A 72,089-nucleotide genomic window follows, 5' to 3' on the forward strand; every position below is an offset into this window, starting at 1 on the left:
ACCAACTTTTAACATCTGTTCCGAAATTCCCAACAATTTTGACATTTGTTCTGAAATACCGAAAAATTTGACATTTGTTCCCAATAATAATAATTTTGAGTGTTTTTTAGACTACAAAATTAACCCATTTCGTTGAAAGTTACCTCTCATTATGACTCCAAACGCTTAGAGCTGCTCTAATTTGAGAGGAGCGCACCCATCACCGGGAACACGACAGTTATGCACTGCATTTATCGCGCCATGTGTGTAAAGAAATGTATCACAAATAACATTTTAATTCTTTATTGAAATAAATTCTACTAACAGCCATATGCCGGTACAGATACAATAATCAAAGCTATTTTCAACCGTGACTTTACTTACCTTCACAATTTTTCATAGTAGTTGGGTAAAGTCTGTATGTAGGCGTACAAGCGGTCTCCTGGACAGGCGGTGCGCCTGAAGTCCCGATGACCTTTCAAGAGGTAATTTTCTTGTATATAATTCTGCAAAACAAACAAAGAAATTAAAAAAACCGACTGACGAAAATCGTACCAGCATATACTGACGCTTTGAACTCCGTAGCGGAGAAGTTCGTTCAGGGCGTTTTTCTGAGAGTATGTGGGTTCGGTGTACATGTAGTTCCCGATGAAGGAGATGCCAATTCCGTTGGGATTTTGACTTTGAATGTGAATGTCCTCGGTCGTCCATCCTCTACCCTCGTACACAATCCCGTTGCACTCTAGTCCTCAGCTGTGCGAGGGTGGGTCTCGGGCAGCCCATGGTGTCGCCTTTTGTTGGGCCATGATGAGGGCGTTTTTTTGCTATATGTGAGGCAGTCAAGATGGCTGTCTCACTGGCCGAACGTTGTTTCGCAAAGCGCACTTTTGTCCCGGCCTGTTTAATCTCGTGGGCCGCTGTAGTGCTTAAGGCGGAGCAGCGGGGTACAAATACATATACTTATACCCCACTGTCGCTATCTAGTGGTGTGATGGGGTCACTGGAGCCTGTGGGGAGCTCCATACCCGGCTCTCAAGGTTATGTGATCGGGGCGCTGGGTCACTGGAACCTCATGGGTGTTCCATACTCGTCATTCTGTAACCTACTAAGGAGGGTAGTTTGCAGTGCAAGAAGAAGTCACTCTAATCCTCAGTTGTGCGAGGGTGGGTTTCGGGCAGCCCATGGTGTCACCTTTTGTTGGACCATGGTGAGGGCGTTTGTTTGCTATATGTGGGGCAGTCATGATGGCTGTCTCACTGGCCGAACGTTGTTTCGCAAAGCGCACTTTTGTCCCGGCCTGTTTAATCTCGTGGGCCGCTGTAGTGCTTAAGGCGGAGCAGCGGGGTACAAATACATAGACTTATATACCTCTACACTGTGTGCACGTTTTAGCTCAGTCCGGTAAACAGGGGGCACAACTAGAGGTCGGCGTTTGGATAACAATTAACCGTTTGTTTGGATAATATCCATTAACAAAAATTATCCAACAAAAAATAAGTTATTTTTGGCTTTTTCCCATATTAAATCGTTTTTGTCCATGGATAATATCCATGGATAAACGGTTAACCGCAATTTTTATGATTAATTGAAATTTTGCCAGTTAATTTATCTGTTCCGCCGATCTCTAGGCACAACAGCAACCCATTTAAAAACATTTACGCAGTGTTATAGTTTTGGGTCCGATTGACTTTTAAATTCCGTTTAATTTTTAATCTATATTACTGCTATACCTCTGCACTGTGTGCACGTTTCAGCTCTGTTAGGGGGCGCAACAGCCACCCTTTTCCGATTTTGAGCGTTGATTTATGCAGAGTACGAAAGTTCCCAAAAATCTCCCGGAGAAAGCGTTATTAATAGATTAGTTTCTATTGGATTTGAGATACTGAACCCAAACTTAGAATACAGATAAAAAGCTGAAGTCTAACGCTATGCTTAACCCTTTTAACACGCACCGAGACTTATTGAGCGTACGCCGAGGGACAGGTCACTTCCATTTTGGGTGCGTCTTAATCATAGTAAAATGATTAAATCAGGGTAATCGACATTAAATCATGGTAATCAAGATTAGAAAATCAAATCACGATTTAAACGAGATTTAATCATTCTAATCATGATCTAATCTTTTTAATCAGGATTTAATAATTCTAATCATGATCTAATCTTTTTAATCAGGATTTAATCATTCTAATCATGATCTAATCTTTTTAATCAGGATTTAATAATTCTAATCATGATCTAATCTTTTTAATCAGGATTTAATTATTTAAACGAGATTTAATCATTCTAATCATGATCTAATCTTTTTAATCAGGATTTAATCATTCTAATCATGATCTAATCTTTTTAATCAGGATTTAATCATTCTAATCATGATCTAATCTTTTTAATCAGGATTTAATCATTTAATCAGGATTTAATCATTCTAATCATGATCTAATCTTTTTAATCAGGATTTAATCATTTAAACGAGATTTAATCATTCTAATCATGATCTAATCTTTTTAATCAGGATTTAATCATTTAATCAGGATTTAATCATTCTAATCATGATCTAATCTTTTTAATCAGGATTTAATCATTCTAATCATGATCTAATCTTTTAAATCAGGATTTAATCATTTAAACGATATTTAATCATTCTAATCATGATCTAATCTTTTTAATTAGATTTAATCATTCTAATAAGATTTCATTATTTTAATCACGATTTAATCATTCTAATCAGATTTCATTATTTTAATCACGATTTAATCATTCTAATCAGATTTCATTATTTTAATCACGATTTAATCAATATAATCGGTCGAATAGAAAATTTTTCATTAAAATCAAAACTAAAGTACGATTTAATCATACTAATCACGATGTATTTTTTTAAATCAGGATTTAATCATTTTAAACAGATTTAATCATTTTAATCAGATTTAATCATTTTAATCAGATTTAATCATTTAATCATGATTAAATCAGATTTAAACATTCTAATCATGATTAAACGTAATTTTATCAACTTAATCGTGATTAAATTGAATTTAATCAAAATAATCGCGATTAAGTCGGATTTAATCTTTTGAGGGGGCGTCGTTAATCAAGGAAGTGACCTGCCCCTCTTCATAGTTCCTATTGGATTTGAGATACGGGTCTTAAACTTTGAATATAGGCAAAGGTGGTTACGTTTGGCACTATGCTGAACCATATTAACACGCGCCAAGGCTTATAGATCCTACACGAATTTTCTTCGTAGTTTGGACTGGATTTGAGATACGAGGTTCAAACTTTTAATACAGTTAAAGAGGCTTACGTCTGACCTTGGTCTGAAGCTTTGCTTAGCCCTTTTGACACGCGCCAAGGCTTAGAGAAAAAATAATTTAACCTCATCAATGTGGAACTAATATTACGGCCTTGTTTAACTCTTCGACCGTGTTCAACTAAAACTATAATAAAATGATTCACAAATTGTTTACAGGGAATCTAACATTAAAGGTTCACATAGTCATTTAAAAATTTCAGGGTGAATTTGAATAGGTGATCAATTTCCATCACCGTGACTCCGGAATATCTTCACGATTTCGAAAGCACGTGATTCAATAGAGTAATGGCCCTGTGACGTTCTAGTACGTCACCCATGCTCCACAAAATCTCAAAGGATGCTATGGCCGTTTAAGAGAGATGCTCTTATAGGTTGGATTTTAATAATTTTATTTATTCTACTTATTAGAAAAACCACTTAACAGAAAAGTTACTAACCTATGAACTGCAATGCAAAGAATGGCATAATGAAAAGGGGATCTCAAAAGTTAAACCCTAAACAAAATAAACTAAAAAGCTTAGGAGTTACTCCGACTAATAGACCTTCGAAAATAAATAAAAGATGCGAAACGCGGACCAAACTGATCATCGAGTCAAAAATTCAATAAATAAGCAGAATTTCCAACGGTAGACCGATTTCGCCCTAATTGGAGCTCATCAATATTTTGCGGGAAATCATGCTCGCGACTAACCATGGAGAAAGAAGGGAAGGAGGTGTTTTGAAAAGGGAAACTCTCCCAGGCTCGTGATGTGAGCCTCCCACAAACGGGAGAATGGGGAGGGTTGAAAACGTGGGGAGCGCATCCTGGTAAAATCTCAACAGGCGGCCGATTTCGTCAGCTCGCGCCATCTAGTGCATCTAGCTGGAATTGTAAAACAAAAAATCGAGTGTAAACAAACATGGAGGATCGCGTAGTAGGATTTTATTAGGTATAATTTAATTAAAATATCTTTATAATGGGAAAATATTGTGTGTATAGAAGATGTAGGAATTACAAAACCGCTCATCAATCTCAAAGTCAGGAAATAAAATATTATCCTGTACCTAAACCAAAGAAAAACTTTGAAAAATGTATGTTATGGGTTAAAGCGATTAACAGAGTGGATATAAACACTCATTACGATGTTCTATCTTTCGTTGCATTGCTTTAGTATTTTTCTTACGAATACCAATTTTGAAATAATTTTGATCATTTGGCTCCATCGTTGTTATTATTTTAAAACGCGCTTTGTTTAGAAACCGAGGAGTCCGAGGACCGCGTGGAAAAAGCGTTAACACGAAATTCAAAAAAAAATTCGTTAAATAATTCTTCGGTAGGTGAAGAGAGGGCGCGAACAAATGTTTTCAATATGCTCACGTGATTTATTTTTACCAGGCTTCCCTCTTTTTTTTATCCCCCTGCTCTCCCGCCTGTGGGAGTTATTTATTACGGGTAGGGAGCTAAAAGGACCGTACAAAACACCTCCTTCCCTTCTTTCTCCATGGACTAACACACCGAAAAGAGAAGGCGAGAAGCTAAGCCTATTCATTACAAATTTCAAATCGCGTTGCTTAGCAACGGAAAGCCGAATAGGGGGATAGCATATGTAAAAAAAAATTCGTTCTACCACTGCACTGGTGTAATCCGTCGTAACCTGCTCTTTCGCTCCCCCAAAACTATCCAGACTCTCTATAACTCCCTGGTACTTCCCCACTTGGATTTCTGCTCCCCAGTCTGGAAACCCCACCTTCATTCAGACATACTTGCCCTCCAGAAAGCTCAAAATTCTTTTACTAAACTCTCCCACAAAATTTCTCGTCTCCCTGTCACCACTCGCCTGCGTTTGCTTCGTATCGACCCTGTTCACCTGCGTCATCGTATTAACAATTTCTGCTTGCTCCACGACTTTTTCTACAACTTATTGCTAAACTTTTCTGATTTCTTTTCCGTTAACCTCACTCGTACCCGCGGTCACACCCTAAAGCTAGCCAAGCCTAGAGTCTCTTCCTCTCAACGACAAAATCATTTTTCTTGTGGGGTCATTAATGATTGGAACTCTTTACCCAATGACATCGTATCAATACCTAATAGACACACATTTCGCCGCCAAGTCTCTGACCATTTACGTAAAAAATTCACCCCCTAAATTTGTTATATGAATTTTAATTTAGTCTATACAATTTGCTCCTATAGTCTCTAATATTAAATGTGTTTTCCTATGTTTTTCATTACATTTTGTCCTTAGTCATTGCTTCTTAATTGAATTGTTTATAACTTTTTTTTTAACTATTTCCATAAATGTTCTCCCCCTAAATTTGTTATATGGTTTTAATTTAGTCTATTTGCTCATTATACTAGCTTATTCTTAATCGCACAATTTACCATTACTATTTAATTGTTATATTCATTGCTTCTCATTTGAAATAATGATAACTTTTTTTTCGTTATTGTTTTTTTTTTCTGTTCCACCTTGACTCTGTAATCTGTTTTTGATGCTCAAAAAGAAGCCTACTGGTGGCTTATTGAGCAGATTTAAAAAATAAATAACATAATTACTCATAAGTGTGCCAGAAAGAACGTTTTCACGATGAGACCTTATTACAAGGATATGACGGTTTTATCGCCATCAAAACTAGTTCTGGGAAGGAAGTTAAAACCAGTTTTAGTCTGTATTTTCTTTGGTGGCTGTGAAACAAGGTTTAATTTAAATTTTTTATACAGAGATGTTAAACAGAGGCACACTTATGAGTAATTATTAGCGTTTTCCATTTCATTGCTCAAGATTTGCTCTGAATCTGTCTCTGACGTCATAGATCTCGCCCCAATCGACGAGAGTAAAAAAGCAAATGGAACATCCCATGAACATATTCCCGCGCTTTGTTGTTTTTCGTCTGCTTGTCATTTGAATTTTCGCGTCTTGGTCTGCCATTTTGCCAAAAAATCAAAAAGGGACACGCGAAAATTTGCTCCGATCTCGATCTCGATCCGTTGATCAGTCGAAATCGGCAGATCGTTTTTGGGCGATCTCGGAGCAGATCCGAGCACGCTAATGGAACATAAAATGTTGATCAGAGCGATCTAGAGTGCTCGTGAGCAGTCAAATGGAAAACGCTATTAGTTACATATGCTCATAAGTATGCCACTAGCTCTATTTCTTCACTAACGGTTAGTTTCACAGATATTGCGTCATCCGTACCCTACGTAATATTTGATATCATTGAATCTCAAATGCCGATAATGCCATCGCGCAATTCTCTACGTCTGATAAACTGACGGCCATTATTCTAGTAAACAAACCTGTTTGAACAACAAAGGCTTAGGAGCTAAAATGAACTACAATATACTGTCAAGTGCTGTTAATACAATTAATTTGCAAGTTAATGAAGTTTTCGGATACTCAGGATCTAAAATAAATTTGAATTGTCAAATAAAAGACGCAGGTTTATTCGAAAAATAGTTGAAATTCAAATTGAGCTTTTCTGGGGCATCTACAGATTCAGGGGTGGGCAAACATTGTGAGCGTTTATTTTTGAAAATCCTCTCGAAACGAGTGAGCCCTTCAAATACGAAGGTCGGTTGGTCTTGTTAAGCGAGAAAGTGAAATTGAGCCAGCTCAGGGTGATCGCCGATTAGTTCGTTCAGTCAGTGATTTTTCACGGCGCGGTGAGCGAGATCGGCTTTTGAGAACTGCGCTTTTGGGAAACCGCGCTATTGGGAACTGCGCTTTTGGGAACCGTGCTTTTGAGAAACCACGCAAATGGGAACTGCGCTAACGGGAACTGCGCCTAATAGGCATATACCGGTACTACAACCTCTATAGTATTTTATCGCAACCTAACGGTTCCTATGTAATATTAAATCTACTATTTTGGTCGCAACCAAACTGCTCTGAGGGAATATAACTTCTAGTATTTGGGTCGCAACCAAAGGGTTCCGACGGAATATAACCTCTAGTATTTTGGTAACAACCCAACATTTCAAAATGCAATTTGCCTTTTTATTTTGAGCTGCAAAAAACATTTTACATGTTGTATTTTGCATTTTGAGATACGGAGAATGCATTTGGCATTTTACATTTAGCATTTTGAGTTTTTGCGAAAGTATTTTGCATTTTGAGTTATGGAGAAAGTATTTTGAATTTTACATTTTCAGTTATGGATAAAGTATTTTGCATTTTACAATTTACATTTGGATCTATGGAGAACGTATTTTGCATTTTACATTTTGCATTTTGATTTATAGAGAACGTTTTTTGAGTTATGGAGAAAGTATTTTGCATTTTACATTATTTATTTTGAGTTATGGAGCAAGTATTTTGCATTTTGAAAATTAAACATTTGGAACAACCCTGGAAATCGTGACAACAGAGGCTATAGCTGAAGCTCCATAATCTCTATGAAGCCGAATGCATTCTTGATTAAGTAAAATATCCTCCATTTGATTGGGCGATGCTCAGCGAACCACAAATGGAAAATTGGTTATCGGTCATCATCGCATTAAGCGCCAATAACAAGAATTAATTTATTTCCACTTCGGGAGAATGACCGTGTTGAGACGATTTTGAGCGTTGCTCCAAATCCCCCTCACGCTCTATCAGTAAACTCCTCCCCCCTAAACAAAATCCAATCAGTCCGGTCTCTCATTGGTTCCCTCCACCTGACGCCCTCCGACGGGGTTAAAGTGCACGCGGGTGACAGATTTCATTCCCCCCTTTTCGTGCCGGGGAAAATGCGACCACGATCGTCTCAACGAGTCAACATAATCATTATCTCTAAGACTTCTAAGTAGAAATATATACATTCTTGTTCATAATATTGATAATCATATGTAGGCTATTGCACAAAATTGCCACAGACCGTCCGTCTGATGGGGGGGGATGGGTGACTATATAAATAAGATGCGAAGCAACTGCCGAAACTAACTTTAGTTTGAGATCAAACTTTGAAGATTGTAGACGTGTATCTTCTGGTTGCTAAACGGAACATTTTGCTTCAAATAACATGGCGAGATTACTCTTCTTAGCTGCGATTTTCGTAATTTTTGGTAAGTTGGTTTTTTGTCTCGGTTTAAATGGAATATACCCTTTAGTATTTTGGTCGCCACCGAAGGGTTCCAAGGGAATATAACTTCTAGTATTTGGTTCGCCACCGAAGGGTTCCAAGGGAAATAACCTCTATTATTTTGGTCGCAACCGAAGGGTTATGGGAATATAGCCTCTCTATAGTGAAACTCGCCATGGAAACTGGTTTTAAGCGATAGTGCGAACTTAAGAGCGTTTTAATACGTTTAAAAAGAAGTGTTTAAAATACCTCCCGACAGAAGAATTCACCTCTCTTTACTCCTATTACTATTCGCTTGATTTTTCAAAACGAGTTTGGTACAAAAAAAATAGTGCGAGGCTAAATACTTATTGTGGTAAGTTACAGTCTAATTTTTACATTTAACATAGGTTAAATAATGCAAGCGATAAATTTTGGGTCGAGAAGTTGTGTATAATTCATGGACATTTGAATGTTTCATTTTAATTACGACCATAAGTATAACTTAATAAGAATGACAGAACCTATTGTGTTCACGCTCATTTTTTATCTTTATCGACAAGGACACTTTCACCAGCCTAAATTTGTAATCGCAACCGAACTGACTTGTGAGTTACCATGGCAATGAAAATTGGCCACACCTACGAGCACGCTACGAATAGTTTTTACATAAAAATGTCGCTTAAAATAGTGTTAGAAGTTGTTGTAAAAACTCATTAGTTAATTTTTTAAATTGGCGCCATCTAGTAATGAATAAAAGCTTTAATACCGTTATCTCTATAAGCTTCTTTCCAAATGTTTGTTTTCAAGGTGACTATTATTCTAATCCCTTGTAAATAACGGCCCTCAGGCCCAGGCCCCCAAATAACTTCCGTTAGTTACACCACTGATCCGCTGCTACGCTTGCACTGTTCTTTACAGGATATGGGACGTCATTGCTAATCGTTTCGAAGGAAGACTGGAATATCGTTGAACTCAACGGTCGGCCCTCATGGCTAGCAACGCCCGTTCCCAAAGTATTCATCCACCACACTGTCACTGCGCCTTGCAACACATTTAGCGCCTGCATTAGAAGTATACGGAGCATGCAGCACGATCACATGACTAATAGAAGTAAGAGACTGTGACGTAAAAGAAACCTAAAATAAGAAGATCAAGTTATAGAAAGCCCTATAAAAAGTACACAACTGAAAAACAAATAATTTCCTACGCCTACGCTACTTGCTAGAGATACGAATCGGTAATTTACCCTGGTAATTTACGTAGTAAATTACCCTGGTAACAGTAATTTACAATTTTCTCAGGTAAATGGTAAAATGGTAATTACCCTGGTGATTACCAGGGTAATTTACTGTGGTAAATTACCATGGTAATTTACCATCGTACTCGTGTTTCACTTTCTCAATTTTCTTTGATCTTTCGGGCTAAAATGTACCTAAAATACGTGGCACAAGATTACAAAACTCAAAACCTAACGTTATTCGCGTTTTAGTGTATTTTTCCATCGTTTAACAATGTAATTTAACTCCAGCAAACACTAGGTCATAGGCGTAACGCACTAACTCGAAGAGCTAGGCACCGCTGCGCCACCTAGATTCGTTTTGGTTGCGAATTTCCAAGGAGTCGAAGGCCATGTTAGAATAGTTTGATACGTTTAATAGGAAGAATACCTATGTCTAGCCCTGTTTAAGAAAAATCACATTCATGATTCATCTATCGTCTGCTAAAATGTTAGTTTTATTTTCACTTGGTTATTCCACGGCCAACTTTGATCACGCGCTGTTCGCGCTACTACGGCCAACACATTCGTCGAAATTCCGCGAGCAAGGATTTTCCCCCTATAAACTGTACTGTAATGTGTAGGAGGTCAGCGCCACGCTCGGTTGTTATATTGTCTTCAATGTAAAAATTATACTAAAAATAATAATCCGCTAGGGGCGCTGACGTCATACACATCTTTTGCTCATAGGTTAATACAGAAACGTCAACGAATGAGATGGCCGCTGTAGCGCGAGAGATGCGCGAGAAATCAAAGTTGGCCGTGGTTATTCCGAGCATCTGCGTTGGTTCAGCGTTACTTCGAAGTAGTCTAGCGAAAGAATATAGTATTCTTTCTATAATTTCATACCATTTAAATAAGTAAATAAAGTTTTATTGGGTAAAAATGGGTACAAAAAGAAAGTAGACCTAGTTATTCAGAAATATTTTGAGCAACAAACGGTTTCTTCTTTTTATTCCTGGTTTTAATTGTAAAAAAAAACCTTTTTTTTTAAAAGAAAATTACGGTAATTTACCACAACACGGTAAATTACGCGGTAAATTACCGCGTAATTTACTGATTTCCTAAGTTACCGTAATTTAAGAACTCTACTACTTGCACGCGGTCACTATGACGACGAGCCATTGGCATAGAAAACACATAAGAGCATGAATTTATTTATTTGCCCATGAATATGGATCAAAACGAGGTTGGTCTATAAAGAGAATGTTTGACCACCTGCACCACCCATTCGTCTTCAAAATGTGATATTCATCATCATTCAAATAATTTGAATGAACAAAATAATATTTGAAACTGAGTTCCTAGTTGGTAAGGATAGCAAAATTATACAAAATGTTGTATCTCTTGCTAATGATTTGAAAAAGCTGTGGAGGAAATAGAATCTGCTGAACAAAGGCTGTACAATCTTGATGGTTCGTTACAACTTGACAAAAACTTTATCAGAAAAATGGTTCATGCAACCACAGGGGCATTTTTTACATCCTACACGCAGCTAAAGCACAATTTTTAAACTTTTCTTTGCGAATTGGTCCCGATAGAGCAGGGAAAAATATTGTAGAATCTTCTCTCTTATTTCAAATGATTATAGGCCTAGGCCAGAATCGTTACTTAACCGAATTGGTTTTAGGTTGTTGTGACTATCACAAGCGGTGAAGGAATAACTTTCAAAAGATCCGCCTTTGAACACTCCATATTAGAAGATAAAACGTTAAAACTTACTATACCGCCCTGATTATAAAAAACCCGCCAAGAAAGGACGATGGTGAAAGCACTGAATTCCGAAAATAAAATCATAACCTCCGATCGGGTTTATTTAAAAAGTTGAGTGACGTAAATCGAAAGTTAGTCCAACCTCCTTGGACGATGAAGGTACCATAGCTATAGCCTACAGATCCATATTCATGGGTAAATGAATAAATTGAAGATAAGAGGAATAGCAACTGTAGCTTCCTAAGATTCTAAAGCTAGGGATTTGGCGAGGCACTTCCGCTTAATATACATTTCAAGAGACGGGGCTAAAATCATAAAATTTCCGGAAGTTAAAAGGTCTGAAAATCCTTTGTAGCGAAAGAGTGTGAGAAAATGGTACAAAATTGTGGCATAATTTACCAACAAAAATTAATAACTGTTCGACTTTGAGTTTATTCAATAGGAGTGTGATAGAATTTTGGACTGAATGATTAACTAACAAAATGTACTATATTTGCGTGTCCTTTAATTTAATTTATATTGTTAATTCATTGAAAATTAAGCAATGTGAGACCTTTTGTAAATCAGTGCATACACTGAAAAGGTTATCTCAATAAAAAGCTCTATTATTAAAGGGCTGCAAAACAAGCTAAAAAAACTGGGGAAATTGGCCGTACTACGCCCAAGGTACTAGCTACAGTGTCACAGTGTCCACTTTTGTTGCCCTTTAACATTCGATAGATTCTAAACATAATTATTAACTTATGGTTACGCGTTTTCAATCGAAAGGCTGGTCGGACATAGGATACAATTTCTTGATGGACAGCAAAGGGATTGTGTACGAGGGTAGAGGATGGACGACCGAGGGCATTCACACTCAAAGTCAAAATTCCAACGGAATTGGCATTTCCTTCATCGGAAACTACATGTACACCGAACCCACATACTCTCAGAAAAAGGCCCTTGGCGAACTTCTCAGTTACGGAGTTCAAAGCGTCAGTATATGCTGGTACGATTTTCGTCGGTTTTTTTTAATTTCTTTGTTTGTTTTGTAGAATTATATACAAGAAAATTACCTCTTGAAAGGTCATCGCGACTACTGGGCCACCGCCTGTCCAGGAGACCGCTTGTACGCCTACATACAAACTCTACCCAACTTTAATTAAAAATGGTGAAGGTAAATGAAGTCACGGTTGAAAATAGCTTTGATTATTGTATCTGTACCGGCATATGGCTGTTAGTTGAATTTATTTCAATAAAGAACTAAAATGTTATTTGTGATACATTTCCTTACACACATGGCGCGATAAATGCAGCGCGTAACTGTCGTGGTCCCGGTGATGGGCGTGCTTCTCTCATTTTAGAGCAGCTCTAATCGTTGGAGTTATAATGAGACGTAACTTTCAATAATTGCGCGAGTGATAAATAAGCTATAAGCCATGTTTTCGGGGCTATAAAATTTACGATTTATGATGATTTTTCAGACTTTTACATTATTTCGGTAGTTCTCGAATTTATTTGGTTAATTAAACAGGTAATATGATATAATTAGTTTACGATTTCAGACTCTAAGTTATCTGAGGTTTTTGATGAGATGACCGGTACAAAAGAAATAAGCGAGTTTGAATAATATCTGACACATGCGCAGTTGGATTAAAAAGAAGATGAGGATGGTATTTTGACGTCATACATCAGTTGGACCTCGGTGACCTATAAGTACCATCCATAGACATATATATTTATAGATCTATAACTATTAGGATGGTCTATGGTACCCTCCTAATAGTTATAGATCTTTTAAAGCTGATATATGGTGGGGTGGTTATTAAAACTCACTTTTTTGGAAATTGAGAGAAGAAAAGATATCTGACTGCCTAAAATAGTGGGCAGTTCTTACATTTTTGGGCAGTTCTAAAACTCGGATTTGCAGTTTCAAACGAGGGGTCGGACATTAGGAAAAATCCCGCACACTTCATGCAAAATTCAATACAAATCCAAAATCTTCTTGAAACATCCAAAGAAAGATTTTGGACTTTTCAAAAATCCCCAAATCCTCGAAAAATCCCCAAAATCCACAAGAAAAAAATTCCACAAATCCATGGAAAAATTCCACAGTATTAGTATTGTTTAAAACGGTTGAAAGCCATTCTTAAGTTCGTCACGCTCTCCTTTTATCCAATAATACAAGGTCTCCCAAAATATTGGGGAGTCGTAGACGAGTGTCTCAATCCCGATCCTGTACGCATCTCTGATTCGCTGTTTTTCTCGTCTGCTTTCGTGGCGTCGTCTGTTTAACGAATAATGAACAGAAAATAAAGTTGAATATGCATGAGAAAATTTCAATGGTGTTTAAGATATTAACACGTCAAGTTCTTATACATTCAAGATTAAAACGTGTTTTTAAAAAATCATTTATATAACCACAAAAAGCAAACGACGCCACGAAAGCAGACGAGAAAAACAGCGAATCAGAGATGCGTACAGGATCGGGATTGAGACACTCGTATACGACGCGACTAGAGGTTTGCAAATACCATTTTTTTGGCGATCGAATCAAATATCAAAATTTTATTTTCAAGGCACGTCAAATAAGCCAGATAACTGATCAAATACCAAATAATTTGACGTATTTGGTTTTGAAATAACCAAATAGTTTGCATATTTGCAAAAAAAAAAAAAAGTAATTGAAATCACTGTTCATTTTACTTGCAATAGTAAAATACTAAACCAAATGTATAATTTATATTTTTTATTTAATAAATTTAAACTATAATACTAAACTTTTTCAAAGAAAACTTTAACAAACAAAATTTAAAATAAATATTTTTAAAGTTTAACTACCCCAGGTCCAACTTGCGGAGGTGGGCAAAAATTGTGAGCAGCTGTCCAACATGAACGCTCATAATTTTTTACCTTGATTTTTCAAGTGAGTGAGTGTTCACGACAGGCGATCTTATTTTATCTATCTTCAACTGAGCAAGCTCAGGGCGAGCTCAGAATAGTTTTTTTCACTGGCTGATAAATCACGGCGCGGTGACCTCGTTTCGGTTTGTCTCTCCGTCAGAAAATCGAGAGCTCCTGCTGCTCCTCTAGTCGCAGTCGCATGTGACGTAGTTGGATTCCGGCTTCGAAGCGCCTACGATCTAGACACAATAATGAGGCGTCTTACAATCTCAAAACCATGTATCAACTATGTCTGTCATTTTAAAACTTCAATCGTTTTTATAAGAATTTAGGACTATAAAGGATCTTATGGCACGCCGTTCAGGACAAAATTCAACCAAATATATTTATATATTTTTGTAAATATAAAGGTATTTTTTAAAATTTAAAATGTTTTCAAAATATAAAGGTGTTTTTAAAATATAAAGGTATTTTTAAAATAAAGGTGTTTTTTAAAATAAAGGGGTTTTTAAAATATAAAAGTGTTTTTTAAAAATAAAAGTGTTTATAAAATATAAAGGCGTTTTTGAAATATAAAGGCGTTTTTGAAATATAAAGAGGTTTTTGAAATATAAAGAGGTTTTTAAAATATAAAGGGGTTTTTAAAATATAAAGGGGTTTTTAAAATATAAAGGGGTTTTTAAAATATAAAGGGGTTTTTAAAATATAGAGATATTTTTAAAATATAAATTACTTTTGAAAATATAAGGCGAATATATAAAAACACCTTTATATTTTAGAAACGCCTTTATATTTTAAAAACACCTTTATATTTTAAAAACGCCTTTATATTTTAAAAACACCTTTATATTTTAAAAACGCATTTATATTTTAAAAACGCCTTTATATTTTAAAAACGCCTTTATGTTTTAAAAGCGTCTTTATATTTTAAAAACGCCTTTATATTTTAAAAATATTTACAAAAAATATCTCTATTTTTTGATTGAGTTTGGTCCTGAACCGCGTGCCATAGGAACTCTTATTTATTTACATCTAAATAATCCAAAAATATATATTTTCATAAAAACACTTTAATGTGGACTAAATCCAAAAATAGTTCTCAAGTACAGAAATATTTATCACACAGGCATGTAAAATGATAAAACACTTTCAATTAAATTATTAATACTAGTTAAGTGACACCTTTCAATATTTTAACGCTTTTAATGTTTCCCCAATCAACTTTATACGTTCAGTAACTATATAACGTAACGTGATGCCTTTAGATACAGTTGTTAACAATAGCAGTAATTAATCAAATTATAGATTTTTACTTTTAAGTATTTTAAAGTATATTAATTATACATATTCAAAATTTACATTAACAATCAACTAGAGCTTTAATTAGCAATTTCATAATATAACACCTTTAATTTAAAATTTTAACATTATAGCAGATATCTATACATTCCTGATACTTTAATAAATTTTAAATTTGTACATATTTAAACTTTAAATAACACGCTACTAATACTTTATCACTTTCTTTATCCTATATTTCATTTATCGTTCTTTTTTAATATATAAAATTAAAAAAAAGTTTGCCGTGGGTATTAAGAGCTTCTTTGGTTTTGAGTTCATCAATTCTGCTCTCAGATCTCTTTGATAATCTTCTTCATTGATATGTTCTGAGCAAATCTGTCCATATTTCACATTTATTTTGTCTCGGGAACGTCCGCAAACGGTTATCCATTTTTGCCTTATAGTTATTTGAGATGGGAATCGATGGTATGACAAATTCTTCTTTCGGGTGCCAATTAAGGAATTATTGCACCCGAGAACCGAGCATTTCAATCCGGGCATTACTGTATTATGTTGAGTTCATGACAACTTCACAAGCCTTTATTAACAAAATTCAAAATAACCGCCTTTAAAAAATTAAAAGTTAAGCCTCGGCTATAAAATTCATGGTTTAAAATAGTCTAAAATACTACTATTATATAACTTTACCATAACACTACTAAAAATGTAATACTATAATGGATCTAATTTAAGGTTAAACGATTAATGCTTACCTGAATTTTAATCCACAAAATAATTATATAAAAAGGCGGAGTTTCTGAGATGCGCGACGCGGCCGCCTGTTTATTTTCGTTGTCGATCGTTCGCTGGAATCCAGCTACGTCACACACCGGGAAAACACCGTGTTTCCCCCCGTTTTCTTCTCAGGCAGATATCTCTATTCCCGACCCCGCGTTAAAGAGCTAACCTTATTATACGCTGTATTTTTACCATGGAAGAAGTATACTTCTTCCATGTTTTTACCAAACTTGAGCGAGATCGGCCGATCGATGGGCTAGTCTTTTCACCATATGTAACATATGTACTCATAAGTATGCCACTGTACCTTTATTCCATTAAAAAATCTTCACTAACGGTTTGTTTCACCGCGAACCAGTAAAAAGGTGAACTACGTTAGATTTTAACCTTTTTATTCATCCTAGTAATTTTGGGAGTCACATTATTGGCTACTAACATATTAGAGATAAGGGAGTGTGTATACCGATAGGGGGCCCCTGCGGGCGGGGGAAACGGGGGTGAAACAGGCCCCTGTGGGGGTAAGCATTCCCCCCCCCATTCCCCCCATTTTGCGTACATTTTCGGCAGGTCAAAAGGTTAGGTCAATAGGTTAGATGATTTACGATGTTACCCTCATTGTAGGTCAATAGGTTATCTGCCCCTATTCGGCAGGTGGTGTTTACTGACACGATGTTATGCAAACAGCTATAAACCGATCCGTCATAGTTAATGTCTGGCCCCTGTCTTTCGAGTTGGTAGTTCAAAGGGTTTCCGCCGACAAACACTTTCGGGCCCCTAAGGGTACCGTAAAATAGCGGATGGTCATCGGTAAAAGTGTTTTGGAAAAAAAGAGCAGAGTGTCCCACTTTCAAACACTTTCGGGCCCCTAAGGGTACCGTAAAATAGCGGGCGGTCATCGGTAAAAGCGTTTTGGAAAAAAAGAGCAGAGTGTATACAAATTATACGGTTTTATTTATTCATTCAAAGTTACAGTACATTAAGCGGATGAAAAAAAACGCTTAAAGATAAAACAATTTATTTTTAATATATTTATGGTTTGTCTGTCGGCGTAGATGGAGCTACCGCCGAGCTTTGGTGGGAAGTTTGAAATTATTAAAAATAATTAAAAGAAAAATATTTGAAAATGTAATAGGATTAGTTTGGCGGGAAGTTTGAATTAGACAATTTCTTTCGATATGCTAGAATAGGATTATAATTGGCGGGATGTTTGAATTAGATAATTTCTTTCGATATGTTATAATAGGAATATTTTTTGACGTTGTAAATTAATTATATTGGATTATTATTGCACGTCGCGTCGAAGGTAGCTTAACTATTTAACCATGGAGGAAGATTTAACCTTTGATACTTTGCGTCGATGTGAAACTAATATTCCGGCTGGGCTGACTTGTTTACCTATCACACGAACCCAAACCTTAATGTTCGCATTTCCCTGCTGCTTGGTTTTGCGCTTGTTGCAGCCTACTTCCAGGGGCTAGTAGGCCACACTTTGAAGCTCTCTGGCGCTCTTTTAACTCATCGTAGTAAAATGAGGAAAAAACAGGCATACTTCTCAACTCACCCCCTAAAACTCCTTAAATTTTTTGCATAACGGCTTGAAACACCCTGTATACAATTTAAACCGCAGTCAAATACAAACTTTAAAAAAATTGCGAAAATAGCAATGAAGTAGAGTAACTTCACCATGATTATTTTACATATAAATAAATATGCTTGTTTTAACAACTAGAAGATATACGTCTACTATCGGTTAGTTATATCTTGCACCAAGGTTATATCGCAAACTAAAATCAAATTCGACAGTTGGTTAACCCGGAACTAAAGCTGTGTTAATAATATTTCTATCAGACGTTCTGTTGAAATTTTGTGCAATAGACTACTTATCATAATTATCAGAGACACGTCTCCTGTTACTATAAACAAGAACGTTTTTATTTATCCCGAGGTGCTTCAAATTCGGTCGTTAAGTAGACCTTCATGCACCTTGAAAGCTCCGAAAGGGAAAATATTCAATGGCCATTCGTTTTGCCACGCCAACCAAAAATGTTTTTCACAACTCAAATTTAAAATTTATCTACGTTAAATAGCATGGAATTTTTTTTCCTCGATTTTACCCAATCGTTTTGCCAAATTTGTTTTTTAATTTTTAAAATTGGCAAAGTGTTGGGGGGCTTACAATTTGTGATATTTCCAATACTTAAATAGAATGGTAAGTAGAAATAACTACAAAATTGGTGTTAATATCAGTGGTCGCTCAATGGGTGTTTCTATAAAATCCGGTTAATGTTTTCCTATGCCACTATAGCTATAATTAATAAAGATAGAGAGCGTGATAAAGATTTGGGAATTTGAAGTCCACGTGCGAAACACGCGTCCTAATAATGTACTAACAAGATGGCACAGCTTCAATAGTATCCTATCACTCTTGATTTTACCCCTTTGATTAAAAACCGCGGCTCAGCAGTGGCATAGGTAGATAGAGAGCTAATACCAATAGAATGACGCCTGAATTAAATTTATATCGAGTGCCGTTGAAGAGAATTCGTCGACTACCGGGTACTTATACGGAGCTATAGACTATACGGACCTATAGCTTCCACTGTATTATTCACCACCAACACCACGGCATACATCAAGAGCCTCAAAATCTCGTGACGCGGAGAAAAACATTTTATACTTTAATTTTTTATTGTTTTATTTTATATAACCACCTATTCGAGATTAAATTGCAGTACCTTTATTCCATTCAAAAATCTTCACTAACGGTTTGTTTCACCACCTACCAGTAAAAAGGTGAACTACGTAGGTTTTGAATATTTAAATTAATCCTAGTAATTTTGGGAGGCACACTATTGGTTTCTAACATATGTATTTAAGCCAATGAAAAACCTCTAAATTGAGAAGGAATTTTTGGTGTCGGAATTTTAGTCAGCCCAATGCAGTGATGGGCACCGCTCCTCTCATTGTGAGCGCTTGTGTTATTATGAGCAAAATTGACCGGAAAAATGTTTTTTTTTAAAGAGCGCGAAACGAAAATGAGAGGAGCGCCAAATTCAGCCCTCAAAAAAAGAGCGGAAAGAGAGGAGCGCTTCTTTTACCGCTCAAAAAATAGCGCCGATATTAGCTTTCAAACGAGCGGAAATTGAAAAAAGCGCTCTTAAAAATCGCGTTTTCGGCGTTTTGATGAATCGTGGTTATCTACATGTAGATTTAAAAATTTAAGTGGCTAAATTCGAGGGGAAGTGCACTTCCATTTTGGGTTCGTCTTAATCATAGATTAAGGAAGGTTTCAAGGACATTTCGCGCTCGAATTTAATATAAATTGTATATTCTTGGGTCTCGCAGATGTCTGTTGCAGATATCATGTTCTGGAATCCTTTAATTTCCAAGAACTTAACTGGAATATTGCACGCAAAATATTGTCAAAAGGTCAAAATTATATTAAATGATGAATCTAAAATAAAGAAATTTATCATAGCAACTATCATTTCTGCATCTTGGGTAGGGCTTCTAACGCTGATCTATTGTCTGATGCTTTCACAGATGAACTGGATTATTTTTAATCCGATACCTTTAGCGGATAACAGATTTTTTACTCTAACGGCAGTACGCGGATACGCTTTTGCGCTTGTCTGACAAGCCTATATGACTTTCACGGGTTGATCTGTTTTTTAAATTGTATCTTTAACCCGCGATAACGGCGGATATACCTTTTTAGTATATCTTTATATTGACTTCTTGGAACTAAGCCATTTTTTTGTTGCTATACAAAAATTTAAAAGGATAAAAAACATTCAACTAGATGTCGGAAAGTAGACATCACATAGACAGATATCTACGCGCTTATCAGATAAAATAACTGCTTTCTATATCTGTGGCCTCGTCGGTTACCGAAACGAGATAACAAAACTAGATTGCCGCAGGTCAGATAAAAAAAGGAACAGGTAGCCAGTGAATTCAGGTTTTTTATCGGCGATATATCTTATATGATAAATAGTAATCAGATTGCCTTATTCAGATCATCGTTAGAAGCCCTAATCTTGGGTTTAGGCATATTCAATGATAGAATAATACCCTAAAAGAAAACAAAAAACCTTATAACACTGTTTTAATATACAAAGTAACCTAATTTTAAACTTACCTCTTAAAATCGTAATGTTTTCCAAAGATTTTTAAACTATTTATTGAAATATCTACTCTAATGAAAGCAGGCGAAGATACTTTCGAATTTCGAAATGTCTAGCAGAAAATAAATAGCAGACGACAATTTAAAAAAAATAAAGAATAACCCGCATGATCGCCGTTTGTTTCGCCACCAATCCGCTAGGCGCGCGGCCGCTCGCCATTGAGTTGGGAATATTAATCTAGAGGTCCAATCAAAACGTCGGATTTCAGTATTTCGCGAAACAAGTTTAAAAAAAATAAGAATACTGCCGTCTGCTCCCAAATGACGAGAAAACTTTATCATTCTACCTGTGGCGCCGTCTATCTCTCAATGGTTCGTTCAAATTTTTGAAAAGACGGTTTTCCGGCAAAAAGATTTTTTTTTCAAAAATAATGGATGGCGCCACGGGTCATATGATAACGTTTTCTCGTCATTTTAGTTCAAATCTCGCAAGGAGGGTCGGCATATTACGCACTTCTCAATGCAAGGGAATTCGACCTTGAAAATGGTCATCCCGACCCAAGGTTAGTAAATTTTAGGCTATAAAAGGTTGCATCGATACGCTGTGGTTGCTAAGGGCTAAGGTTGGTAACTTCGTTGCTAACGAACATCGTGACGTCACTGAGATGAGATCCTATTGAAAATCAATGGGATCTCATCTGGGTGACGTCAGCAACAGACGAATTTTGGAGGCAATCCAAAAATTATTTCAAACCGTTTCTCGATCGAGACCCCGTTGATCCCGACCTTCAAAATATGATGATCTTTTAAATCGAAAATTTTGAACACCTCTCAGAGATTCGGAATGTATTTATTTCAAAAATTATAATTCAGACCAACACCGAAAACCATACAGGAAAATACCCATCATCAAATGAGCAGTCGGCCAAATGAGTAGTCGGCCAAATGGACAGTGTGTCAGAATTTATAGCCCGGTGTACCTAGTAACAAAGACCATACCAACGGAGGCCTATCATCATAATGCCCTACGCCAGCGTCCACCTAGCCCGGACGGTTACAAATCCAGCATGGGTAGCAGAACCCTACTACTGATGGTCTCACCTTTGACGCAAGCCACTCAACGCAGCAGAAGGTGCAGCAATGGGTGGACCAATCCCCACTTCGCCCACAGCAGTGGGATTTAGAATGGATGCTCTAGCAACTCCAGCCGACACCCCACCTACGTAGGTAAGGAGCCAAGCCCTTTGGAGAAAGCTCCTAAAGGGGAACGACGAGCACACAGCAGCCCAAGTAACCCGGCACAGCTGGCACCGGAGATCCCGGTGGGCCCCAAAAGGCCGGGAAACAGGACCGCCGTGCCCGCATATGGAGGCCCGCCGCCCCACAGCAGGCTACCCAATCCGCCGAGGCGGCCAGCTTGCCTGGACCCTCTCCGTTAGCCGGAACCGAAGTTCAGTATCCAGCCCAAACCTGACCGAAGTCGGAGGTGGAGATAGGACACTCTAACCCTTTTAGGGCCCGGCCAAATGGACAGTCGGCGTAACGTGTATTTGGTGGTCGGCCAAATGAGAAGTCGGCCAAACGAAACTCTCCCGAATTACCGGGGTACCCCCCCCCCCAGTGAGGCTCCCCCTCCTACCTTTTTCACTGGACTTTCAAATCGGAACGACCCTGAACCCCCCTCCCCGTTTACGCCGAGAGAGCCACTGGACTTTCAAATCGGAACAACCCTGAACCCCCCCCCCCTCCCCGTTTACGCCGAGAGAGCCACTGGACTTTCAAATCGGAACAACCCTGAACCCCCCTCCCCGTTTACGCTGAGAGAGCCACTGGACTTTCAAATCGGAACAACCCTGTACCCCCCCTCCCCGTTTACGCCGAGAGAGCCACTGGACTTTCAAATCAGAACAACCCTGAACCCCCCCCTCCCCGTTTACGCCGAGAGAGCCACTGGACTTTTGTGATGTCAGGTCATAGGTTAGTCTTATCTAAAGATAACGTTATCGGTGTTTATTTATCCCCTCTGTATTACGCAATACTAGCCTTATAAATACTCATGTTTTTATTTCTACGATATCCATTTCTGTACCTGCCTTCATCATGTAAATAAATCGTATTTTATCTAAACAACTTCGTGTAGTCACTGACATACGAAACATGGTGTCAGAATCGTCGAACTTTCGCTTTCAGTCCGTAAGTTAAAATTATAGTATTCTAACTTAACCCGCCGTTAGACAGTCAACAGCGATGCCGAACGACGCACTTGCTGCAGTACCAGGACAAGCGCCAACTTCTTTTCACGTCCTTCCACCGGAGCCATTTGACTTCTCATGTCCTAACGACTGGCCGAAATGGAAACGGAGATTCCAGCGTTTTCGCATAGCGTCTGGTTTAAGCTCCAAGTCGGGCGAGGAACAGGTCAACGCATTGATATACATGATGGGAGACAAGGCGGACGACATCTTCATTTCGTTTACCTTCGCAACTGACGCGGAAAAGGAAAACTATTCCATGGTCGAACAGAAATTTGAAGATCATTTCGTTATACGTAGGAATGTGATTTACGAAAGGGCGACTTTCAATTCAAGAATCCAGCAAGACGGAGAGCCAGTGGAAGAATTCATAACAGCTTGCCGAGCTCAGATCGAGAAATGCAACTATGGCACGCTACAAGATGAACTTCTGAGAGACCGTATAGTCGTAGGAGTACGAGATAAAGCGCTATCGGAGAAGATGCAGCTAGATGGTACCCTGACGCTAGAGAAGGCCATATCCACAGCCCGTCAAGCGGAACAGGTTAGAAGACAGCAACAAGCTCTACATGGTTCAAACTTCAGTAATGGACCAACCGCCTCTATTGACCGATTACGGGGACAACCCAGCTCACGAAGAAACCAGAAGCCGTCGAAAAACCTCCGACACATCGGACAGGCAAGTCTTCCAAATAAAAGCTCTAGTAATTCTTATTTACCATCTTGCAAGAAATGCGGAAAACTCGAGAGACATAATCGAGAAAATTGCCCAGCGCACAAGGCAGTCTGCCGAAAATGCAAGAAGATGGGCCATTATGAGCGAGTATGTTTGGGATCTGCAGCCCGCGAGGTCACCACGGAAGCAATGTCCAGCAGAGTCAGAGCGTTGACGTCAGACGTTTTCCTGGGTGAAATCACAAATACAAAGCCGGTACGAGGTTGGATGATAGACATCGGAGTAAATGGAGTGGAAATCCGATTCAAGATCGATACAGGCGCTGACGTATGTGTTATATCAGACCAAATTTATAATGATTTTCTTCAAGATTTACCATTGAAGAAACCTGACCGACGTCTATTTGGGCCGGGAAAGACTATCCTCCATTGCAAAGGCATGGTCGAAGCACGATTATCAAACAAGAACATTGTAATACACGACCAGCTTTACGTAGTAGCTGGATTGCTAATTCCACTGCTGAGCCTCGACGCCAGTGAAGGTCTTCGAATCGTTCAACGCGTCGACGAAGTGCAACTAACAGAATTGTCAACCGTCAGACCAATGGAAGAGTACCCGAAACTATTTACCGGACTTGGCCGAGTTAAGCGCCAATACAAGATAAAACTAAAACCGGGAGCCACACCGTATGCGATAACGACGCCAAGGAGAGTTGCGATACCGCTATTGACGAGAGTAGAAAAGGAACTAAAGCGCATGACTGAACTGGGAGTTATCAGCAAAATCGAAGAAGCTACGGATTGGTGTGCCCCGATGGTGGTGGTGATGAAAGATTCAGGAGAGTTGCGCATCTGTGTGGATTTCACGGCACTCAATAATCATGTTCAAAGAGAGATCTATCAGATTCCAGCGGTCGATCATATGCTTGGACGATTGGCCGGGGCGCAGGTTTTCTCTAAGCTGGATTGCAACTCCGGATATTGGCAAGTACCATTGCATCCTGAATCCATACCATTAACTACTTTTATAACCCCATTCGGAAGGTACTGTTGCAATTGCTTACCGTTTGGTTTAACGTCAGCCTCTGAGCACTATCAAAGTCAAATGTCCACCTGCATCGAAGGAATCAGTAACGCCATCTGTATGCAAGATGATATCATTGTATGGGGTAAAAACGTCGAAGAACACGACAAGAATTTGAAAATGGTCCTCGAGAGACTGGCGGCAAACGGAATCACATTCAACAAGAAGAAGTGTGAATTCGGAGTGACCAGAGTTAAGTTCCTGGGCCATATAATAGATAGTTCCGGTATTCAACCCGATGACGAGAAGGTCCGTGCGATTACTGAGATGGAACCACCATCCGATGTCCCAGAGCTACGCCGACTGTTGGGAATGGCGAACTACCTTGGGAAGTTCATTCCGTGCATGGCCGAGCAACTTCAGCCGTTAACCAGCCTACTTAGTAAGAAAAACAGCTGGGTATGGGGTCCAGGTCAAGAAAAAGCCTTTAAATACTTGAAAACTACCTTAACAAACAAGCCAATCTTGGGTGTCTTTGACCCACAGAAACCTACTACCGTATCTGCCGACGCCTCGAGCTATGGGATCGGTGCATTTCTGAAGCAAGAACAGACCGATGGTACCCACAAGGTAATAGCCTACGCTTCAAAAACCTTTTCACCTACAGAGCAAAGATACGCCCAAATTGAGAAGGAGGCATACGCATTGACCTGGGCGTGTAAACGCTTTGAGGATTTCGTTACTGGAATCACATTTATATTGGAAACTGATCATCAACCCCTCGTCACTATACTCCAGTCGAAGCAATTGGATGACCTCTCACCTAGGCTTCAACGTCTGAGACTTCGCATGATGCGTTATTCATATAAAGTGATATATACACCTAGGAAGTTTTTAGTCACAGCTGATGCGCTATCAAGAGCGCCTCTCAAAGATGTCAATGATAACGAACTGCAGCATGAGCTTTCCGCTCATATTCAATTGGTAATGACGAACCTACCCGTGTCCGATACTAAACTCGCCGAATTGCTCCGGGGGCAACAGGAAGATGCTACATGTCTGATCCTACGACGTTACCTAGCCCCTGGATGGCCGGATAAGAAGCACCTTCATAGCACTTGTATCAAGTACTTTGCCCATCGAGACGAAATTACAATCCGGGATGGTATCCTGATGAAGGGAAGTCGATTAATTATACCTATTTCCATGCAAAAGGACATAATGGCACGCATCCATGAAGGTCACCTAGGGATCGTGAAATGTCGTGAAAGAGCCAAGCAATCCGTCTGGTGGCCAGGAATATCACAGGAGATCCAAGAAAAAGTCCGAAGTTGCGAAAAATGTCTAAAAGAATCTCAAAATCATCGAGAACCACTTTTACCATCCGACCTGCCCGACCGTCCGTGGCAAGTCATAGCTATGGATATGTTGTATCACGCCGGATAATGGTACCTTGTACTTTTTGACTATTACTCAAAATTTCTTGAACTTTACCAGATGAAGAATCAAACCACGAAAATTGTCGTTGAGATCTGCAAAGAAGTATTCTCGAGACACGGTGTTCCTGAAGTAGTCCGAAGTGACAACGATAGTAACCTGGCAGCGACAAAAACCAACGAATTCGCCTCTTTCGCCAAGATGTATGGATTCCTCTCTATTACAAGTAGTCCGAGATATCCCCAGAGCAACGGATTCGCTGAAGCCGCTGTCAAAATCTCAAAATCTTTATTAAAGAAAACAAACGACATTTCCTTGGGACTACTGGTCTACCGCTCAACACCAACAACCAATGGATTCAGTCCCGCCGAAATGCTTATGAACAGACGGCTACGAACTACACTTCCGACCACACCGTCCATGTTGGTACCCTCCATTCCGCCCGCAGCGACGCTACAGGAGAAACATATCGTCCAGAAAAATACCCAGAAAAGAAACTTTGATCGCCGCCACGCAGTCCAAGAGTTATCCGAACTCGAAGACGGACAAAGAGTATGGATAACAGACTTGCGGAGAGAAGGGGCAGTAGTAAGAAAAGCCGACGAGCCTCGATCGTACGTAGTTGGGACAACTTCAGGAACAATCCGAAGAAATCGACTCCATCTCATCGCTTTGCCAGACGATAATCAGAAGAGTACAGTCGATCCCGTAAACTACTCTTCAAGCATCGGTCCAGAGAACGTCGCCACTGAGCCAGGTCTTGGTAGCGTGGTTCCAGTTCAGTCAAAAATCGCCTAACCTATTCAGAATCCTGTACCAGATAAATGCCTTCAGCAAAATCAGCCAGCGATCAACCCAGTCCAGCGAATCGCCGAATCACGACAGCACTCAAGCAACGAGTCAGCAATTAACCAACAACCAACGCCGAAAACTTCGAACGATCGGACAATTACTCGAAGTGGGAGAGTATCGAAACCAACCGAAAGATATGGTTGTTCAATTAAATATTAAATTGTAAAAGAATTAAAAACAAAAGGGGATGTGATGTCAGGTCATAGGTTAGTCTTATCTAAAGATAACGTTATCGGTGTTTATTTATCCCCTCTGTATTACGCAATACTAGCCTTATAAATACTCATGTTTTTATTTCTACGATATCCATTTCTGTACCTGCCTTCATCATGTAAATAAATCGTATTTTATCTAAACAACTTCGTGTAGTCACTGACATACGAAACAACTTTCAAATCGGAACAACCCTGAACCCCCCTCCCCGTTTACGCCGAGAGAGCCACTGGACTTTCAAATCGGAACAACCCTGAACCCCCCTCCCCGTTTACGCCGAAAGAGCCACTGGACTTTCAAATCAGAACAACCTTGAACCCCCCCCTCCCCGTTTACGCCGAGAGAGCCACTGGACTTTCAAATCGGAACAACCCTGAACCCCCCTCCCCGTTTACGCCGAGAGAGCCACTGGACTTTCAAATCGGAACAACCTTGAACCCCCCCCTCCCCGTTTACGCCGAGAGCCACTGGACTTTCAAATCGGAACGACCCTGAACCCCCCCCATCCCCGTTTACGGCGAGAGAGCCACTGGACTTTCAAATCGGAACAACCCTGAACCCCCCCTCCCCGTTTACGCGGAGAGAGCCACTGGACTTTAAAATCGGAACAACCCTGAACCCCCCTCCCCGTTTACGCTGAGAGAGCCACTGGACTTTCAAATCGGAACAACCCTGAACCCCCCCCTCCCCGTTTACGCCGAGAGAGCCACTGGACTTTCAAATCGGAACAACCCTGAACCCCCCTCCCCGTTTACGCCGAGAGAGCCACTGGACTTTCAAATCGGAACAACCCTGAACCCCCCTCCCCGTTTACGCCGAAAGAGCCACTGGACTTTCAAATCAGAACAACCTTGAACCCCCCCCCCTCCCCGTTTACGCCGAGAGAGCCACTGGACTTTCAAATCGGAACAACCCTGAACCCCCCTCCCCGTTTACGCCGAGAGAGCCACTGGACTTTCAAATCGGAACAACCTTGAACCCCCCCCCTCCCCGTTTACGCCGAGAGCCACTGGACTTTCAAATCGGAACGACCCTGAACCCCCCCCCATCCCCGTTTACGGCGAGAGAGCCACTGGACTTTCAAATCGGAACAACCCTGAACCCCCCCTCCCCGTTTACGCGGAGAGAGCCACTGGACTTTAAAATCGGAACAACCCTGAACCCCCCTCCCCGTTTACGCTGAGAGAGCCACTGGACTTTCAAATCGGAACAACCCTGAACCCCCCCTCCCCGTTTACGCCGAGAGAGCCACTGGACTTTCAAATCGGAACAACCCTGAACCCCCCTCCCCGTTTACGCCGAGAGAGCCACTGGACTTTCAAATCGGAACAACCCTCAACCCCCCTCCCCGTTTACGCTGAGAGAGCCACTGGACTTTCAAATCGGAACAACCCTGAACCCCCCTCCCCGTTTACGCCGAGAGAGCCACTGGACTTTCAAATCGGAACGACCCTGAACCCCCCCTCCCCGTTTACGCCAAGAGCCACTGGACTTTCAAATCGGTAAGACCCTGAACCCCCCCCCCATCCCCGTTTACGCCGAGAGAGCCACTGGACTTTCAAATCGGAACAACCCTGAACCCCCCTCCCCGTTTACGCCGAGAGAGCCACTGGACTTTCAAATCGGAACGACCCTGAACCCCCCTCCCCGTTTACGCCGAGAGAGCCACTGGACTTTCAAATCGGAACAACCCTGAACCCCCCCCTCCCCGTTTACGCCGAGAGAGCCACTGGACTTTCAAATCGGAACAACCCTGAACCCCCTCCCCGTTTACGCCGAGAGAGCCACTGGACTTTCAAATCGGAACGACCCTGAACCCCCCCCTCCCCGTTTACGCCGAGAGCCACTGGACTTTCAAATCGGTAAGACCCTGAACCCCCCCCCATCCCCGTTTACGCCGAGAGAGCCACTGGACTTTCAAATCGGAACAACCCTGAACCCCCCTCCCCGTTTACGCCGAGAGAGCCACTGGACTTTCAAATCGGAACGACCCTGAACCCCCCTCCCCGTTTACGCCGAGAGAGCCACTGGACTTTCAAATCGGAACAACCCTGAACCCCCCCCTCCACGTTTACGCCGAGAGAGCCACTGGACTTTCAAATCGGAACGACCCTGAACCCCCCCTCCCCGTTTACGCCGAGAGCCACTGGACTTTCAAATCGGTAAGACCCTGAACCCCCCCCCCCCATCCCCGTTTACGGCGAGAGAGCCACTGGACTTTCAAATCGGAACAACCCTGAACCCCCCTCCCCGTTTACGCCGAGAGAGCCACTGGACTTTCAAATCGGAACAACCCTGAACCCCCCCCCTCCCCGTTTACGGCGAGAGAGTCACTGGACTTTCAAATCGGAACAACCCTGAACCCCCCCTCCCCGTTTACGGCGAGAGAGTCACTGGACTTTCAAATCGGAACAACCCTGAACCCCCCCTCCCCGTTTACGCCGAGAGAGCCACTGGACTTTCAAATCGGAACAACCCTGAACCCCCCCTCCCCGTTTACGCCGAGAGAGCCACTGGACTTTCAAATCGGAACAACCCTGAACCCCCCCCCCCTCCCCGTTTACGGCGAGAGAGTCACTGGACTTTCAAATCGGAACAACCCTGAACCCCCCCTCCCCGTTTACGGCGAGAGAGTCACTGGACTTTCAAATCGGAACAACCCTGAACCCCCCCTCCCCGTTTACGCCGAGAGAGCCACTGGACTTTCAAATCGGAACAACCCTGAACCCCCCCTCCCCGTTTACGCCGAGAGAGCCACTGGACTTTCAAATCGGAACAACCCTGAGCCCCCCCCCCTCCCCGTTTACGCCGAGAGAGCCACTGGACTTTCAAATCGGAACCACCCTGAACCCCCCCCCCTCCCCGTTTACGCCGAGAGAGCCACTGGACTTTCAAATCGGAACTACCCTGATCCCCCCCCTCCCCGTTTACGCCGAGAGAGCCACTGGACTTTCAAATCGGAACAACCCTGAACCCCCCCCTCCCCGTTTACGCCGAGAGAGCCACTGGACTTTCAAATCGGAACAAACCCTGAACCCCCCTCCCCGTTTACGCCGAGAGAGCCACTGGACTTTCAAATCGGAACGACCCTGAACCCCCCCCCTCCCCGTTTACGCCGAGAGCCACTGGACTTTCAAATCGGAACGACCCTGAACCCCCCCATCCCCGTTTACGGCGAGAGAGCCACTGGACTTTCAAATCGGAACAACCCTGAACCCCCCCTCCCCGTTTACGCGGAGAGAGCCACTGGACTTTCAAATCGGAACAACCCTGAACCCCCCTCCCCGTTTACGCTGAGAGAGCCACTGGACTTTCAAATCGGAACAACCCTGAACCCCCCCTCCCCGTTTACGCCGAGAGAGCCACTGGACTTTCAAATCGGAACAACCCTGAACCCCCCCTCCCCGTTTACGCCGAGAGAGCCACTGGACTTTCAAATCGGAACAACCCTGAACCCCCTCCCCGTTTACGCTGAGAGAGCCACTGGACTTTCAAATCGGAACAACCCTGAACCCCCCTCCCCGTTTACGCCGAGAGAGCCACTGGACTTTCAAATAGGAACAACCCTGAACCCCCCTCCCCGTTTACGCTGAGAGAGCCACTGGACTTTCAAATCGGAACAACCCTGAACCCCCCTCCCCGTTTACGCCGAGAGAGCCACTGGACTTTCAAATCGGAACGACCCTGAACCCCCCCCTCCCCGTTTACGCCGAGAGCCACTGGACTTTCAAATCGGTAAGACCCTGAACCCCCCCCCATCCCCGTTTACGCCGAGAGAGCCACTGGACTTTCAAATCGGAACAACCCTGAACCCCCCTCCCCGTTTACGCCGAGAGAGCCACTGGACTTTCAAATCGGAACGACCCTGAACCCCCCCTCCCCGTTTACGCCGAGAGAGCCACTGGACTTTCAAATCGGAACAACCCTGAACCCCCCCCCTCCCCGTTTACGGCGAGAGAGTCACTGGACTTTCAAATCGGAACAACCCTGAACCCCCCCTCCCCGTTTACGGCGAGAGAGTCACTGGACTTTCAAATCGGTAAGACCCTGAACCCCCCTCCCCGTTTACGCCGAAAGAGCCACTGGACTTTCAAATCAGAACAACCTTGAACCCCCCCCCTCCCCGTTTACGCCGAGAGAGCCACTGGACTTTCAAATCGGAACAACCCTGAACCCCCCTCCCCGTTTACGCCGAGAGAGCCACTGGACTTTCAAATCGGAACAACCTTGAACCCCCCCCCTCCCCGTTTACGCCGAGAGCCACTGGACTTTCAAATCGGAACGACCCTGAGCCCCCCCATCCCCGTTTACGCCGAGAGAGCCACTGGACTTTCAAATCGGAACAACCCTGAACCCCCCTCCCCGTTTACGCGGAGAGAGCCACTGGACTTTAAAATCGGAACAACCCTGAACCCCCCTCCCCGTTTACGCTGAGAGAGCCACTGGACTTTCAAATCGGAACAACCCTGAACCCCCCCTCCCCGTTTACGCCGAGAGAGCCACTGGACTTTCAAATCGGAACAACCCTGAACCCCCCTCCCCGTTTACGCCGAGAGAGCCACTGGACTTTCAAATCGGAACAACCCTGAACCCCCCTCCCCGTTTACGCCGAAAGAGCCACTGGACTTTCAAATCAGAACAACCTTGAACCCCCCCTCCCCGTTTACGCCGAGAGAGCCACTGGACTTTCAAATCGAAACAACCCTGAACCCCCCTCCCCGTTTACGCCGAGAGAGCCACTGGACTTTCAAATCGGAACAACCTTGAACCCCCCCTCCCCGTTTACGCCGAGAGCCACTGGACTTTCAAATCGGAACGACCCTGAACCCCCCCCATCCCCGTTTACGGCGAGAGAGCCACTGGACTTTCAAATCGGAACAACCCTGAACCCCCCCTCCCCGTTTACGCGGAGAGAGCCACTGGACTTTAAAATCGGAACAACCCTGAACCCCCCTCCCCGTTTACGCTGAGAGAGCCACTGGACTTTCAAATCTGAACAACCCTGAACCCCCCCTCCCCGTTTACGCCGAGAGAGCCACTGGACTTTCAAATCGGAACAACCCTGAACCCCCCTCCCCGTTTACGCCGAGAGAGCCACTGGACTTTCAAATCGGAACAACCCTGAACCCCCCTCCCCGTTTACGCTGAGAGAGCCACTGGACTTTCAAATCGGAACAACCCTGAACCCCCTCCCCGTTTACGCCGAGAGAGCCACTGGACTTTCAAATAGGAACAACCCTGAACCCCCCTCCCCGTTTACGCTGAGACAGCCACTGGACTTTCAAATCGGACCAACCCTGAACCCCCCTCCCCGTTTACGCCGAGAGAGCCACTGGACTTTCAAATCGGAACGACCCTGAACCCCCCTCCCTCCCCGTTTACGCCGAGAGCCACTGGACTTTCAAATCGGTAAGACCCTGAACCCCCCCCCCCATCCCCGTTTACGCCGAGAGAGCCACTGGACTTTCAAATCGGAACAACCCTGAACCCCCCTCCCCGTTTACGCCGAGAGAGCCACTGGACTTTCAAATCGGAACGACCCTGAACCCCCCTCCCCGTTTACGCCGAGAGAGCCACTGGACTTTCAAATCGGAACAACCCTGAACCCCCCCCTCCCCGTTTACGCCGAGAGAGCCACTGGACTTTCAAATCGGAACGACCCTGAACCCCCCCCTCCCCGTTTACGCCGAGAGCCACTGGACTTTCAAATCGGTAAGACCCTGAACCCCCCCCCCCATCCCCGTTTACGCCGAGAGAGCCACTGGACTTTCAAATCGGAACAACCCTGAACCCCCCTCCCCGTTTACGCCGAAAGAGCCACTGGACTTTCAAATCAGAACAACCTTGAACCCCCCCTCCCCGTTTACGCCGAGAGAGCCACTGGACTTTCAAATCGAAACAACCCTGAACCCCCCTCCCCGTTTACGCCGAGAGAGCCACTGGACTTTCAAATCGGAACAACCTTGAACCCCCCCCTCCCCGTTTACGCCGAGAGCCACTGGACTTTCAAATCGGAACGACCCTGAACCCCCCCCATCCCCGTTTACGGCGAGAGAGCCACTGGACTTTCAAATCGGAACAACCCTGAACCCCCCCTCCCCGTTTACGCGGAGAGAGCCACTGGACTTTAAAATCGGAACAACCCTGAACCCCCCTCCCCGTTTACGCTGAGAGAGCCACTGGACTTTCAAATCTGAACAACCCTGAACCCCCCCTCCCCGTTTACGCCGAGAGAGCCACTGGACTTTCAAATCGGAACAACCCTGAACCCCCCTCCCCGTTTACGCCGAGAGAGCCACTGGACTTTCAAATCGGAACAACCCTGAACCCCCCTCCCCGTTTACGCTGAGAGAGCCACTGGACTTTCAAATCGGAACAACCCTGAACCCCCCTCCCCGTTTACGCCGAGAGAGCCACTGGACTTTCAAATCAGAACAACCTTGAACCCCCCCTCCCCGTTTACGCCGAGAGAGCCACTGGACTTTCAAATCGAAACAACCCTGAACCCCCCTCCCCGTTTACGCCGAGAGAGCCACTGGACTTTCAAATCGGAACAACCTTGAACCCCCCCCTCCCCGTTTACGCCGAGAGCCACTGGACTTTCAAATCGGAACGACCCTGAACCCCCCCCATCCCCGTTTACGGCGAGAGAGCCACTGGACTTTCAAATCGGAACAACCCTGAACCCCCCCTCCCCGTTTACGCGGAGAGAGCCACTGGACTTTAAAATCGGAACAACCCTGAACCCCCCTCCCCGTTTACGCTGAGAGAGCCACTGGACTTTCAAATCTGAACAACCCTGAACCCCCCCCTCCCCGTTTACGCCGAGAGAGCCACTGGACTTTCAAATCGGAACAACCCTGAACCCCCCTCCCCGTTTACGCCGAGAGAGCCACTGGACTTTCAAATCGGAACAACCCTGAACCCCCCTCCCCGTTTACGCTGAGAGAGCCACTGGACTTTCAAATCGGAACAACCCTGAACCCCCCTCCCCGTTTACGCCGAGAGAGCCACTGGACTTTCAAATAGGAACAACCCTGAACCCCCCTCCCCGTTTACGCTGAGACAGCCACTGGACTTTCAAATCGGAACAACCCTGAACCCCCCTCCCCGTTTACGCCGAGAGAGCCACTGGACTTTCAAATCGGAACGACCCTGAACCCCCCTCCCTCCCCGTTTACGCCGAGAGCCACTGGACTTTCAAATCGGTAAGACCCTGAACCCCCCCCCATCCCCGTTTACGCCGAGAGAGCCACTGGACTTTCAAATCGGAACAACCCTGAACCCCCCTCCCCGTTTACGCCGAGAGAGCCACTGGACTTTCAAATCGGAACGACCCTGAACCCCCCTCCCCGTTTACGCCGAGAGAGCCACTGGACTTTCAAATCGGAACAACCCTGAACCCCCCCTCCCCGTTTACGCCGAGAGAGCCACTGGACTTTCAAATCGGAACGACCCTGAACCCCCCCCTCCCCGTTTACGCCGAGAGCCACTGGACTTTCAAATCGGTAAGACCCTGAACCCCCCCCCCCATCCCCGTTTACGGCGAGAGAGCCACTGGACTTTCAAATCGGAACAACCCTGAACCCCCCTCCCCGTTTACGCCGAGAGAGCCACTGGACTTTCAAATCGGAACGACCCTAAACCCCCCCTCCCCGTTTACGCCGAGAGCCACTGGACTTTCAAATCGGAACAACCCTGAACCCCCCCCCCTCCCCGTTTACGCCGAGAGAGCCACTGGACTTTCAAATCGGAACAACCCTGAACCCCCCCCCCTCCCCGTTTACGGCGAGAGAGTCACTGGACTTTCAAATCGGAACAACCCTGAACCCCCCCTCCCCGTTTACGGCGAGAGAGTCACTGGACTTTCAAATCGGAACAACCCTGAACCCCCCCTCCCCGTTTACGCCGAGAGAGCCACTGGACTTTCAAATCGGAACAACCCTGAACCCCCCCTCCCCGTTTACGCCGAGAGAGCCACTGGACTTTCAAATCGGAACAACCCTGAACCCCCCCCCCCCTCCCCGTTTACGCCGAGAGAGCCACTGGACTTTCAAATCGGAACAACCCTGAACCCCCCCCCCCTCCCCGTTTACGGCGAGAGAGTCACTGGACTTTCAAATCGGAACAACCCTGAACCCCCCCTCCCCGTTTACGGCGAGAGAGTCACTGGACTTTCAAATCGGAACAACCCTGAACCCCCCCTCCCCGTTTACGCCGAGAGAGCCACTGGACTTTCAAATCGGAACAACCCTGAACCCCCCCTCCCCGTTTACGCCGAGAGAGCCACTGGACTTTCAAATCGGAACAACCCTGAACCCCCCCCCCTCCCCGTTTACGCCGAGAGAGCCACTGGACTTTCAAATCGGAACCACCCTGAACCCCCCCCTCCCCGTTTACGCCGAGAGAGCCACTGGACTTTCAAATCGGAACTACCCTGATCCCCCCCCTCCCCGTTTACGCCGAGAGAGCCACTGGACTTTCAAATCGGAACAACCCTGAACCCCCCCTCCCCGTTTACGCCGAGAGAGCCACTGGACTTTCAAATCGGAACAAACCCTGAACCCCCCTCCCCGTTTACGCCGAGAGAGCCACTGGACTTTCAAATCGGAACGACCCTGAACCCCCCCCCCTCCCCGTTTACGCCGAGAGCCACTGGACTTTCAAATCGGAACGACCCTGAACCCCCCCATCCCCGTTTACGGCGAGAGAGCCACTGGACTTTCAAATCGGAACGACCCTGAACCCCCCCCCCCTCCCCGTTTACGCCGAGAGCCACTGGACTTTCAAATCGGAACAACCTTGAACCCCCCCCTCCCCGTTTACGCCGAGAGCCACTGGACTTTCAAATCGGAACGACCCTGAACCCCCCCCCATCCCCGTTTACGGCGAGAGAGCCACTGGACTTTCAAATCGGAACAACCCTGAACCCCCCCTCCCCGTTTACGCGGAGAGAGCCACTGGACTTTCAAATCGGAACAACCCTGAACCCCCCCTCCCCGTTTACGCCGAGAGAGCCACTGGACTTTCAAATCGGAACCACCCTGAACCCCCCCCCCCCTCCCCATTTACGCCGAGAGAGCCACTGGACTTTCAAATCGGAACTACCCTGATCCCCCCCTCCCCGTTTACGCCGAGAGAGCCACTGGACTTTCAAATCGGAACAACCCTGAACCCCCCCCCCTCCCCGTTTACGCCGAGAGAGCCACTGGACTTTCAAATCGGAACAAACCCTGAACCCCCCTCCCCGTTTACGCCGAGAGAGCCACTGGACTTTCAAATAGGAACAACCCTGCTCCCCCCTCCCCGTTTACGCTGAGAGAGCCACTGGACTTTCAAATCGGAACAACCCTGAACCCCCCTCCCCGTTTACGCCGAGAGAGCCACTGGACTTTCAAATCGGAACGACCCTGAACCCCCCCCCTCCCCGTTTACGCCGAGAGCCACTGGACTTTCAAATCGGTAAGACCCTGAACCCCCCCCCCATCCCCGTTTACGCCGAGAGAGCCACTGGACTTTCAAATCGGAACAACCCTGAACCCCCCCCCATCCCCGTTTACGGCGAGAGAGCCACTGGACTTTCAAATCGGATCAACCCTGAACCCCCCCTCCCCGTTTACGCGGAGAGAGCCACTGGACTTTAAAATCGGAACAACCCTGAACCCCCCTCCCCGTTTACGCTGAGAGAGCCACTGGACTTTCAAATCTGAACAACCCTGAACCCCCCCTCCCCGTTTACGCCGAGAGAGCCACTGGACTTTCAAATCGGAACGACCCTAAACCCCCCTCCCCGTTTACGCCGAGAGCCACTGGACTTTCAAATCGGAACAACCCTGAACCCCCCCCTCCCCGTTTACGCCGAGAGAGCCACTGGACTTTCAAATCGGAACAACCCTGAACCCCCCCCCTCCCCGTTTACGGCGAGAGAGTCACTGGACTTTCAAATCGGAACAACCCTGAACCCCCCCTCCCCGTTTACGGCGAGAGAGTCACTGGACTTTCAAATCGGAACAACCCTGAACCCCCCCTCCCCGTTTACGCCGAGAGAGCCACTGGACTTTCAAATCGGAACAACCCTGAACCCCCCCTCCCCGTTTACGCCGAGAGAGCCACTGGACTTTCAAATCGGAACAACCCTGAACCCCCCCCCTCCCCGTTTACGCCGAGAGAGCCACTGGACTTTCAAATCGGAACCACCCTGAACCCCCCCCCTCCCCGTTTACGCCGAGAGAGCCACTGGACTTTCAAATCGGAACTACCCTGATCCCCCCCTCCCCGTTTACGCCGAGAGAGCCACTGGACTTTCAAATCGGAACAACCCTGAACCCCCCCTCCCCGTTTACGCCGAGAGAGCCACTGGACTTTCAAATCGGAACAAACCCTGAACCCCCCTCCCCGTTTACGCCGAGAGAGCCACTGGACTTTCAAATCGGAACGACCCTGAACCCCCCCCCCTCCCCGTTTACGCCGAGAGCCACTGGACTTTCAAATCGGAACGACCCTGAACCCCCCCATCCCCGTTTACGGCGAGAGAGCCACTGGACTTTCAAATCGGAACAACCCTGAACCCCCCCTCCCCGTTTACGCGGAGAGAGCCACTGGACTTTAAAATCGGAACAACCCTGAACCCCCCTCCCCGTTTACGCTGAGAGAGCCACTGGACTTTCAAATCGGAACAACCCTGAACCCCCCCTCCCCGTTTACGCCGAGAGAGCCACTGGACTTTCAAATCGGAACAACCCTGAACCCCCCCTCCCCGTTTACGCCGAGAGAGCCACTGGACTTTCAAATCGGAACAACCCTGAACCCCCTCCCCGTTTACGCTGAGAGAGCCACTGGACTTTCAAATCGGAACAACCCTGAACCCCCCCTCCCCGTTTACGCCGAGAGAGCCACTGGACTTTCAAATCGGAACAACCCTGAACCCCCCTCCCCGTTTACGCCGAGAGAGCCACTGGACTTTCAAATCGGAACAACCCTGAACCCCCCTCCCCGTTTACGCCGAAAGAGCCACTGGACTTTCAAATCAGAACAACCTTGAACCCCCCCTCCCCGTTTACGCCGAGAGAGCCACTGGACTTTCAAATCGAAACAACCCTGAACCCCCCTCCCCGTTTACGCCGAGAGAGCCACTGGACTTTCAAATCGGAACAACCTTGAACCCCCCCCCTCCCCGTTTACGCCGAGAGCCACTGGACTTTCAAATCGGAACGACCCTGAACCCCCCCCCATCCCCGTTTACGGCGAGAGAGCCACTGGACTTTCAAATCGGAACAACCCTGAACCCCCCCTCCCCGTTTACGCGGAGAGAGCCACTGGACTTTCAAATCGGAACAACCCTGAACCCCCCCTCCCCGTTTACGCCGAGAGAGCCACTGGACTTTCAAATCGGAACAACCCTGAACCCCCCCCTCCCCGTTTACGCCGAGAGAGCCACTGGACTTTCAAATCGGAACAACCCTGAGCCCCCCCCCCTCCCCGTTTACGCCGAGAGAGCCACTGGACTTTCAAATCGGAACCACCCTGAACCCCCCCCTCCCCGTTTACGCCGAGAGAGCCACTGGACTTTCAAATCGGAACTACCCTGATCCCCCCCTCCCCGTTTACGCCGAGAGAGCCACTGGACTTTCAAATCGGAACAACCCTGAACCCCCCCCCCCCCTCCCCGTTTACGCCGAGAGAGCCACTGGACTTTCAAATCGGAACAAACCCTGAACCCCCCTCCCCGTTTACGCCGAGAGAGCCACTGGACTTTCAAATCGGAACGACCCTGAACCCCCCCCTCCCCGTTTACGCCGAGAGCCACTGGACTTTCAAATCGGAACGACCCTGAACCCCCCCATCCCCGTTTACGGCGAGAGAGCCACTGGACTTTCAAATCGGAACAACCCTGAACCCCCCCTCCCCGTTTACGCGGAGAGAGCCACTGGACTTTCAAATCGGAACAACCCTGAACCCCCCTCCCCGTTTACGCTGAGAGAGCCACTGGACTTTCAAATCGGAACAACCCTGAACCCCCCCTCCCCGTTTACGCCGAGAGAGCCACTGGACTTTCAAATCGGAACAACCCTGAACCCCCCCTCCCCGTTTACGCCGAGAGAGCCACTGGACTTTCAAATCGGAACAACCCTGAACCCCCTCCCCGTTTACGCTGAGAGAGCCACTGGACTTTCAAATCGGAACAACCCTGAACCCCCCTCCCCGTTTACGCCGAGAGAGCCACTGGACTTTCAAATAGGAACAACCCTGAACCCCCCTCCCCGTTTACGCTGAGAGAGCCACTGGACTTTCAAATCGGAACAACCCTGAACCCCCCTCCCCGTTTACGCCGAGAGAGCCACTGGACTTTCAAATCGGAACGACCCTAAACCCCCCCCCTCCCCGTTTACGCCGAGAGCCACTGGACTTTCAAATCGGTAAGACCCTGAACCCCCCCCCCCATCCCCGTTTACGCCGAGAGAGCCACTGGACTTTCAAATCGGAACAACCCTGAACCCCCTCCCCGTTTACGCCGAGAGAGCCACTGGACTTTCAAATCGGAACGACCCTGAACCCCCCCTCCCCGTTTACGCCGAGAGAGCCACTGGACTTTCAAATCGGAACAACCCTGAACCCCCCCCTCCCCGTTTACGCCGAGAGAGCCACTGGACTTTCAAATCGGAACAACCCTGAACCCCCCCTCCCCGTTTACGCCGAGAGAGCCACTGGACTTTCAAATCGGAACAACCCTGAACCCCCCCCCCTCCCCGTTTACGGCGAGAGAGTCACTGGACTTTCAAATCGGAACAACCCTGAACCCCCCCTCCCCGTTTACGGCGAGAGAGTCACTGGACTTTCAAATCGGTAAGACCCTGAACCCCCCTCCCCGTTTACGCCGAAAGAGCCACTGGACTTTCAAATCAGAACAACCTTGAACCCCCCCCTCCCCGTTTACGCCGAGAGAGCCACTGGACTTTCAAATCGGAACAACCCTGAACCCCCCTCCCCGTTTACGCCGAGAGAGCCACTGGACTTTCAAATCGGAACAACCTTGAACCCCCCCCCTCCCCGTTTACGCCGAGAGCCACTGGACTTTCAAATCGGAACGACCCTGAACCCCCCCATCCCCGTTTACGCCGAGAGAGCCACTGGACTTTCAAATCGGAACAACCCTGAACCCCCCTCCCCGTTTACGCGGAGAGAGCCACTGGACTTTAAAATCGGAACAACCCTGAACCCCCCTCCCCGTTTACGCTGAGAGAGCCACTGGACTTTCAAATCGGAACAACCCTGAACCCCCCTCCCCGTTTACGCCGAGAGAGCCACTGGACTTTCAAATCGGAACAACCCTGAACCCCCCTCCCCGTTTACGCCGAGAGAGCCACTGGACTTTCAAATCGGAACAACCCTGAACCCCCCTCCCCGTTTACGCGGAGAGAGCCACTGGACTTTCAAATCGGAACAACCCTGAACCCCCCCTCCCCGTTTACGCCGAGAGAGCCACTGGACTTTCAAATCGGAACAACCCTGAACCCCCCCCTCCCCGTTTACGCCGAGAGAGCCACTGGACTTTCAAATCGGAACAACCCTGAGCCCCCCCTCCCCGTTTACGCCGAGAGAGCCACTGGACTTTCAAATCGGAACCACCCTGAACCCCCCCCCTCCCCGTTTACGCCGAGAGAGCCACTGGACTTTCAAATCGGAACTACCCTGATCCCCCCCCTCCCCGTTTACGCCGAGAGAGCCACTGGACTTTCAAATCGGAACAACCCTGAACCCCCCCCCTCCCCGTTTACGCCGAGAGAGCCACTGGACTTTCAAATCGGAACAAACCCTGAACCCCCCTCCCCGTTTACGCCGAGAGAGCCACTGGACTTTCAAATCGGAACGACCCTGAACCCCCCCCTCCCCGTTTACGCCGAGAGCCACTGGACTTTCAAATCGGAACGACCCTGAACCCCCCCATCCCCGTTTACGGCGAGAGAGCCACTGGACTTTCAAATCGGAACAACCCTGAACCCCCCCTCCCCGTTTACGCGGAGAGAGCCACTGGACTTTCAAATCGGAACAACCCTGAACCCCCCTCCCCGTTTACGCTGAGAGAGCCACTGGACTTTCAAATCGGAACAACCCTGAACCCCCCCTCCCCGTTTACGCCGAGAGAGCCACTGGACTTTCAAATCGGAACAACCCTGAACCCCCCCTCCCCGTTTACGCCGAGAGAGCCACTGGACTTTCAAATCGGAACAACCCTGAACCCCCTCCCCGTTTACGCTGAGAGAGCCACTGGACTTTCAAATCGGAACAACCCTGAACCCCCCTCCCCGTTTACGCCGAGAGAGCCACTGGACTTTCAAATAGGAACAACCCTGAACCCCCCTCCCCGTTTACGCTGAGAGAGCCACTGGACTTTCAAATCGGAACAACCCTGAACCCCCCTCCCCGTTTACGCCGAGAGAGCCACTGGACTTTCAAATCGGAACGACCCTAAACCCCCCCCCCTCCCCGTTTACGCCGAGAGCCACTGGACTTTCAAATCGGTAAGACCCTGAACCCCCCCCCCATCCCCGTTTACGCCGAGAGAGCCACTGGACTTTCAAATCGGAACAACCCTGAACCCCCTCCCCGTTTACGCCGAGAGAGCCACTGGACTTTCAAATCGGAACGACCCTGAACCCCCCCTCCCCGTTTACGCCGAGAGAGCCACTGGACTTTCAAATCGGAACAACCCTGAACCCCCCCCTCCCCGTTTACGCCGAGAGAGCCACTGGACTTTCAAATCGGAACAACCCTGAACCCCCCCCTCCCCGTTTACGCCGAGAGAGCCACTGGACTTTCAAATCGGAACAACCCTGAACCCCCCCCTCCCCGTTTACGGCGAGAGAGTCACTGGACTTTCAAATCGGAACAACCCTGAACCCCCCCTCCCCGTTTACGGCGAGAGAGTCACTGGACTTTCAAATCGGTAAGACCCTGAACCCCCCTCCCCGTTTACGCCGAAAGAGCCACTGGACTTTCAAATCAGAACAACCTTGAACCCCCCCCTCCCCGTTTACGCCGAGAGAGCCACTGGACTTTCAAATCGGAACAACCCTGAACCCCCCTCCCCGTTTACGCCGAGAGAGCCACTGGACTTTCAAATCGGAACAACCTTGAACCCCCCCCTCCCCGTTTACGCCGAGAGCCACTGGACTTTCAAATCGGAACGACCCTGAACCCCCCCATCCCCGTTTACGCCGAGAGAGCCACTGGACTTTCAAATCGGAACAACCCTGAACCCCCCTCCCCGTTTACGCGGAGAGAGCCACTGGACTTTAAAATCGGAACAACCCTGAACCCCCCTCCCCGTTTACGCTGAGAGAGCCACTGGACTTTCAAATCGGAACAACCCTGAACCCCCCTCCCCGTTTACGCCGAGAGAGCCACTGGACTTTCAAATCGGAACAACCCTGAACCCCCCTCCCCGTTTACGCCGAGAGAGCCACTGGACTTTCAAATCGGAACAACCCTGAACCCCCCTCCCCGTTTACGCCGAAAGAGCCACTGGACTTTCAAATCAGAACAACCTTGAACCCCCCCTCCCCGTTTACGCCGAGAGAGCCTCTGGACTTTCAAATCGAAACAACCCTGAACCCCCCTCCCCGTTTACGCCGAGAGAGCCACTGGACTTTCAAATCGGAACAACCTTGAACCCCCCCCTCCCCGTTTACGCCGAGAGCCACTGGACTTTCAAATCGGAACGACCCTGAACCCCCCCCATCCCCGTTTACGGCGAGAGAGCCACTGGACTTTCAAATCGGAACAACCCTGAACCCCCCCTCCCCGTTTACGCGGAGAGAGCCACTGGACTTTAAAATCGGAACAACCCTGAACCCCCCTCCCCGTTTACGCTGAGAGAGCCACTGGACTTTCAAATCGGAACAACCCTGAACCCCCCCTCCCCGTTTACGCCGAGAGAGCCACTGGACTTTCAAATCGGAACAACCCTGAACCCCCCTCCCCGTTTACGCCGAGAGAGCCACTGGACTTTCAAATCGGAACAACCCTGAACCCCCCTCCCCGTTTACGCTGAGAGAGCCACTGGACTTTCAAATCGGAACAACCCTGAACCCCCCTCCCCGTTTACGCCGAGAGAGCCACTGGACTTTCAAATAGGAACAACCCTGAACCCCCCTCCCCGTTTACGCTGAGAGAGCCACTGGACTTTCAAATCGGAACAACCCTGAACCCCCCTCCCCGTTTACGCCGAGAGAGCCACTGGACTTTCAAATCGGAACGACCCTGAACCCCCCCCCCCTCCCCGTTTACGCCGAGAGCCACTGGACTTTCAAATCGGTAAGACCCTGAACCCCCCCCCCCATCCCCGTTTACGCCGAGAGAGCCACTGGACTTTCAAATCGGAACAACCCTGAACCCCCCTCCCCGTTTACGCCGAGAGAGCCACTGGACTTTCAAATCGGAACGACCCTGAACCCCCCTCCCCGTTTACGCCGAGAGAGCCACTGGACTTTCAAATCGGAACAACCCTGAACCCCCCCCTCCCCGTTTACGCCGAGAGAGCCACTGGACTTTCAAATCGGAACGACCCTGAACCCCCCCCTCCCCGTTTACGCCGAGAGCCACTGGACTTTCAAATCGGTAAGACCCTGAACCCCCCCCCCCATCCCCGTTTACGGCGAGAGAGCCACTGGACTTTCAAATCGGAACAACCCTGAACCCCCCTCCCCGTTTACGCCGAGAGAGCCACTGGACTTTCAAATCGGAACGACCCTAAACCCCCCCTCCCCGTTTACGCCGAGAGCCACTGGACTTTCAAATCGGAACAACCCTGAACCCCCCCCCCTCCCCGTTTACGCCGAGAGAGCCACTGGACTTTCAAATCGGAACAACCCTGAACCCCCCCCCCTCCCCGTTTACGGCGAGAGAGTCACTGGACTTTCAAATCGGAACAACCCTGAACCCCCCCTCCCCGTTTACGGCGAGAGAGTCACTGGACTTTCAAATCGGAACAACCCTGAACCCCCCCTCCCCGTTTACGCCGAGAGAGCCACTGGACTTTCAAATCGGAACAACCCTGAACCCCCCCTCCCCGTTTACGCCGAGAGAGCCACTGGACTTTCAAATCGGAACAACCCTGAACCCCCCCCCCTCCCCGTTTACGCCGAGAGAGCCACTGGACTTTCAAATCGGAACCACCCTGAACCCCCCCCTCCCCGTTTACGCCGAGAGAGCCATTGGACTTTCAAATCGGAACTACCCTGATCCCCCCCCTCCCCGTTTACGCCGAGAGAGCCACTGGACTTTCAAATCGGAACAACCCTGAACCCCCCCTCCCCGTTTACGCCGAGAGAGCCACTGGACTTTCAAATCGGAACAAACCCTGAACCCCCCTCCCCGTTTACGCCGAGAGAGCCACTGGACTATCAAATCGGAACGACCCTGAACCCCCCCCCTCCCCGTTTACGCCGAGAGCCACTGGACTTTCAAATCGGAACGACCCTGAACCCCCCCATCCCCGTTTACGGCGAGAGAGCCACTGGACATTAAAATCGGAACAACCCTGAACCCCCCCTCCCCGTTTACGCGGAGAGAGCCACTGGACTTTAAAATCGGAACAACCCTGAACCCCCCTCCCCGTTTACGCTGAGAGAGCCACTGGACTTTCAAATCGGAACAACCCTGAACCCCCCCTCCCCGTTTACGCCGAGAGAGCCACTGGACTTTCAAATCGGAACAACCCTGAACCCCCCCTCCCCGTTTACGCCGAGAGAGCCACTGGACTTTCAAATCGGAACAACCCTGAACCCCCTCCCCGTTTACGCTGAGAGAGCCACTGGACTTTCAAATCGGAACAACCCTGAACCCCCCCTCCCCGTTTACGCCGAGAGAGCCACTGGACTTTCAAATCGGAACAACCCTGAACCCCCCTCCCCGTTTACGCCGAGAGAGCCACTGGACTTTCAAATCGGAACAACCCTGAACCCCCCTCCCCGTTTACGCCGAAAGAGCCACTGGACTTTCAAATCAGAACAACCTTGAACCCCCCCTCCCCGTTTACGCCGAGAGAGCCACTGGACTTTCAAATCGAAACAACCCTGAACCCCCCTCCCCGTTTACGCCGAGAGAGCCACTGGACTTTCAAATCGGAACAACCTTGAACCCCCCCCCATCCCCGTTTACGGCGAGAGAGCCACTGGACTTTCAAATCGGAACAACCCTGAACCCCCCCTCCCCGTTTACGCGGAGAGAGCCACTGGACTTTAAAATCGGAACAACCCTGAACCCCCCTCCCCGTTTACGCTGAGAGAGCCACTGGACTTTCAAATCGGAACAACCCTGAACCCCCCCTCCCCGTTTACGCCGAGAGAGCCACTGGACTTTCAAATCGGAACAACCCTGAACCCCCCTCCCCGTTTACGCCGAGAGAGCCACTGGACTTTCAAATCGGAACAACCCTGAACCCCCCTCCCCGTTTACGCTGAGAGAGCCACTGGACTTTCAAATCGGAACAACCCTGAACCCCCCTCCCCGTTTACGCCGAGAGAGCCACTGGACTTTCAAATAGGAACAACCCTGAACCCCCCTCGCCGTTTACGCTGAGAGAGCCACTGGACTTTCAAATCGGAACAACCCTGAACCCCCCTCCCCGTTTACGCCGAGAGAGCCACTGGACTTTCAAATCGGAACGACCCTGAACCCCCCCCTCCCCGTTTACGCCGAGAGCCACTGGACTTTCAAATCGGTAAGACCCTGAACCCCCCCCCATCCCCGTTTACGCCGAGAGAGCCACTGGACTTTCAAATCGGAACAACCCTGAACCCCCCTCCCCGTTTACGCCGAGAGAGCCACTGGACTTTCAAATCGGAACGACCCTGAACCCCCCTCCCCGTTTACGCCGAGAGAGCCACTGGACTTTCAAATCGGAACAACCCTGAACCCCCCCCTCCCCGTTTACGCCGAGAGAGCCACTGGACTTTCAAATCGGAACGACCCTGAACCCCCCCCCCCTCCCCGTTTACGCCGAGAGCCACTGGACTTTCAAATCGGTAAGACCCTGAACCCCCCCCCCCATCCCCGTTTACGGCGAGAGAGCCACTGGACTTTCAAATCGGAACAACCCAGAACCCCCCTCCCCGTTTAGGCCGAGAGAGCCACTGGACTTTCAAATCGGAACGACCCTAAACCCCCCCTCCCCGTTTACGCCGAGAGCCACTGGACTTTCAAATCGGAACAACCCTGAACCCCCCCCCCCTCCCCGTTTACGCCGAGAGAGCCACTGGACTTTCAAATCGGAACAACCCTGAACCCCCCCCCCTCCCCGTTTACGGCGAGAGAGTCACTGGACTTTCAAATCGGAACAACCCTGAACCCCCCCTCCCCGTTTACGGCGAGAGAGTCACTGGACTTTCAAATCGGAACAACCCTGAACCCCCCCTCCCCGTTTACGCCGAGAGAGCCACTGGACTTTCAAATCGGAACAACCCTGAACCCCCCCTCCCCGTTTACGCCGAGAGAGCCACTGGACTTTCAAATCGGAACAACCCTGAACCCCCCCCCCTCCCCGTTTACGCCGAGAGAGCCACTGGACTTTCAAATCGGAACCACCCTGAACCCCCCCCCTCCCCGTTTACGCCGAGAGAGCCACTGGACTTTCAAATCGGAACTACCCTGATCCCACCCCTCCCCGTTTACGCCGAGAGAGCCACTGGACTTTCAAATCGGAACAACCCTGAACCCCCCCTCCCCGTTTACGCCGAGAGAGCCACTGGACTTTCAAATCGGAACAAACCCTGAACCCCCCTCCCCGTTTACGCCGAGAGAGCCACTGGACTTTCAAATCGGAACGACCCTGAACCCCCCCCCTCCCCGTTTACGCCGAGAGCCACTGGACTTTCAAATCGGAACGACCCTGAACCCCCCCATCCCCGTTTACGGCGAGAGAGCCACTGGACTTTCAAATCGGAACAACCCTGAACCCCCCCTCCCCGTTTACGCGGAGAGAGCCACTGGACTTTAAAATCGGAACAACCCTGAACCCCCCTCCCCGTTTACGCTGAGAGAGCCACTGGACTTTCAAATCGGAACAACCCTGAACCCCCCCTCCCCGTTTACGCCGAGAGAGCCACTGGACTTTCAAATCGGAACAACCCTGAACCCCCCCTCCCCGTTTACGCCGAGAGAGCCACTGGACTTTCAAATCGGAACAACCCTGAACCCCCTCCCCGTTTACGCTGAGAGAGCCACTGGACTTTCAAATCGGAACAACCCTGAACCCCCCTCCCCGTTTACGCCGAGAGAGCCACTGGACTTTCAAATAGGAACAACCCTGAACCCCCCTCCCCGTTTACGCTGAGAGAGCCCCTGGACTTTCAAATCGGAACAACCCTGAACCCCCCTCCCCGTTTACGCCGAGAGAGCCACTGGACTTTCAAATCGGAACGACCCTGAACCCCCCCCTCCCCGTTTACGCCGAGAGCCACTGGACTTTCAAATCGGTAAGACCCTGAACCCCCCCCCCCCATCCCCGTTTACGCCGAGAGAGCCACTGGACTTTCAAATCGGAACAACCCTGAACCCCCCTCCCCGTTTACGCCGAGAGAGCCACTGGACTTTCAAATCGGAACGACCCTGAACCCCCCCTCCCCGTTTACGCCGAGAGAGCCACTGGACTTTCAAATCGGAACAACCCTGAACCCCCCCTCCCCGTTTACGCCGAGAGAGCCACTGGACTTTCAAATCGGAACAACACTGAACCCCCCCTCCCCGTTTACGCCGAGAGAGCCACTGGACTTTCAAATCGGAACAACCCTAAACCCCCCCCCCCTCCCCGTTTACGGCGAGAGAGTCACTGGACTTTCAAATCGGAACAACCCTGAACCCCCCCTCCCCGTTTACGGCGAGAGAGTCACTGGACTTTCAAATCGGTAAGACCCTGAACCCCCCCCCCCCCATCCCCGTTTACGGCGAGAGAGCCACTGGACTTTCAAATCGGAACAACCCTGAACCCCCCTCCCCGTTTACGCCGAGAGAGCCACTGGACTTTCAAATCGGAACGACCCTGAACCCCCCCTCCCCGTTTACGCCGAGAGCCACTGGACTTTCAAATCGGAACAACCCTGAACCCCCCCCCCCTCCCCGTTTACGCCGAGAGAGCCACTGGACTTTCAAATCGGAACAACCCTGAACCCCCCCCCTCCCCGTTTACGGCGAGAGAGTCACTGGACTTTCAAATCGGAACAACCCTGAACCCCCCCTCTCCGTTTACGGCGAGAGAGTCACTGGACTTTCAAATCGGAACAACCCTGAACCCCCCCTCCCCGTTTACGCCGAGAGAGCCACTGGACTTTCAAATCGGAACAACCCTGAACCCCCCCTCCTCGTTTACGCCGAGAGAGCCACTGGACTTTCAAATCGGAACAACCCTGAACCCCCCCCCCTCCCCGTTTACGCCGAGAGAGCCACTGGACTTTCAAATCGGAACCACCCTGAACCCCCCCCTCCCCGTTTACGCCGAGAGAGCCACTGGACTTTCAAATCGGAACTACCCTGATCCCCCCCCTCCCCGTTTACGCCGAGAGAGCCACTGGACTTTCAAATCGGAACAACCCTGAACCCCCCCCTCCCCGTTTACGCCGAGAGAGCCACTGGACTTTCAAATCGGAACCACCCTGAACCCCCCCCCTCCCCGTTTACGCCGAGAGAGCCACTGGACTTTCAAATCGGAACAACCCTGAACCCCCCCCCTCCCCGTTTACGCCGAGAGAGCCACTGGACTTTCAAATCGGAACAACCCTGAACCCCCCCCTCCCCGTTTACGCCGAGAGAGCCACTGGACTTTCAAATCGGAACAACCCTGAACCCCCCCCCCTCCCCGTTTACGCCGAGAGAGCCACTGGACTTTCAAATCGGAACAACCCTGAACCCCCCCTCCCCGTTTACGCCGAGAGAGCCACTGGACTTTCAAATCGGAACAACCCTGAACCCTCCCCCCTCCCCGTTTACGCCGAGAGAGCCACTGGACTTTCAAATCGGAACAACCCTGAACCCCCCCCCCCCCCCTCCCCGTTTACGCCGAGAGAGCCACTGGACTTTCAAATCGGAACCACCCTGAACCCCCCCCCCTCCCCGTTTACGCCGAGAGAGCCACTGGACTTTCAAATCGGAACAACCCTGAACCCCCCCCCTCCCCGTTTACGCCGAGAGAGCCACTGGACTTTCAAATCGGAACAACCCTGAACCCCCCCCCCTCCCCGTTTACGCCGAGAGAGCCACTGGACTTTCAAATCGGAACAACCCTGAACCCCCCCCCCCCCTCCCCGTTTACGCCGAGAGAGCCACTGGACTTTCAAATCGAAACAACCCTGAACCCCCCCTCCCCGTTTACGCCGAGAGAGCCACTGGACTTTCAAATTGGAACAACCCTGATCCCTCCCCCCTCCCCGTTTACGCCGAGAGAGCCACTGGACTTTCAAATCGGAACAACCCTGAACCCCCCCCCCCCTCCCCGTTTACGCCGAGAGAGCCACTGGACTTTCAAATCGGAACGACCCTAAACCCCCCCCTCCCCTTTTCCGACACCCACCGACAAGGACTTCTGAAACTATCCCCCCCCCCCCCTGGAAAGAGAGAAAATACACCCGGGTGTATTGCGGGTTGGGACAAACACGGCCCAACTCTCAGATTCTGAGAAACTGACATTTGCGTCACTTTGGAAAATTTGTAATAAAGAAACTAAAAACCAAATCGGATATCGAAGCCGACTCGATGCGAAAACGCGAATCGTAGCGTACGTAAAAAATGCCACGCGACCCTCGCGCCCGGTACGCGCGCGCGAAAAGCGTCAGAAAATCGAGAAATAAATCGCCAAAATAGGTTGACGAACCTACAACCCAACCCACAGCTTTTTATTATATAGAAAATTTCAACGAATAGAGTACGAGCGATTGACGCGCAGCGCCTCTAGGGGCGAGCTTACGCGTAACTTGGTTAAACGTTTTTACCCGCCCCCATTGAAATTAATGTAAAGTTGGCGATAATTAAACGTTAATTAACCTACCAAATGATATAAGAAATATTCAACTGACAATTTTTCCCGTTATATGAACTTAAATGTAATATACAATCGTCTTGAAAAATCCTTTATCGCTTTATAACATTCAAAATTAATATTTTTCCCGCGGCATGTAGAAAATCGAACATCTTCTCGTCTAGGTAAAGTTTGCGTTGTCAACCAGTGTATACACAATTTTTTTTTTTGGGAATTTTGCTGGGCGCGTTCATGTTGAGTTTACCCCCCTTAACCCCCATTCTCCATATCCTGGGAGCAAAGACCCGAGCTTAGACCCCCAACCGGTGGTTCCAGGTAATGGCCGACTAGCGGGCGGCCAAAAAGAGGGGTCGAAAAGACCGCGAAAAAGAGTGTATTAGAAACCAAATGAAAGGGAGTTAATCTTGCCCAGTACTAAGCCTCGGTTTAATCTGCCGCGTATTTTCAAACGGAAAAACCCGAACGCTGCTTGTAATAACAAATAAAGAAATTAAGATGAAGGGCACTGATAATATTATATGAGGAGGGAATGGATTAAATTGAGGGGGTAATAATGCCTGGCCCTGAACCTAAGACTAAATTCGACGAGGCACCCTATTTTTAAGCATACACTTCTACGTATTTCGTGACGTATGAGCTACATAAATACCATTTATTTATAAAATAGCCTATTGATAACTTGATATAAGGCTAATATTTCAAGCTTTTTTTCCGCATCTAGCGTCAGTTATTGACGCTCTAAAATTATTATTTACACGCGTATAAAAATAATTTTGAGTCTAGTCATGATAGTAAAATGCATTCAATTATTTAATACTTGTTTTTCTCTTTAATAATAATTTTCTTAGTGGTAAAACAATAAATAAATTCGCTTAATTTTGTTAGAAATTTAATATCATTAAGATTCATTGTGCTGTTGTAATTCCGGGGTTTGACTATTTGTTATGGAATTTGGTTGATGTGAGAGGCAGTTCACATACAAAATTTGATATTCATCATAGCTGATATATTTTAATTTCGGGAATTTATAACGATTTCCTATATTCACATTTTTTTCGAATTTGCATAATTGCAAATGAAAAATGTCAAAATATGTATTTATACCTGTTAAGGCCCGAAAAGAGAGAGGGGAAACCGTTACAAATTACCAGGGCCCGTGCAGCCTAGGGGCCCGGTTTGAACAAACGAAACAGTGTAGCTGTAGCTTATATTTTAAACATCCATGGTACGTGTACCGTTAGTTGTTTCTGCGCCACACCTGCCATCAAAAAAAGAATCTTTTACCTAGAAATTTCCACCTAAATACATTATGATATATTATTTAGGAATATACATGGAAAACACCTGACAGGCTTAGTTGCGCCAAAAGATATTATTCTCTACGATGGTAAGCACGCTTCTCTCATTGTATGTAGTCCTCCAGTTTAGTCATGTTTTAATATTATAATATATTTTTAATTCATTTGTTGGGCAAACGAAAATCTAGTAGTCATATATGCCGCTAGGTGGCTCTATGAATATTGAAAAGGATAATTTGAAATGGAGTAAAAGGGGAATAATAATAAAATATAAGATATATAAAACCTTCCTTTTGACCGTTTATAGACGATGAAATAAATTAATTCATAAAAATGGTAACCGTTAAATGAAAGGTTTTTTAACTCGAAACAGATTTTTTCTCCGAAGGACAGTTCCCTTCGATGATTAAGTTTACACCCTTGATCGATTAAATCCGTTTAAATCATGATTAAGATGATTAAATGTATTAAATAAGGATTAAGATGATTAAATGGATTAAATAATGATTAAGATGATTAAATCGATTAAATAATGATTAAGATGATTAAATAATGATTATGATGATTAAATGGATTAAATAATGGTTAAGATGATTAAATAATGGTTAAGATGATTAAATAATGATTTAGATGATTAAATGGTTTAAATAATGATTAAATTGATTAAATAATAATTAAGATGATTAAATGGATTAAATAGTGATTAAAATGATTAAATATATTAAATAGTGATTAAGATGATTAAGATTATTATATGGATTAAATAGTGATTAAGTTGATTAAATGGATTAAACTATGATTAAGAAGATTAAATGGATTAAATCACGATTAAGATGATGAAATCACGATTAAGATGATGAAATCACGATTAAGATGATGAAATCACGATTAAAATGAATTAAATCACGATTAAGATGATGAAATCACGATTAAGATGATTAAATCACGATTAAGATGATTAAATCACGATTAAGATGATTAAATCACGATTAAGATGATGAAATAACGATTAAGATGATGAAATCACGATTAAGATGATGAAATCACGATTAAGATGATGCAATCACGATTAAAATGATGAAATCACGATTAAGATGATTAAATCACGATTAAATCAAGATTAAGATGATGAAATCACGATTAAGATGATGAAATCACGATTAAGAAGATTAAATCACGATTAAGATGATGAAATCACGATTAAGATGAATAAATCACGATTAAGATGATAAAATCACGACTAAGATGAATAAATCACGATTAAGATGATAAAATCACGTTTAAGATGATTAAATCACGATTAAGATGATGAAATCACGATTAAGATGATGCAATCACGATTAAAATGATGAAATCACGATTAAGATGATTAAATCACGATTAAATCAAGATTAAGATGATGAAATCACGATTAAGATGATGAAATCACGATTAAGAAGATTAAATCACGATTAAGATGATGAAATCACGATTAAGATGAATAAATCACGATTAAGATGATAAAATCACGATTAAGATGAATAAATCACGATTAAGATGATAAAATCACGTTTAAGATGATTAAATCACGATTAAGATGATAAAATCACGATTAAGATGATTAAATCACGATTAAGATGATTAAATCACGATTAAGATGATTAAATCACGATTAAGATGATTAAATCACGATTTAAAACTAAATATATTCCAAAACCTAGAACGTGATTAAATCGCTTAACTTGTGATTAAATCAAGATCAAAAGATTAAATCGGATTTAAAATTTAATCCAAAAGAGGATTGATCTGCCCCTACAAGTTATCTATTTGCAAGGTTGGTAAAATCGTGCTCTATTTGTATATTTAAAAATAATAGCAAAAGGTTAGTGTCTACATTGGTTAAACGCTTTTCCGAGCAGCACTACGCTAAACGTCCAAGTGACCATTCAGCAGGGCATCATGGAATGCCCGCTTCTTCCGGCCACTACGATATAATCAGGATCCACTTTTTAGGTTTGGCCCAAGGTTACTTTTGACGCTAGGCTATTTTCCCAGTTTCACTTTTTTCGATTAATCGTTTTTTCGCGGACGCGAGCGTGTGCGCGCAAGGAATTACATTTAATTTAAACCATCGCAATCCACATGACCTTAGCTTCCCAGACGCAGGATTACAGGAGCACGCCAACGCTCCCAGCTACCGTACCACCAAAAAAAGACTAATTTTACTATTTGTAGGTCTAAGTAGGACCTTATACTTTCTATAAAATAAATAACGATAATTACAAAAAAAAACAAGACGATGGAACTGATTTGAGTAATTTTCTCCAAACTAATAAATTTAAAATTATTTATTATACGAAATTACATATTGACAAGTTAAAATAGACCTAGATGGCGTTACTTAGTTTATATATTTCATTCCCTCTCTATTATCCCCTGCCCAACGTTGCCAGATTTTCGATATAATTGAATCCTCGGTACGATATACGATTCAAAGCACGATCCGTGTAAAAACTGTTTTATTTAGAGTGGAAACGTTTATTTATCTCTAAATATTACGGTGACCAGTGATCTTTAGCAAAGGTTATCTCCCATATTCCAGACTCCCACTTCCAAACACGCTCTTGCGGTTTCATCGGGACATTATTGTCGCCACGAATCGGAAATATTTCCAAAATATTTTCTCACGTGATTTGTCGTACATAAAGGTGAGCTAAAGTATACGACATAAAAGGTAGACTGGGCTTAATTGACTTGTTTACAGCCGTACTATCCTTCTTAATCTAGTACGATCAAAACTCGATACGATAATCCAGCGCATGCAATCTGCCAACCCTGCCAGGCTGCCACTGCCAATGGCCGTGACTGTCGCGCTGCCTACGATTTAGGCCGTCTGTAATCTTTGTTTTGGGATTCGGGAAAAAGCAAAGTCGATAATGATATTTCCACAAGCTCAATACTGGACAAGATAAAATTCGCATTTTCTATTTCTGCATTTTTTTATCTTGAAAAAAAAAAGCTGAAGTACGTTTCTGGTATGAAGTGGGCCTTTGCATTTGAAAGGATCGCATCCGACTCATCGTGAACGTTTCAACTTTCAATAATTAACAGCTGTTAGTTATTTATATGTTGTTTAAAATGAATTAGGGCCTTGAGCGTATGACATGATAGCCTACGGGGCTTAAATTTACTGTGCGGTTTAGCCGGAAATGCAACGTCACAGAAGCACTGCAAAGTATGAAAAACTTATTGGAAATTCTTTCATCGATAGTGGGTTTTCCCTTTGCTCTCCATCAGTGTTTTGTGGTGATGAAAAGAACCGTCCAGTTCAGAAACATTCTTCAGCAATGGTTTATCCTATATGCTCAGTAAAATTTATACTAATCATTTTTCGAACGCTGTCCCTGATCCTTTTTTATTACTGCTTCTCAATTGGCATCACCTTCTACCAAAAATGGTTTATCAAGGTTCGTTCCCTTTTCCAGGGTCTTATGTAGAATTTACAGACTACTTATATTATTGAAATTTGCAGGAATTCCATTTTCCACTGACAGTAGTCATCTGTCATTTAGTCGTAAAATTTCTTTTATCAGGCATTGGCCGTGTAATTTGGGAAGCACGCACTGGTCAACCTCGTGTACTTTTGGGTTGGAGTGTTTACGTTAAGCAACTTGCCATAACTGGTAAGTGCAATTTCTGTAAATTAAAACTTACCATTTTCTTAATACATATTGTTTATAGGAGTTGCCAGTGCTTTAGATATAGGATTTTCAAATTGGAGCTTTGAATTTGTAACAATTTCATTGTAAATTATACTTGCAAGATTCTTTTAAGTTTTTTTGTGTTATTTACCCAGGACCAATTTTCAGATACACTATGACCAAGTCAACATGTGTTATTTTTATATTGGGTTTCTCTTTATTGTTGGGCTTGGAGAGGAAGGTAACAACTTGTGTGATAATTTAAAAGGACAAAATGTAAAGATTTGTTATTTTACTTTTAGCGGCCGTCGTTGATTTTTGTAGTTTTGTTGATCTCAATCGGATTATTTATGTTCACGTACAAATCAACGCAGTTCAATTCCAAGGGTTTTCTTCTTGTACTAAGTGCCTCTTTCTTAGCCGGCCTTCGCTGGACACTTGCACAATTAGTGATGCAAAGAAAGGACATTGGTTAGGTCTTCCTTTATATCGCGGAGGCTGCGCGCAATATTTAAAATGTTGTTTTTTTTAGGTCTAGGCAATCCTATAGACATGATTTACCATGTTCAGCCATGGATGATTGTTGGTTTATTACCGCTAGCAGTTGCGTTTGAAGGAGTTCCAATAGCCACTAGTGAGAAAGTTTTCAGATTCCACGATTGGCATGAACTGGGAACCAATTGCGGTTTGATATTGTTCGGGTCAACGTTGGCTTTCTTGATGGAACTTAGTGAATACTTATTGCTCACCTACACGTCCAGTCTTACATTGTCCATAGCGGGAATTATTAAGGTTTACTTTCGAATTGTTGTTATTTTATTACATCACTGTTTTACATTTGTTAATTGAATCCTTACAAATACTAGGAGGTCTGTACCCTGTACTTGGCCATTAAATATAACGGGGACCAAATGACTGCTGTCAACATGATTGGCCTCTTGATTTGTCTTATTGGAATCTCCCTACACATGGTCTTAAAACTTTTGTCCAACCCAGGTGTGTATTTTATAGAATCATTTTAGTGTTGAAATACATTGAATAGGGAATAGTACCGCTACAGTTCGAATCTGCCTTTCAAAATTGAGAACTCTATCATTTGTCGGTGGCGCCATCCGCTGTTAGCGGAGGGATCCTATGAAAATGACTTTTTTCAATATTTCACCTTGAAGCTATAGATGGCGCCACCGTGTAATGATAAATTTTACGTTGGAGTGCGTCGATTCAAAATTTCTTTCGCGTAACCACAACTAGCGGTACTATAATTCCCAATACTATAGTTGAAATACATCGGTGATCGAACTTAACATGGTAGATTTAAAACTTGCGTAACCTCTAACATTTCTTTCGTTGGTATATTGGGCTGCACGTTCCTTAATCTTTTCAATCTTAATTTACTTCTTTTTCGTTGTGTTTTTTGCCTTTTCCCAACTTTTCTTTTTTTCTCAGCATTGGGTGGTGTCTCCAATTGGGTCAAAAGTTTCAAGCTATTTTCTTAAAAATAGATCTCATTATTTTCAATATAATGGGAATTAGAAATTGAAATTTTCAATCAGGTATTTAGAAATGTGTTTTCATGTTTTCTTTCGCTTTTGTTTGTGTCTTTTACCTCTGTGTTAGGAGTTAGTTATTATTTCTTTAGAGAAATATTAAGTGGTTCTAGTAGTTTTTGCAACTAATTGAGAATCCATAATTGCTTGTTAACTCTTCATGAACATAAATTGTTGCTTATAACCTAGGAGCTAAGGGTGTGCGAGCACTCGTTTTAAACGAGTACTTGAAACGAGTTTGAGTCAATACTAGGCTCAAAACTCGCTAAGCCTTCTGTGGAAACTCGCTGAGCTTTCGAGTTCAAAGTTTCGCCAAGGTCAAGCTCGCTAAGAACTCGTCAGTCAATTTAAGTGTTGCCGAGTGCTCGATTTGCTAATTTATAAGGCGCGCATGCTCAGTTGTAAATTTAAACTTTAGAAACCTATGACGTCACAATTTTCAACCAATCAGGGCGCTTAGCTCTAGGTTATTCTATTGAAGTTGTAATGTAGCTCTAGGTTTTTTTATGGGAGATGTAGGCTATAGGGTTTTTCTATGGGAGTTGTGGTGTAGAGGGTTTTTCTATTGCAGTTGTAGTGTATAGGGTTTTGCTATAGGAGTTGTGATAAAGAGGGTGTAGTTATGGTGTAGAGAGTTTTTCTATTGGAGTTGTCTATAGGGTTTTGTTAGCGCAGCGGTTCCCAATTTGTTTTTGCTATGGAACCCTAAATTATCCACCTAATTCTGGCGGAACCCCAACTCGTTTTTTTACTCATCTTAAACTCTTGACACGAACAAAGATGGCCACGCTGCGAATTCTCGGAACCCCTGTGACCCTTCCACGAAACCCCAGGGTTCCGCGGAACACCTTTTGGGAACTGCTGTGCTAGTGGAGTTGTAGTTTAGATGGGTTTTTCTATGGGAGTTGTGGTGTAGAGAGTTTTTCTTATTAGAGTTGTCTATAGGGTTTTGCTAGTGGAGTTATAGTTTAGATGGGTTTTTCTATGGGAGTTGTGGTGTAGAGTTTTTTTTATTGGAGTTGTCTATAGGTTTTGCTAGTGGAGTTGTAGTTTAGATGGCTCTTTTATTGGAGTTGTATAGGGTTTTTCTATCAGTTTTGTGTGTTAGAAAACAAGAAAGGAGTTATTTTTTAGTTATTGAGGTTGTAGAGAAGGAGGAAGTTTTAGGATTCCTTTGCAACAATTATACCTTTCTGTAGTAACTTTTTAAATTTTGAACCTTGTTAAAAATCGTTCTTGTTTTTATGTAAAGTTGATGTGCCAGCTGATAATGTGAAGGAAAAATCTGAATGGCTATTAGCTTATGATGATGACGATGAGGATGACGAGGAGACACTTTTTGACGTTTGCCCAGTTAGGTGATTAAGTAAACCAATTACAGTAAATTAAAATAAACTGAGTGTCTAGTCCGTGAAGTGCTTTATGAAGCGCCTGATTTATCTTTTAAGTGATATGAGAAATAGACTCTGCTCTAAAATCTACTGGGGTATAAACTTTATAATAATAATAAAAATACTAATAATGTAAAAAGCGCCAAATCTTTTTATCTTTGTTTATATTGACATAATGTTCTATAAAAAATAAGGGAACCTTATTTAAGTTCTAGACAATATCAAATTTTTGTCCATAGATATGTATATAGCAGTAATTTTTTTGGTCACAGATTATATAGGAAAATAAGGAAATAAATTAAATGGTTTTAAATTTTCATTACGTCTCAAATGATTAAATCAGGAAATATTAAATATGTATACACTTGGAATGTCCAAGTTGATCGCACCATTAAGGAAAGGTAAGGAGAGCCAATTCTGCTTTTGAGGCAGCGTTGTCAGATCGAAAATCGAAAATTATCGTATGCAAGCCAAAAATATTTTCTGCTAAGATGGCGCTTTATTTTCTAACCAAAAGAGGGCGTAGCGATATTTCTCGGCAGCGAATACTTCTTTCCATAAAATCATCCTGGACTGTCTTGCCTCCCTGGCGAACGTTGTTGCCAGAACTTTGACAATAGTTTTGGCAATGTAATGAAAAAAGGATTTTAAGTCCAGTCGCGGTAGCCCACACTCTATATTTCACTTTGATGGAGAATTTATGGAAACATCTATTAAAATTCAAACGACGGTGTATCCTTTAATATTTGATTATTTAGAATATCGAAAAGAGCTAAGGACTGCAATCTAGTAGTCAGGCCGTCTTATTAATAAGGCAGACTAGGTAAAGTACCTAGGGCCTACGAAAATTTAGGATAATTTAGGGCCTACGATTGCATATAAAAAGGCCTACGAAGGTAATAATAATAATAATGAGCTAGGCTAATACCCAAGGCCTAAGTCATCAAGCGACTTTTAAAGCCATTAATTCAGGTGGCCGGCTACAATGCGTAGGAGGGTGGTGGCAAGCCATCTTTATCTGTGGTAGAATAATTTATCATTGATAACTAAGCGTTATTTTAACTTTTGGTCCTCTTGGAAGCGTTTTAATTTATCAATAGACCTTGACCCAAAAAGCGAATATAAGTTACTTGGAAATTACACGCAGCATCAACTTCTTTTGCGTCGTATATCTAAACTTTATAATCGGGTGGAATCGGTCGGTGTCGAAGAACCATAGAAATCTCATAGGTAACTAGAATGCTGCCGCCTACGGCCGAGCTTGACGCCAGTTCGCTTTGAACCTTCAGCCAATGAGAGGCCGTAGAGTGGTTCCGCCAAGGAGGATAATAATCCTCCTTGGATCCGCTACTATAGCGGGAGATAGGTGACGTCATTCTCTCTGGTGACATTAAATTATTGGCAGAACCACTCTTTGAGCTCTGATTGGCTGAGATCTGGCTATCGTCTGCCACGGCGTTTGGCCCATTTGCCAGTTACACGGCAGCATTCTAGTTACCTATGAGATTTCTATGCGAAGAACCATTATTAACTGTTCGAACCATAGAGATAGAAAATAAGTAGAGGCGCAGACAGGGGAAAAAAAGAGCTGCTTTCTGTTATGGAAATTTCATCCCCCCCGTGGCATGCGCAAAATCCACGTAACTATATACACAAGTCTTAAGAAGTTACGTGGATTTTGCAATGACGTCGTAGAGCCCAGCTGGTTGCCACAAAGGGAGTTTAGTTTCTTAGATGGCCGTTTGTGGCGCCACGTATTTCTTCCCTATAACGCATAGCTCGTGAAGGGGGATAGCAGCGCGGAACAAACCCTCAGATTTCATTGGGCCTCTACTTATTTTATATCTCTATGGTTCGAACATAATTCTGCATTTGCAAAACCAATTCAAAAGATGACGCTAGTAGTCAAGGATTACGCATTGAGTTGCGAATAATATAGAGCCCCAGACCGGATTTTCTGAGTTTTTTCTCCATAGGCTTTTAAGCTTACCATAGTGGCAAAGGGACTGAAAATCAAGAAACTTTATCAAAGTATGCCTGGTGCCACCTATGAACGACTGCGGGAACTTTTATATTGAAAATAAAATACCTGCTGAGTCTTGTGACGCTTCTTTTATTTATTTCTAATATTGAAGTTATTGTTTCTATAGTGCTTGTGGAAATAATGGAAACTTATCCCCCGTAAACAAAACGTCGTGTTTTTGCCAAGGCTTAATATACCAAAAAAAAGCTACCTGGTTAAAAGCAAAGATAATTTAAACTCGTACCCTAGATTCGAATACTGAGAGCTTTCCCATTGACGGTTTTGTTACGAAGCGTTAACCCTTTTCCGGCACGTGACCTCAGAAAAAATCGGGCTCCATCGGTTGCGGCACGCCAACTTCGATCATGCGCTGCCGCGTGATCGAAGTTGGCCGTGGTTGCGGTAAGGCGCAAACCATGGAGCGAATTTTTTCTGAGTTCCGGCGGGAAGTGGGTAAACGCTATCGGCAACGCGCGAGAGAGTGATTTCGAATCTAGGGTACGAGTTTAAATTATCTTTGTTAAAAGGGAACGCTTGTTGCTGCCTTAAAGGTGAAAAATTTCCATTATTTTAACAAGCACTATATAAACAGTGATTTACAGGTCCTGGCTCTCGGTAATATTACTTCTTGGCGATTTCTTGGAAGGAAAGCCTTGAAACAAGATGAGTTTGTCAATTTTTCCCTAATTGATTCCCTCTTCATTTTCTCATTTAGGGTTTTTGCAACTTTTCGTAACCGAATATTTGTAAAAATGTTAATGAGGTTTTTGACAAGGTAGTTTAAATTGTGGTTCCAGCCGAATTCTTGATCAAACATGTGCTCTGTTAAATCGTCTTACAAGCGCATCGTGATCGTGGTTGTTTGATACATCCGACTAAGGATGTAATCATAAGGTCCCCATAAGCAAAGGTCTACCATAGGGGCCCATGGTAACGGCGTTGTCCTGGAGAGAAGAAAATGAACGTACGACCATAGGGCAGTAGCGACACCTTTTTCAAAATCCAAAATATGGTAGAGCAGCCACGCTCGGGTTGATAAAAGCCACACAAAACGCGTCTAAATCAGGTGCGGTTCTAGAAAATTATTCTTAGGTGGGCCCATACTTCAGGAAATAATAGGGGGTGGGGGAGGAAATTGTATGGAAGTTTAAATAAATCACCCAGGGCGGACCGCCCCCCCCCTAGCTACGCCACTGCCACTAGGAGGTAAAGATTTCGAATGCCTACCTTTTAATGACGCGTATGTAATAGTAAAAAAAATTACCTAGACCTTTGCTTATGGGGACCTTATGATAACATCCTTAGACGGATGTATCAAACAATCACGATCACGGATTAACAGCAAGGAATTTTATAAAACGCAATAGTCATGAAAACTTCTATTGTCATTTTGGTTTTCTTCTAAACAAATGAAATGAAAAAGTAAATTTTAATTGTTTTGTTATGTAGTTCCTACTTTTGCCAAGAAAAGTTTTTTTCTTCGTTTTTACAACCGGAAATTGCACATTTCCTACCCATTATATGACGATTTTATGCAAAAATTATTAAAAAACTTATAAAAATACACAAAATCACTTTATTTTTTGATAAAAAGTAGTGAATAGTAAAACTTTTGAAATAGAAGCAAAAGTTACTCCTATTTCAAAGACGTGTTTTTCCCCGCTAGTTTCCTATACTTATTTGTGTTCATCGCAACTAGATACCTGGATTAAAAAGGATAAAATAAAAGGTTTGACGGAAGTAGTAAAAATGTGATATTATGGGATTATGAAAATCAAATTTTAAAAAGTAGCACACGTTTTTGTTAAAGCAACACGCGGCAATGTAATTTTGTAAACTATATTGGTTTTTAGTCTAGTTTAACAAAAAGTACTATTGTTTCGTCACATACTCTACTATACCAATTTCTAGCCACATCTATTGAGAAAGAAAGGAACTACACAGCAGCGCCGTGGTATATAAAAAGGGCGCAAGAGCTTAAAAGGGCGTAAAAAATAAGCTGGCCCGACTTGCTTTAAATGCCTGCGCAGTGCGCACGCCTATGGCTGAAACTGTATAATGTTTACAAACCCCACTTGAGACGCGCATTGTAAATAAAATCCCAGTTATTCGCTATTTATGAACTGAATATTAACCAGGAACACGGCTACAGCAACAATGTAAACGTTATTTTGAATTTGTTTAATGGTAATTCAACGACAGATTTATGCAATGAGGAATAATTTTACTCCGACTATGTTGAAGATGGCGCTACACATCATTAAGGGGCTTTCCCGCATGCTCCGTGGCACCTGTTATTTGGAACGCACCACAGAAGATACGACTTTGTTTTTGAGTTAAATGTTATACTATTTCAATTTAAACTTGGCGCGCGCAAAACTTTAGCGTGCCATCTAACGTTTTTATAATAATTATATTTTATAATTTTTAAACGCTTTGAACTTCCAATTTTCTTTCAGAGTAAATAATTCTTTGGCGTTTTTTTTCTGACAAAGATAAAATGATAAATATAACTAATATAAGAATACAATTTATTACATTTAAAACTACCTGGAAGCAACTGATCTTTAGCTGGGAGTGTTGGCGTACTCTTGTAACCCCATGCGTCTGGGGAGCTAGGTTGTTGGATATGCGGTGGATTTAAAAGATGCACACGGCTGAAGGTGTTATGTTCTCATGCTTGGATTTTGAAAGCATTCCCTCGACGTCTATGAAACTTTGTTCTCTATGAAACTTTAAAGAAATAAATGAAACTGAAACTTGTGACTAAAAAACTTAGAATCAAATGGACTAAGATGAATGCATACAGTTACATGAATTGCACTAGACACCGTGGAATTCTGCCACTGTAGACAACAACCTTTTTTAATTGTCAAAATAATTGTAAATTTAACAATTGTTAAAATATCGTTTAATTTTATTATAGTTTTGCTTAGCTTGCCGGGTAATTTCTATGAAAACGGCCACTAGGAGCGCTTAAAAAGATCGATTTCTTTAATTTTTTTATGATATGTCTCAATAATTAATAATCTATGCCAAGTTGATTTTGAAAGATCAGTAATGCTGACTTTCATGAACCTTGAGTAAAATTATTATTGGTTTGATATAAAGAAAAATTTGAAAAGTAGATGGCGTTAGTGTCTCCATCAACGGGGTTTGAAGTTCTCACACTCTTCAAAATAATCCTCGACATTTTGAAATGTTTCAAGTGATTGAAAAGAAAATTAAGATGAAATTTATATGAAAATTGGTCAGTATTTAACATTAATCATTTTGTTTACGATAGGCGTACTGTTCACTCAAGCTCTTGACAAAAAATCAGCATAGAAAACTAAATTATTTTTAGTGCAATTATAAAGTATACCCCTGTAGCACATGAAGTCGTTTTAGGGTCGGGGTACGGTCGAAAAGTCGCTTTATAGTCGACGATCAAATGCCGACCTAAAAACGTCCGAACGTTTTTCGACACTAAAACCGTAAATCCTTTTTTGGGACTATTTATGGTCGGTATGCCGACCATTATTCGACTTAAAACATATCTTACATTTAATTATTACCCCTGTAGCACAGAGTCGATTTAAGGACGGGGTTTGGTCGAAAAGTCGCCTTCAGTCCTGGTTCAAATACGGACTCTAAAAGTTCTAAACGTTTTTGAGAATTCCTCGTGAGTACGTTTTCAGTCGCTTTTAAGGTTGGTATAGCGACCTAGCATTTTGAACCACTAGCCGACTCTAAAAGTCTTATCATTGGAACTATTTAGAGTCCAAACGCCGACCTTGAATTGTAATAGCTGTCATGACTTGCAAAATACATGACACATTTATAGCCCGAGCAGCGGCCGACTTATCTCCAACATTTATTTGCCAATTAATCGCTCAAAACTGTGAAACTTTGGCGATTTAATAAAACAAATTGAAATATTTTTAAAATAACTTCCTTTCTGTATTGTATTTTTTCGAAAAAGATTATATATTCAATCTAAGAATGTTTCCTTATTAAAAATCTCGCATTTCAAGTAGGTTACATTCGTATAGCTAAATATTTTAGGCTAAGATATTATTAATGAAGATATGTTCGTTACTTTTACTAAGCCTCAAGAAACTATAAAACTCTGTACTCTATAGATTCAAGAGCTTTCCGATTGATGGAAATAAACTCATTGTTTCACTCCCGTTCATGGGACTTCACCAACTACATACATGTGTATAGCTATTTATAAAGCTATATTTACGGTTTTATTTAGTAATTTTCAGTCACTTAAAATATCAAAAAGTAAGTCTTTTCGACGTAATTATACAGTACATTCTAAGTCGGGATGACGTCGTTTTGGAGTGGGTTTTGTAGCCAGTTTCAGTTGGTTTACAGTCGTATGGGATGAAACCTTTAGGGTCGGCCGACTCATTTACCCCTAGGACATTTGGACCTTCAAAAGTCTATCGGCCGACTTTACCATTTAAGTACAAAAGCCTGCGTCGGCCCGACTCTGATTAGCTACAGGGGTAACTTTCAGAGGAGCTGCCAGCAACACATTGACTTTGTTTCACGTCCAAAAGTGGGACATTTTGAACAAACTGGACCGGCAAACACGGCAATCATGGTTAATCATTAAGCAGTATTTTTATTTTTTCATATATTTACAGCGATAAAAATCCTCGGTGGGGGGGGGGGGGAGAATCAGGCCCGCCGTTACGGTGTGTGGGGCCCTAGGCAGCAAGATATGTAATAGTTGCCTAAAAATTGTTTTACACTGATAGCGGGCCCCCGGAAAGCACTGTGAGGCGCGGGGCCCTAACCAATCGCCTCGCTTTCTTTGCCCTAACTCCGGCACTGGGCAGAATAACAAGAGTCAGAAATTAGCGCCACCGTTCCAACGCCGCCAATAAATTTTATTTCCGACGCCGAAATTTTTTGACATTTCCTACGTAACTTTTTTTTTTGTTTAAAAAACATTGTGGATTTTGGTTTGAAATTTTCATATGGGGGGTCATCTCATAGAAATCTCATAGGTAACTAGAATGCTGCCGCCTACGGCCGAGCTTGACGCCAGTTCGCCTTGAACCTTCAGCCAATGAGAGGCCGTAGAGTGGTTCCGCCAAGGAGGATAATAATCCTCCTGGGATCCGCTACTATAGCGGGAGATAGGTGACGTCATTCTCTCTGGTGACATTAAATTCTTGGCAGAACCACTCTTTGAGCTCTGATTGGCTGAGATCTGGCTATCGTCTGCCACGGCGTTTGGCCCATTTGCCAGTTACACGGCAGCATTCTAGTTACCTATGAGATTTCTATGGGTCATCTTTTCCTCTCCACGCCGCCGGCGAAAAACATCAACGCCGCCGGGTGTTTTTCGCTAAACGCTGCCGCCGACAGAAATTAAATCGGCGCTATACTCTATATAATTATAGCGGAGGCCTTCACACACCAAGAAGTAATATTTCTGAGAGCCAGGACCCGCAAAGTATTGTTTATATAGTGCTTGTGGAAATATTGGAAACTTTTAACCTGTAAACAGAACGTCGTGTTTTTGCCAAGCCTTTAGATGTCAAAAAAAAGCTACCTGGTTAAAAGGGAACACTTGTAAAGGTTAAAATTTCCATTATTTTACAGTGACTTGACAACGGTCAGCGGTGTTTTACAGAATGGGTTTTTTGACTTCTGGTTTTGACGTCACTTTGCCCGTCTGTTGAGCAAAGAAGTCATCGGCTCTAAGAGTAGGTTTTTCCGTTGCTCAATGGTCATGGAGTAAGGCTATCTGCAGACTCCGCAACAGACAATATCTTACATAATTTACCACAAGCGTAAAAAGCGTTCCACAACATTCGACGTCAAGTTAGCAACGGTCTCAACCATAGACATAATAAAGAAATAGACCCAAGATTCTACGGGGGGTAAATACGGGAGCGATAACTAGCAGACAACCGGTATTTGTTCCGTATTCCTGTGGTACCACGTTTAAGCGACGCCTGTCGATTTGGCGAGAAAATACAAAATGATCACGTAACACGTCACACATGTTCGTGTTTGTAATCTTTTAGGTACTCTGACGTGATTCGCGAATATTTTGGCTGTGAGAATTTAAAATAAGGTAAATTTTTATTATAATTTTTAAATAAGTCAATTAATTATTTCAAAACCCAAATAATATAATTAAAAACAAAAAATTCTAATTGCGAAATGATATTTTGTCAAAGGCTTAAGTAACTATCAGGTTTGTTGTGGTTATGGCTTGTTATGCGAATATTCTGAGATTCTAAATTGTAAACAAAAGTAAATGGAATTTTGATGAAAAGGATGATTCTACCTTGGATTAATAATGATTCTACTAAAGGTATGTAGCTATTGTCCTCGAAATAAAATTAGTTTTGACAATTTAAGTCTGATGGCTTGACCCTTCATTTCTAGATTTTTGTCCTTCGCTAATTTGTGGAGTCTGAGCTTGCAATATAAATTAATAACTTTCTTAATGATGATGTTCGATTCCAACTTCAGCATCAAACATGTTCGTGGTGATCTGGTAAGATGTCCATGCCAACAATATTTCGTAATACAGCAAGTTCTAGTTCTTAGACTACATTTCTTTTATAGAGAGAGGAATATCTCTTCATAACAACTAAACAAAATTGGCTAAAAACCAAGGAGATCTTACTCAAATTATAATAACATAATTAAACCTACACGAAATGATCCTTGGTCAAAATTTAAAGGTGAGAAGTTAGCATCACCGGTTTTTTCTATTTCACTTTCAACTGGATGTAATTTCTTTAAATTAAATAAAAAAATTATTTTGACTATTTTTACTTGTTTTAATTCTATGGAAACCAAACCAGAGTTGGAATGGCTTTTAGTGTGACCCACCTTTTGCCATTTACAATTTGTATATCCCATTCTAAAAAGTGATCATTACAAATTAAATCATGATTTGAATGTGTCGCGATTTACAGCAATTGTCCATTGAGAAAGTATTGTAGGTTTCGTTATAAAAAGATTTTAAATAAGAATGAATATTCATCGAAATAATATGATAATATAAAAGAAATGTAGTCTAAGAACTAGAACTTGCTGTATTACGAAATATTGTTGGCATGGACATCTTACCAGATCACCACGAACATGTTTGATGCTGAAGTTGGAATCGAACATCATCATTAAGTTTTTAATTTATATTGCAAGCTCAGACTCCACAAATTAGCGAAGGACCAAAATCTAGAAATGATGGGTCAAGCCATCAGACTTAAATTGTCAAAACTAATTTTATTTCGAGGACAATAGCTACATACCTTTAGTAGAATCATTATTAATCCAAGGTAGAATCATCCTTTTCATCAAAATTCCATTTACTTTTGTTTACAATTTAGAATCTCAGAATATTCGCATAACAAGCCATAACCACAACAAACCTGATAGTTACTTAAGCCTTTGACAAAATATCATTTCGCAATTAGAATTTTTTGTTTTTAATTATAAGATCATCTGCTGCTTTTTATTTGGGTTTTGAAAGAATTAATTGACTTATTTAAAAATTATAATAAAAATTTACCTTATTTTAAATTCTCACAGCCAAAATATTCGCGAATCACGTCAGAGTACCTAAAAGATTACAAACACGAACATGTGTGACGTGTCACGTGATGATTTTGTATTTTCTCGCCTAATCGACAGGCGTCGCTTAAACGTGGTACCACAGGAATACGGAACAAATACCGGTTGTCTGCTAGTTATCGCTCCCGTATATTTTTGGCAAATCAAACTCCGCGTAAGGTGTCTATTTCTTTATTATGTCTATGGTCTCAACGAAAATAATTTTTGAGATACTTCGTCGAGAGTTACTGAACGCAGCCAATGAAACGTGTTGGCGCGTACATAGAAATCTCATAGGTAAATAGAATGCTGCCGTCTACGGCCGAGCTTGACGCCAGTTCGCCTTGAACCTTCAGCCAATGAGAGGCCGTAGAGTGGTTCCGTTACTATAGCGGGAGATAGGTGACGTCATTCTCTCCGGTGACATTAAATTCTTGGCAGAACCGCTCTTTGAGCTCTGATTAGCTGAGATCTGGCGTCGTCTGCCACGGCGTTTGGGCCATTTGCCAGTTACACGGCAGCATTCTAGTTACCTATGAGATTTCTATGGGCGCGTATTTCCCGCCAAATCGCGGATGCTTACACTTTATCACGGCTAAAAATTTACCAAGTGTATTACTGCGCTTAAAGATAATAATTGTAAAAATTACACTGCTTAGGGGTATTTACCGAGGCGCAGATCACTAAGCTAATAATAATGGCTAGAAATATATATAAAAAAACATGTAATAGTGCTTTTCTTTACGAACCTTGTGTTTGGCCCACACAAAGACCGAAAATAAGCTAAAGTTTTGAAACCAAATAATATAGAAAGTTAGTACAATAAACGTGGTCGAATAGTTTTTGCAAAGTGCTTGGCCGGTTGTGCTCGTATTTTATTGAACGGGCTAATCGTAAAACAGTATGCTTTGATTCTTTCATTGCGAAAATAGTCGAATTAAATTATTTTAACGTATGATCAAGAATGTATTTATTTATACTCAGGGAGAATGAATATGTCGAGACTATCGACGGACACGTTGAGGCCCTAAACCGTCACGCTAAGGGGGGGGGGGGGGAAAGGAGGCGGTCTTATTTTTTGCGTCCTCGCAGCAGCGTTCATCGCGTCGAAAAACGTAATTTTTAAGAACCAATGAGATTGCAGTATTATTTGATTTTATTAAAGGGGAGGAGCATACCGGGGGGCCCAACGGGTGGAATTGGAGAAACGCCAAAAATAATCTCGACATATTCATTCTCCCTGAGTATAAATAAATACATTCTTGGTATGATATAAGGTCGCTTAACGTTGGTTACAAGATCGATTGAAAGCGCCTTGCAATAAGTATAAATAGCGACTTATTACAGAGATGTCTTTATTATAGCGTGAGAAATCGATAAAAATGTTTGCGTCATACATTTTTAAACTCGGGCAGTGTAGTTAATTTTTAAACCCACCGCTAGGAGGGGTAAGGAGCGATTAGAAACAATTAATTAAAGGAGAGTCTTATCACGTTAATTTGAAAGACACCGCAACAAGCTGCTGTAGCAGATGGCCCAATAAATTCTACGGGACAGAACCGAGCCCATTCTTTCGCAAAGGGGACCTCGGGTGGGGAGCTGTAATTTTTGAAAGCCCGTGATATTAATAATGCAAAAGAATCCCCCCACCGACCACCCGTTCCCTTCGTATCATTCTGGGAGTCACTTCACTTCTAAATTAAAACACGTAAGATTAATTCTCGTTTCGACCGAAAGAGGGCGACAGTGGGCGGAATTTTTAATAACACAACCATTATTTATTCCGACCGTGTTCCGACCACTTCTGCTGCTGCTTCTGTTGCGTATTGATTAATAAGTAAAAAGCGTACTAGCAATCGTCCCGAGGTAGGGCTGCAAATAATTTAATTTGGGTTCTAATGCGTGTTTCTAATTTAATTGAAATTTTATCCCGAAATCGCCTTGTACTTGTATTTTTGATGTTTTAGGGTTCATAACGAAAGTAACGCCACTCTGCGTCTAAAATTTTAACTAAATTACGATATTACGGTCACGGGAATTAAGAGATTTCAATGCAATATCTTTGTCGTTCAGGGGCGTATTCCGAAATTCGTGAGGAGGTCAGACACTTAAACAATCTAGAAGGGGTTCTAGTAAGGATGGAAATTTAGTATGCCCAATTAATAAATTAATTAACCTCCTAGTGGTTAAATATGCCAAAGGCGAAACAGTTGGTTGCGAGTTCAAGTCGGAGCTAAGACAGTGTCAGTGATAAAATTATCTTTAAAATAATTATTAGACTAAGTCGGTTGCGAGTTCAAGTCGGAGCTAAATGAAATTTGTCTGTCGTTGAGTAAAACCAGTAATCTACATTAACAAGAGGTAGTGTCATACTTATTTTTATTATGTTACTTTTGGTATAATTAATGTTATGATCAAATTCCTATAAATAGGAAAATAAATGAAATTTGTGTGTCGTTGAGCAAACCCAGAAGTTTATGATTACGTCCAGTTTGCCAACCATTCCGGCAATCGAAACGCATTAAATAAATTAACTTCAGATTAGCAGAATTGATTGAAATACCGTATTAGATGCTTCCTACAAAAGTTGGGTTTATTCGCGGTACCGCTAGATGGCGATGGCTTTCACATTAATAAAATAAAATGGGCTTCTGGCTTTTACAAAATTTGGGCTATATGCTTCGTGCGCAGTTTGAATTTAAGTCACAAGTATCGCCGCCTATCTACCGAGTTTTAAAATAAATGTGTGAAAGCTGTCTGCTTATTTCAAATTATATCTGTACAACAGCCTATATACATATATATACATATATATATATATATATATATATATATATATATATATATATATATATATATATATATATATATATATATATTAAAATCGGTCTAACTGCAGTAGTTGAAATAGGAATTCGTTGAAAATATGCTAATGACAGTGGCGTACCTAGGATTTTGGTTCGGGGGGCGCACTGATTGACCAAGAAAATTAATAAAAGACATAACTTTACATATTTTGTATAGGGGGTGGGGTATAACTTCCAAGAGGCTCAAAATTTTGCACAGTCAAAGTTACGAAACCCCCTTTGTCTACGTCACTGTTTCAGCTTTCCAATCAATTCGCCTGACCGTTAAAAGTTCAAAAAGTACAGATAACAGCAATTTTAATTTCTTTATCAGTCTTAATTTACAAGGAGACGACCCGAGGGGATAATCACCGATTTTGTTCAAACTCAGGTATAGTGTACACCTCCATGTACCTTAAAAAACCTGGAAGGGAAAAGTTGCGACGAGCTTTCGTATTGCCATGGCAACCGAAAACGTTTTTGACATCATGATTTGGGATTTTTCCATTGAAAATAACATGGGAATCTGAAGGATTTTAAGGGTTCCCCCTGTGAAACCTTTTAAAAAATGAAAATTTTTTAAAATTTCAAAAAAGTTTAATTGATTTAAAAAATTAAATTTAATCAAGTTTAAATGAAATTTGGTCAGTTGGGGGACCCTTAAAATCCTTCAGATTTTCATGTTATTTTCAATGGAAATAATTCCAAATCATGTTGTCAAAAACGTTTTCGGTTGCCATGGCAAAATGAAAGCCCGTCGCAACTTTTCCCTTGCAGGTTTTTCAAGTTACATGGAGGTGTACATTATACCCGGCTTTGAACAAAATCGGTGATTATCACCTCGGGTCGTCTCCTTGTTAGTTGTTCGGTACCTTTTTATCGGAACTGCTTTAAAAGCAGCGTCTACCTATTTTTACAGCGCTTGGCGGTGGCTTTAGGGTAATTTTATCAGCGGTGGGTGCGTTTGCCGACGTACATGTAAGCATTAAAAATGAGTTAAAGAATATAAAAAATTAAAATATAATTAACAAAAAGACTAGTAACTAACGTGTGCATTCTTTATACCTTACAAATAAAGTTGGAGACTTATATTTTTAAAACTATGAAAATTAATTTTGTTTTGGAAAGCTTACTTACTCGTTAGAAAGAATACTTAAGATTTATGATTAAGTAGTGTTGGGCCCAAACCGATATGAAATCGGTATCGGTCACCGATATCGCGATTATCCCGATTAATCGGTTCGCGTCTAAAATACCGATTTTACCCGATTATAAAAAAAACCTTCCGATACCGATTTTACCCGATTAATCGGTTCGCGTCTAAAATACCGATTTTACCCGATTATAAAAAAACCTTCCGATACCGATTTTACCCGATTAATCGGTTCGCGTCTAAAATACCGATTTTACCCGATTATAAAAAAAACCTTCCGATACCGATTTACCCGATTAATCGGTTCGCGTCTAAAATACCGATTTTACCCGATTATAAAAAAAACCTTCCGATACCGATTTTAACCGATTAATCGGTTCGCGTCTAAAATACCGATTTTACCGGATTATAAAAAAAACCTTCCGATACCGATTTTACCCGATTAATCGGTTCGCGTCTAAAATACCGATTTTACCCGATTATAAAAAAAACCTTCCGATACCGATTTTACCCGATTAATCGGTTCGCGTCTAAAATACCGATTTTACCCGATTATAAAAAAACCTTCCGATACCGATTTTATCCGATTAATCGGTTCGCGTCTGAAATACCGATTTTACCCGATTATAAAAAAAACCTTCCGATACAGATTTTACTCGATTAATCGGTTCGCGTCTAAAATACCGATTTTACCCGATTATAAAAA

The 72,089-nt window shown here is 44.0% G+C and overlaps 3 protein-coding genes across 5 annotated transcripts; 2 read left to right on the plus strand and 1 right to left on the minus strand.

Annotated features, from left to right (window-relative positions):
- Window positions 1–266: 266 nt before the first annotated feature.
- LOC149944108 (peptidoglycan recognition protein 1-like) lies at window positions 267–712 on the minus strand. Its single transcript, XM_090175571.1, has 2 exons — window positions 549–712; window positions 267–485 (listed from the first exon to the last, which is right to left on the minus strand). Exons 1-2 carry the CDS (start codon window positions 615–617, stop codon window positions 366–368), a joined length of 189 nt encoding a protein of 62 aa, XP_090031697.1. The 5' UTR covers window positions 618–712; the 3' UTR covers window positions 267–365.
- Window positions 713–8,180: 7,468 nt separating this feature from the next.
- LOC149944109 (peptidoglycan recognition protein 1-like) lies at window positions 8,181–12,553 on the plus strand. 2 transcript variants are annotated; one of them, XM_090174681.1, is made up of 4 exons: window positions 8,181–8,312; window positions 9,230–9,421; window positions 12,069–12,288; window positions 12,366–12,553. In XM_090174681.1, the coding sequence occupies exons 1-4, from the start codon at window positions 8,270–8,272 to the stop codon at window positions 12,439–12,441; spliced, it is 531 nt and encodes a 176-aa protein (XP_090030807.1). In that variant the 5' UTR covers window positions 8,181–8,269; the 3' UTR covers window positions 12,442–12,553. The 2 variants fall into 2 exon arrangements, with proteins under 2 accessions (XP_090030807.1, XP_090030806.1); XM_090174680.1 differs by having other exon boundaries at window positions 8,184–8,312; window positions 12,069–12,274; window positions 12,335–12,553.
- Window positions 12,554–54,004: 41,451 nt separating this feature from the next.
- LOC149944110 (solute carrier family 35 member H1-like) lies at window positions 54,005–58,080 on the plus strand. Of its 2 annotated transcripts, XR_016480939.1 has the most exons (9): window positions 54,005–54,611; window positions 54,677–54,827; window positions 54,886–54,949; window positions 55,014–55,086; window positions 55,148–55,316; window positions 55,378–55,637; window positions 55,712–55,841; window positions 56,292–56,398; window positions 57,645–58,080. XR_016480939.1 is itself a non-coding variant. In XM_090175418.1 (8 exons), exons 1-8 carry the CDS (start codon window positions 54,354–54,356, stop codon window positions 57,752–57,754), a joined length of 1,215 nt encoding a protein of 404 aa, XP_090031544.1. In that variant the 5' UTR covers window positions 54,005–54,353; the 3' UTR covers window positions 57,755–58,080. The 2 variants fall into 2 exon arrangements, 1 of the variants encoding a protein (XP_090031544.1); XM_090175418.1 differs by lacking the exon at window positions 56,292–56,398.
- Window positions 58,081–72,089: the final 14,009 nt, after the last annotated feature.

The sequence above is a fragment of the Leiobunum rupestre genome, chromosome 5, assembly GCF_980474605.1.
Source record: "Leiobunum rupestre chromosome 5, qqLeiRupe1.1.hap1, whole genome shotgun sequence".
Lineage (NCBI taxonomy): Eukaryota > Metazoa > Arthropoda > Arachnida > Opiliones > Sclerosomatidae > Leiobunum > Leiobunum rupestre.

Excerpts from the sequence above, each read along its gene's own strand:
- LOC149944110 (XM_090175418.1), top strand. The coding sequence starts at position 54,354 with ATGCAACGTCACAGAAGCACTGCAAAGTATGAAAAACTTATTGGAAAT. Across the intron at positions 54,950-55,013 it reads GAATTTGTAACAATTTCATT|ATACACTATGACCAAGTCAA; the intron begins GTAAATTATACT and ends ACCAATTTTCAG. Across the intron at positions 55,317-55,377 it reads GATGCAAAGAAAGGACATTG|GTCTAGGCAATCCTATAGAC; the intron begins GTTAGGTCTTCC and ends TGTTTTTTTTAG.
- LOC149944108 (XM_090175571.1), bottom strand. The coding sequence starts at position 617 with ATGTACACCGAACCCACATACTCTCAGAAAAACGCCCTGAACGAACTT. Across the intron at positions 486-548 it reads TCCGCTACGGAGTTCAAAGC|AATTATATACAAGAAAATTA; the intron begins GTCAGTATATGC and ends TTTGTTTTGCAG.
- LOC149944109 (XM_090174680.1), top strand. The coding sequence starts at position 8,270 with ATGGCGAGATTACTCTTCTTAGCTGCGATTTTCGTAATTTTTG. Across the intron at positions 8,313-9,229 it reads TGCGATTTTCGTAATTTTTG|GATATGGGACGTCATTGCTA; the intron begins GTAAGTTGGTTT and ends TGTTCTTTACAG. Across the intron at positions 12,275-12,334 it reads TCAGTTACGGAGTTCAAAGC|AATTATATACAAGAAAATTA; the intron begins GTCAGTATATGC and ends TTTGTTTTGTAG.